At 46.1% G+C, this 72089-nt stretch overlaps 1 protein-coding gene across 1 annotated transcript; it reads right to left on the bottom strand.

Annotated features, from left to right (window-relative positions):
- Positions 1 to 22845: 22845 nt before the first annotated feature.
- LOC147086913 (putative G protein-coupled receptor 139) lies at positions 22846 to 30782 on the bottom strand. The gene is made up of 2 exons (XM_085978008.1): positions 30746 to 30782; positions 22846 to 29072 (listed from the first exon to the last, which is right to left on the bottom strand). The coding sequence occupies exons 1-2, from the start codon at positions 30780 to 30782 to the stop codon at positions 28174 to 28176; spliced, it is 936 nt and encodes a 311-aa protein (XP_085834134.1). The 3' UTR covers positions 22846 to 28173.
- Positions 30783 to 72089: the final 41307 nt, after the last annotated feature.

Here is a 72089-nt window from a genome sequence, read left to right as displayed (position 1 = left end):
ATTATAAGGAGTGTATTCTAAATGCCCCTATTTAGATCGGTAGTGGATCATGTCAAACTTGCTAATATTTAAATCAATTTGCCAAAAATTTGCCCATTCACTTAATCTATGAATATCTGGTCAAATGAATTGCTTCCATCTAAACTGCTTATAATGCCGCCTATCCTTTTTGGCATCATCAAACTTGGATGTGTGGCTCTCAATCCCATCAAGTAAGTCGTTAATAAAATCGGTGAATAGTTGAAGCCCCAAAAGTGATCCCTCAGAGACACCACTCGTCATATCCTGCCAATTAATGTACCTGATCAGCATCCATAAACTTAGTCTCCTGTCGTGCAACCAATTTCCTAACCAGGTCAATAATTTGCCTTCACTTACATGCGTTTCAACTTTAGCCTAAAGTCCCTTATGCAGAACATTATCGAATGTCTTTTGCTCCATATCTACTGGCTAATAATGATTTGTGAACTGGGACTCATAAACCTCTTTGCTCCTCAACAGTTAATAACTTCCCATTATTTAGAAAATACTCAGAACTATCTTACTTTGTTCCAAAGTGGATGGTGTCACACTTGTGCACAGTGAACTGGATTTGCCTTTGTTTTGCCGGCTTACTGTGTCTGTCTCTGTCCATTTGGTTAGCTGCAATTCCCAACTGCTCTACGAGCGGACCGTCTAACATAGTGCAATCTTCAAAACACGATCTACAGCGATCTATTGCTCCATCCAAGTCAATCATAAATACGGTGAAAAGTTGAAGATCTAATACAGATATCTGGGGGACGGCACTTGTAACATCTGACGCCGCTGCCAAAGAGCATGTCGTTTGTGGATGGGATAATAATTCTGTAGTGATGGCGGTCTGAAGCAGTCTGTCTGGATTTGTGGGAGAAATGCGCTGTACAGGCTGGATTATGGACAAGAAAATTGAATTTGTAGGAGGTGCAATGATGCACTGCTGCCAATGAAAGTACTTCTGTGAGGTTTGGTTCACAAAAGCCCGGATAGCTCAGTCGGTAGAGCATCAGACTTATTAATCTGAGGGTTTAGAGTTCAAGTTCCTGTTTGGGCGGTGCTTTTAAATCACGATACTCATCTCTACATTCGTGCTTTGATCCTTTAACAAAGAGAATAACAACAGGAGTAGGCTCGAGCCTTTCTGCCATTCAATTAAATCTGTGTTCGATATCAGTTTGCACCTCTTCTCTCCAGATCCCTTAATACCTTTGGTTAACAAACATCTCTCAATATCAAGTTTAAAATTGACAATTGACCCAGCTTTAATTGCTGTTTGCAGAAGTGTGTTACACATTTCTGCCACACAAACTCTCTCCTGAAAGGCTTGGATCTAATGTTGAGGCTATGTCCCCTATTCCTAGACGGGTCAATCATCAGAAATAGCTTCTCGCTATCGACACTATCAGTTCCAATTAATATCGTGAATACTTCAATCAAATCACCACTTAAACTTCTAAATTCCAGGGAATATAACCCGAGTTGGTGCAATATCCCACTGTAATTTGTCCCTTGGACTCTATGTATCCTTCTGGTAAATCGACACTTCACTTTTTAATCCTAATACTACCTTCCTAAGCTGTGATGCCCAGAACTGAACACAGTGCCGCAGGTTTGGTCTAACCAGTGCTTTGTATAGCTGTAGCATAATTTCTCCCTCTTATATTGTAATCCTACTGATAAAAGTATGATTTTCAATTAGCCTTTTTGAATCTTTTCTGTACCTGTCCATGACCATTTAATGATATATGTACAGGGACACTTACGTCTATTTGGATCTCAACTTTTTCCAGCTTAACATTATAAGGAGTGTATTCTAAATGCCCCTATTTAGATCGGTAGTGGATCACGTCAAACTTGCTAATATTTAAATCAATTTTCCAGAAATTTGTCCATTCACTTAATCTATGAATATCTGGTCAAATGACTTGCTTCCATCTAAACTGCTTATAATGCGGCCTATCCTTTTTGTCATCGTCAAACTTGGATGTGTGGCTCTCAATCCCATCAAGTTAGTCGTTAATATAATCGGTGAATAGTTGAAGCCCCAAAAGTGATCCCTCAGAGACACCACTCATCATATCCTGCCAATTAATGTACCTGATCATATTCCGTAAACTTAGTCTCCTGTTGTGCAACCAATTTCCTAACCAGGTCAATAATTTGCCTTCACTTACATGCGTTTCAACTGTAGCCAAAAGTCCCTTATGCGGAACATTATCGAATGTCTTTTGCTCCATGTCTACTAGCTAATAATGATTTGTAAACTGGGGCTCATAAACCTCTTTGCTCCTCAACAGTTAATAACTTCACATTATTTAGAAAATACTCAGAACTATCTTACTTTGTTCCAAAGTGGATGGTGTCACACTTGCGTACAGTGAATTGGATTTGCCTTTGTTTTGCCGGCTTACTGTGTCTGTCTCTGTCCATTTGGTTAGCTCCATTTCCCAACTGCACTACGAGCAGACCGTCTAACATAGTGCGATCTTCAAAACACGATCGACAGCGATCTATTGCTCCATCCAAGTCAATCATAAATACGGTGAAAAGTTGAAGATCTAATACAGATATCTGGGGGATGGCACTGGTCACATCTGATGCCGCTGCTAAAGAGCATGTCGTTTGTGGGTGGGATAATAATTCTGTAGTGATGGCGGTCTGAAGCAGTCTGTCTGGATTTGTGGGAGAAATGCGCTGTACAGGCTGGATTATGAAAAAGAAAATTGAATTTGTAGGAGGTGCATTGATGCACTGCAGCCAATGAAAGTACTTCTGTGAGCTTTGGTTAGCAAAAGCCTGGGTAGCTCAGTCGATAAAGCATCAGACTTTTAATTTGAGGGTCCAGGGTTCAAGTCCCTGTTCTAGTGTTACTTTTAAATCGTGATACTCATCTCTACATTCGTGCTTTGATCTTTTAACAAAGAGAATAACAACAGGAGTAGGCTCGAGCCTTTCTGCCATTCAATTAAATCTGTGATCGATATCAGTTTGCATCCCTTCTCTCCAGATTCCTTAATACCTTTGGTTAACAAACATCTCTCAATATCAAGTTTAAAATTGACAATTGACCCAGCTTTAATTGCTGTTTGCGGAAGTGTGTTACACATTTCTGCCACACAAACTCTCTCCTGAAAGGCTTGGATCTAATGTTGAGGCTATGTCCCCTATTCCTAGACGGGTCAATCATCAGAAATAGCTTCTCGCTATCAACACTGTCAGTTCCACTTAATATCGTGAATACTTCAATCAAATTACCACTTAAGTTTCTAAATTCCAGGGAATATAACCCGAGTTTGTGCAATATTCCACTGTAATTTGTCCCTTGGACTCTATGTATCCTTCTGGAAAATCGACACTTCACTTTTTAATCCTTATACTACATTCCTAAGCTATGATGCCCAGAACTGAACACAGTGCCGCAGGTTTGGTCTAACCAGTGCTTTGTATAGCTGTGGCATAATTTCTCCCTCTTATATTGTAATCCTACTTTTAAAAGTATCATTTTCAATGAGCCTTTTTGAATCTTTTCTGTACCTGTCCATGACAATTTAATGATAAATGTACAGGGACACTTACGTCTATTTGGATCTCAACTGTTTCAGCTTAACATTATAAGGAGAGTATTCTAAATGCCCCTATTTAGATCGGCAGTGGTAAACGTCAAACTTGCTAATATTTAAATCAATTTGCCAAAAATTTGCCCATTCACTTAATCTATGAATATCTGGTGAAATGACTTGCTTCCATCTAAACTGCTTATAATGCCGCCTATCTTTTTTGTCATCGTCAAACTTGGATGTGTGGCTCTCAATCCCATCAAGTTAGTCGTTAATAAAATTGGTGAATAGTTGAAGCCCCAAAAGTGATCCCTCAGAGACACCACTCGTCATATCCTGCCAATTAATGTACCTGATCATCATCCGTAAACTTAGTCTCCTGTCGTCCAAACAATTTCCTAACCAGGTCAATAATTTGCCTTCACTTACATGCGTTTCAACTTTAGCCAAAAGTCCCTTATAGAAACATAGAGATAGGAACAGGAGTAGGCCATTCGGCCCTTCGAGCCTGCTCCGCCATTCAATGAGATCATGGCTGATCTTCATCTGAGATCTTAGCTGATCTTACCAGTTCAGTACCCCGTCCCCGCCTTTTCTCCGTAACCCTTAATCCCCTTAGCCTTCAGAAATATATCCAATTCTCTCTTGAAAATATTTATTGAATTAGCCTTCACAGCCCTCTGTGGCAGGGAATTCCACAGGCTCACCACTCTTTGAGTGAAGAAATTCTTCCTCATCTCTGTTTTAAATGATTTGCCCGCTATTTTTAGACTGTGGCCCCTGGTTCTGTGCTCCCCTGCCATTGGAAACATTCTCTCTGAATTCAGCCTGTCCAGGCCTGCCATAATTTTATATGTTTCGATGAGATCCCCTCTCAATCTTCTAAACTCCAGTGAGTACAAGCCCAAACTATTCAATCTCTCCTCGTAGGTCATTCCCGCCATTCCAGGTATCAGCCTGGTGAATCGCCGCTGCACTCTTTCCATGGCAAGAACATCCTTCCGCAGATGGGGCGACCAAAACTGTACACAATACTCCAGATGCGGTCTCACCAGCACCTTGTACAGCTGTAGTAAGGTATCCCTATTCCTATACTCGAACCCCCTTGATATGAAGGCCAACATACCATTTGCCTTCTTAATCGCCTGTTGCACCTGCATGCTCTCCTTCAGTGACTGGTGCACAAGAACACCCAGGTCCCTCTGCACTTCCCCATCTCCCAATCTATTGCCATTTAGATAATAATCTACCCTCCTGTTTTTACCCCCAATGCGGAACATTATCGAATGTCTTTTGCTCCATGTCTACTAGCTAATAACGATTTGTGAACTGGGACTCATAAACCTCTTTGCTCCTCAACAGTTAATAGCTTCACATTATTTAGGAAATACTCAGAACTATCTTACTTTGTTCCAAAGTGGGCGGTGTCACACTTGCGTACAGTGAACTGGATTTGCCTTTGTTTTGCCGGCTTACTTCGGCTGTCTCTGTCCCTTTGGTTAGCTCCTTTTCCCAACTGCACTACGAGCGGACCGTCTAACATAGTGCGATCTTCAAAACACGATATACAGCGATCTATTGCTCCATCCAAGTCAATCATAAATACGGTGAAAAGTTGAAGATCTAATACAGATATCTGGGGGACGGCACTGGTCACATCTGATGCCGCTGCTAAAGAGCATGTCGTTTGTGGGTGGGATAATAATTCTGTAGTGATGGCGGTCTGAAGCAGCCTGTCTGGATTTATGGGAGAAATGCGCTGTACAGGCTGGATTATGAAAAAGAAAATTGAATTTGTAGGCGGTGCAATGATGCACTGCAGCCAATGAAAGTACTTCTGTGAGCTTGGGTTCGCAAGAGCCCGGATAGCTAAGTTGGTAGAGCATCAGACTTTTAGTTTGCCGGTCTAGGGTTCAAGTCCCTGTTCAGGCGCTGCTTTTAAATCACGATACTTATCTCTACATTCGCGCTTTGATCCTTTAACAAGGAGAATAACAACAGGAGTAGGACTCGAGCCTTTCTGCCAATCAATTAAATCTGTGATCGATATCAGTTTGCACGCCTTCTCTCCAGATTCCTTAATACCTTTGGTTAACAAACATCTCGCAATATCAAGTTTAAAATTTACAAATGACCCAGCTTTAATTCTGTTTGCAGAAGTGTGTTACACATTTCTGCCACACAAACTCTCTCCTGAAAGGCTTGGATCTAATGTTGAGGATATGGCCCCTGCTCCCAGATGGGTCAATCATCAGAAATAGCTTCTCGCTATCGACACTATCAGTTCCACTTAATATCGTGAATACTTCAATCAAATCACCACTTAAGTCTCTAAATTCCAGGGAATATAACCCGAGTTTGTGCAATGTCCCATTTTTGTTTGTCCCTTGAACTCTATGTATCATTGTGGTAAATCAACACTTATCTTTTTCAGCATAATACTATTTGGATCTCAACTCCTTCCAGCTTTACATTATATAGTGTATTCTAAACGCCACCTTTTAGATCCGAAGTGGATGACCTCATACTTGCTAATATTTAAATCAATTTGCCACAGCTTTGTCTGGATTTGTGAGAGAAATACGTCGTAGTAGCAGGATTATGGACATGAAAATTGAATTTCCAGATTGTGAAATGATGCACTGCAGCCAATGAAAGTCTTTTTCTGGGCTTTGGCCAAACAGATCGCGGATGCCTCTGTCGGTAAAGTATTCAACTTTTAATCTGACGGTCCAGGGCTCAAGTCCCTGCTCATGCAGTGCTTTTAAATTGCGAAACTGATCTCTACATGCGTGCGCTTATCCTTCAAAAATAAGTATAACAACAGCAGTAGGCCAGTTAGCCCCTTGAGCCTTTCTGCCATTCTGTGACCGAACTCTGTTTGCATTCCTTTGCTCCATAGAAACATAGGAGCAGGTGTAGGCCATTGGGCCCTTCGATCCTGCTCCGCCATCAATATGATAATGGCTGATCCTCTCTCTCAGTACTATATTACCACTCCCTCCCCATACCCCTTGGTGCCTTTTGTGTCTAGAAATCTATCTATCTCCTCCTTAATTATATTCAGTGACCTGGCCTGCAAAGCCTTCTATGGTAGAGAATTCCACAGATTCACCACCCTCTGAATTAAGTAATTTTCCTCATCTCAGTCCTAAATATTCTGCCCCGTATCCTGAGACTGTGACACCTCTTTCTAGAACCCTGAGCCAGGGGAAACACCCTCTCTGCATCCAGTCTGTCTACCACTGCCAGAATTGTATACGTTTCAATGAGATCCCATCTCATTCTTCTAAACCCTATTGCATAAAGACCTAGTCGACCCAATCTCTACTCATACGACTGTCCAGCCATTCGAGGAATCCATCTGGTGAACGTTCGCTGCACTCCCTCTCTGGGAAGTACATCCTTTCTTAGGTAAGTTGAACAAAATTGCACACAGTACTCCAGGTGTGGTCTCACCAACGCCCTGTTCAACTATATTAAGACATCGTTGCTCCTGTACTCAAAAGCTTTTGCAATGTAGGCCAACATACCCTTTGCCTTCCTAGCTGCTTGTGGCACCTGCATGTTTTGCTTTCAGTGGCCGGTGTACAAGGACAGCCAAGTCCATTTGTAGAACAAAATTTCAAGTCTATCACCATTTAAATAATATTATGCCTTTCTGTTTTTCCTACCGAAGTGGATAACTTCACAATAATACACGTTATACTGCATCTGCTATGTATTTGATCACTCACTCAACTTGTCTAAGTCGCCTGGAAGCCTCTTTGCATCCTTCTCACAAATCACAACCCCACCAATTTCCATGTCGTCAGCAAACTTGGAAATATACATTTGGTTTCCTCAACAAATCATTAATATATATTGTGAATAGCTGGGGCCAAACACTGATCCCTTTGATACCACACTAGTCTCTGCCTGCCACCCTGAAAAAGAACCATTTATCCCTACTCTCTGTTTCCTGTCTGTTAACCAATTTTCAATCAATGCCATTATATTACCCCCAATACCATGTGCTTTAATTTTGCATACTAACCTCTAACGTGGGAATTTTTCAAAAGCCTTCTGAAAATCTAAATACAGCACATCCACTGGTTCTCCCTCATCTATTCTACGAGTTACATCCTCAAAAAACTCCAATAGGTTTGTCAAACACGATTTCCCTGTCATAAATCCATGCTGGCTTTGTCTAATCACGCTAAGATTTTCTATGTGTCCTGTTATCACATCCTTTATAATAGACACTAGCATGTTTTCTACTACTGATATGAGGCTATCAGGTCTGTAGCTCCCTGTTTCCTCTCTCCCTCCTTTTTTAAATGGTTGGGTTACAATTGCCACACTGCAAAGTGCAGCAACTGTTCCATAATCTATAGAATTTTGGAAGATGACAACCAATGCATCCACTATTTCCATGGCTACCTCTTTTACTACGCTGGGATGCAGATTATCAGGCCCTGGGGATTTACCGGCTTTCAGTCCCATTCATTTCTCCAGCACTAGTTTTTTACTAATACTAATTTCCTTTAATTCCTCCTTCTCACAAGACCCTTGGTTCCCTAGCATTTCTGGGAATTTATTTGTGTCCTTTTCTGTGAAGACAGAACCAAAGTATTTGTTTAATTGCTCAGTCATTTCCTTGCTCCCCAATATAAATTCTCCCGTTTCTGACTGTAAGGTACCTACGTTTGTCTTCAATAATCTTTTTCTTTTTACATACTTGTAGAAGATTTTACAATCCGCTTTTATGTTCCTTGCAGGTTTATTCTTTTTATACCATCTGCCAACTCAGTTCCCTCTCACTTAAGCTATCTATATCCCTTTGCAGATTATTTTTGTTCTCCTCACAGCTTACTGTCCCCACTAGCATTGCATCATCAGCAAACTTCCATACATTACTCTCAGCCCCTTCATCTAGTTCATTAATATAGATTGCAAATGACTGTGGTCCCAACACTGATCCTTGTGGCACCCCACTAGTTACAGCCTGTCAACCTGAAACAGATCCTTTTATCCCTACTCTATTTTCTCTCCATTATCCATACCTCTATCCATGCTACTGCATTACCCTCAATCCTATGAGCACTAATCTTGTGCAATAGACTTTTATGTGGCACCTTAACTCGTGACTTTTTGAAATCCAACTAAACTACATCCACTGGTTCCCCTTTATCTACCATACTACTTACATCCTCAAAAACTATAATAAATTTGTCAAACACGATTTCCCTTTCAAAAAACCATGTTGACTCTGTCTAGTTTTGTTGTGATTTTCGAAGTGCCTCCTACTACTGCCTTCACAATCAATTCCAGCATTTTTCCGATGACTGATGTCATGCTAACTGGGCAGTAGTTCTCTGTTTTCTCTCTCCCTCCATTCTTGAATAGCGGTGTTACATTTGCAACCTTCTAATCTGCTGGGAGAATTCTAGAATCTAGGGAATTTTGGAAGATCAAAACCAGAGCATCAACTATCTCTTCAGCCACCTCTTTTAGAACCCTAGGATGTAGGATGGCAGGTCCAGGGGATTTGTCAGATTTGAGTCCCATTAGTTTCTCTAGTACCTTTTCTCTACTTATATTAATTACATTAAGTTCCTCATCCTCATTTGACCCTTGGTTCCCCACCACATTTGGTATGCTTTTTGTGACTTCTACTGTGAAGACAGATACAAGATATTTCATTAACGTTTCCGCCATTGCCTTAGAGTCATAGAGTCATAGAGTAATACAGCACGGATAGAGGCCCTTCGGCCCATCGTGTCCGCGCCGGCCATCAAGCCCTGTCTAATCTAATCCCATATTCCAGCATTTGGCCCGTAGCCTTGTATGCTATGGCATTTCAAGTGCACATCCAAATGCTTCTTAAATGTTGTGAGGGTTTCTGCCTCCACAACCCTTTCAGGCAGTAATGTATCCCATCTCAGCCTCTAAGGGACCAACGTTTACTTTAGCTACTCTTTTCCTTTTTACATACTTGTAGAAGCTCTTACAATCTGCTTTTATATTTCTTGTAGTTTTCTCTTAAGTTCTATTTTTCCCCCTTTTATCAATTTTTGGTCAACATTTGCTGGTTTCTGAAACTCTCCTAATCCTCAGGCTTACTATTACTCTTTGCAACATTATAAGCTTCATCGTTCAATCTAATGCTATCCTTAACTTCTTTAGTTAGCCAAGGTTGGATCACTTTTCCCGAGGAGTTTTAGTTTCTCAACGGAATGTATTATTGTTGAGAATTATGAAATATTTCTTTAAATGCTAGCCACTGCTTATCTAATGCCATATCCTTTAATCTATTGTTCCAATCTACCTCAGCCACCTCGCCCCTCAAACCTATGTAATAGGTTTTATTTACGTTTAAGACTCTAGCTTCGGACTTAGCTAAATCACTCTTAAAATGTATGTGAAATTCTATCATATTATGATCACTCTGCCCCAGAAGATCCTTGTCTATGAATTTGCAAATTAAACCCATCTCATTACACAGTAGAGGATATACAATAGCCTGTTCCCTGTTTGTTTCCATGAAATATTGTATTTGGAAACTGTGTTGAAAGCATTCCATGAACTCGTCATCCAGACTACCTTTGCCAATTTGATTTGTCCAGTCTATATGAAGATTGAAGTCCCCCAAGATTATTGCATTATCTTTCTTGTAAGCTATTACAATTTTTGATTAATATTCTGTCCAACGGCACAGCTATTGTAAGGGGGCCTATATACTCCTCCTACCTGTGTTTCTGCCACTTGTTTATCGTTATTCTCACCCATACTGATTCTACTTCCTAACCTGCCGAGCAGAGATGCTTTCTCACAACTGTCCTTTTGTCATCCTTTATTATCAGGGCTACTCCGCCTGCCTTTCCATTCTGCCTGTCTTTTTGAAACGTCAAGTCCCCTAGGACCTATAGTTCCAACCTTGGCCAACTTGCTACCATGAATCTGTAATGGTTATTAGATCAAACCATTTATCTCTATTTGTGCCATGAGGTCGTCGTTCTTGTTACAAATGCTTCATGCATTTAGATAATGTGCCATTTTTTTGCATTTTTTTTACCATTATTCCATGCTTTGACCTAATTCTCTGCTGCACTGCTACCGATAAGGTCTCTGTCCATTCTTATCACACTATGCTTATTGTTTACCATTATCGCTACACTGCTCTATTGCCTTGACCTTTCTCTTTAGATTTCTAAATTTATCCTCACCTGACCTCTGCCCCCTTTTTAATTAACTCAAACTAATATCTAACCCAGCTCCTTCCTTCCTTCGTTCATTACTTCTTTCGTTCCTTCAAAACATCTCCCTTCCTTCCTTCCTTCCTTCCTTCCTTCCTTCCTTCCTTCCATCCTTCCTTCCTTCCCTCCTTCCTTCCTTCCTTCCTTCCTTCCTTCCTTCTTTCCTTCCTTCCTTCCTTCCTACCTTCCTTCCTATCTACCTTCCTTCCCTCCTTCCTTCCTTCACTCCTTCTTTCCCTCCTTCCTTCCTACCTTCCATATTATCTACCTTTCTTCCCTCCTTCCTTCCTTCCTTCCTACCTTCCTTCCTTCCTTTCTTCCTTCCTACCTTCCTTCCTTCCTTCCTACCTTCCTTCCTTCCTCCCTTCCTTCCTTCTTTCCTTCCTTCCTTCCTTCCTACCTTCCTTCCTATCTACCTTCCTTCCCTCCTTCCTTCCTTCACTCCTTTCTTCCTTCCTTCCTACCTTCCTTCTTTCCCTCCTTCCTTCCTACCTTCCATATTATCTACCTTTCTTCCCTCCTTCCTTCCTTCCTTCCTACCTTCCTTCCTTCCTTTCTTCCTTCCTACCTTCCTTCCTTCCTTCCTACCTTCCTTCCTTCCTCCCTTCCTTTCTTCTTTCCTTCCTTCCTTCCTTCCTACCTTCCTTCCTATCTACCTTCCTTCCCTCCTTCCTTCCTTCACTCCTTTCTTCCTTCCTTCCTTCCTTCCTTCTTTCCCTCCTTCCTTCCTACCTTCCATATTATCTACCTTTCTTCCCTCCTTCCTTCCTTCCTTCCTACCTTCCTTCCTTCCTTTCTTCCTTCCTACCTTCCTTCCTTCCTTCCTACCTTCCTTCCTTCCTCCCTTCCTTTCTTCCTACCTACATACATTCCTTCCCTCCTTCCTTGGACTTATGATGGACAGAGCTGATCCTGTATCTTGCTCCATTTTAACTGGGGACCCCGCTATCGTGAGGGTAACCCAAATGGTCTGGTAATCTTCTTTGGCAATTACATTATGTAATTTGAGACAGCTTAGTCTCTTGTTTCCGGAGTCGCTATTGCTCTTCTGGTCTTCGGAGCTACTGTCCATCATCATTTGTACCTTTCTGTACTTTTCCTTATTGATTTTTTTTCTGTCAGTGGATTTTTTGTTTCCAGATCGGCATACATGTGCAATGTGTCCCATCTTTCCACATTGCCTGCATGCTTTGTCCTTGAACCAGCAGTCTCTCTGGTCATGGGTGGATCTGCCGCAGTGATAACATTTCTCGAAACCCCATGTCATTTCATGGGTTCCGAAGTCCTGTGGCTTTTGCTGTATCTCTGCAGCTCCTCTTGCTGCTGCTTCGTATGATACAGCCACACTGAAAGCCTTGTCCAGTGTTAAATCTTTCTCAGAAAGTAGCCTTTTCTGTGTTCCTTCACTTAGGAGACCGCAGACGAATTTGTCTCGAAGAGAATCTGCCAGTCCTGCCCCGAATTGGCAGTGCTTTGACAGTTTTCTTAATTCGGTGAGGTAATCAGTGTTACTTTCATTCTTGTGCTGATTCCTCCTGAAGAATTTGTATTGTTCCGCTATCAGCAGCAGTGTTGGGTTTAAGTGCTCCTGTAGGGTATCAACAATCTCTTTAAAATTCTTGTCCATTGGTTTGGCTGGAGTGATTAAGTTTTGCAACAGCCTGTATGTCCTTGCGCCCATTAGATTTAGAAGTACCGATGCCTTTTTATCATCCTCTATTTCATTCGCTGTGCAATATACCTCCACTCTTTCCACATATGTGGTCCAATCCTCTACATTACTATCGAAAGCAGTAATATTGCCAGTCTTAGGCACCCTGAAAAAAAAATGGCGCCTACCGCGCTTTTCTTTCTTCCATGCCGAGAAAAAATGTCACCTCCCGCACTTTCCCGCCGCTGCCGCTGCTGACAACGCTGTTCTCCACAGTTTTTATTTATACAGATATTTTTAATAGTTGGAGACTCGTTCCCGCCGGACTCTCTGGGACTTTTCCCTCCCTCTGCTTGGTCCGAACGCCGACCTGCTTTGCAGCGCTGGCCGTCTCCTGAGTGCTCCACCCTCCGTCTCTGTTTGCCTCCGCCTTCGCTGCTCGGCCCCGCTGCAGAGCCAGCTGATCTAGCCCCAGCCCGCCACCCAGGAAGGATTATTGCAGTACCTGCCACCAGCCTGGCTAGCTGGTGAAACCAGAGTTTTTTCTTTTTTTTTTTCTTCGACCTTCGTCTGAGGAATCGATCTCCTTGAGGTGCTGCCGAATTGCAGGTAAGTCCGTTTCCAATTCATCACCACTGTTGTATCCATTTGTTAATGGAGACACGGAATGCAGGAGCTGGTTTAACACTGAATCACTGAAATCAAGGATTCACTGTAACACTCGATGAATGAACGATTCATTGAATCTCTGAATCACTGACAACAAGGATTCACTGAAGCACTGGATGAATGAAAAATTGGTTGAAGCTCTGAATCACTGAAAACAAGGATTAACTGATACGCTCGATGAATGAAAGTTTCATTGTGTCGCTGAATCACTGAAAACAAGGATTCACTGAAATGCTCAATGAATGAACGATTCATTGAATCTCTGAATCACTGCAAACAAGGATTCACTGAAACATTCGATGAATAAAAGATTCATTGTTTCTCTGAAACACTGGAATCAGGTATTCAGTGAAATATTCGATGAATGAAAATTTCATTGAATCTCTGAATCACTGAATACAAGGATTCACTGAAACACCCGATGAATGAAAGATTCATTGAATTTCTGAATCACTGAAAACAAGAATTCACTGAAACACTCGATGAATGAACAAAGCATTGAATCTCAGATTCACTGAAAAGAAGGATTCAGAGAACGACTCGATGAATGAACGATTCATTCAAAGTCTAATGCACTGAAAACAAGGTTTCACTGAAATACTCGATGAATGAAAGATTCATTGCACACCTGAATCACTGAAAGCAAGTATTCACTGAAACACTCGCTGAATGAAGACTTCAATGTACCTCTGAATCACTGAAAACAAGGTTTTACTGAAACACTCGCTGAATGCAAGTTTCATTGAATCTCTGAATCACTAAAAATAGGTATCCACTGAAACACTCGGTGAATGAACAATTGATTGAATCTCTGAATGCCTGAAAACAATTATTCACTGAAACACTCGATGAATGCAAGATTCATTGAATCTCTGAATCACTAAAAATAGGTATCCACTGAAACACTCGGTGAATGAACAATTGATTGAATCTCTGAATGCCTGAAAACAATTATTCACTGAAACACTCGATGAATGCAAGATTCATTGAATATCTGAATCACTGAAAACAAGGATTCAAAGAAACACTCGATGAATGCAAGATTCATTTATTCTCTGAATTACTGAAAGCAAGGATTCACTGTAACACTCGATGAATGAACAATTCATTGAATCACTGAATCACTGAAAACAAGAATTCACTGAAACACTCCATGAATGCAAGATTCATTGTATCTCTGAATCAATGAAAACAAGGATTCACTGAAACACTTGATGAAAGAACATTTGATTTAATCTCTGAATCACTGAAAACATGGTTTCACTGAAACACTCGATGAATGAACATTTCACTTAATCTCCGACTCACTGAAAACAAGGTGTCACTGAAACACTCGATGAATGAAAGTTTCATTGAATCTCTAAATCACTGAAAACAGGTATTCAGTGAAACAATCGATGAATGAACAATTCATTGATTTTCTGCATCACTGAAAACAAGGATTCACTGAGGCACTGGATGAATGAAAGAATAATTGCATCTCTGCATCACTGTAAACAAGGATTCACTGAAAGGCTCGATCGATGAAAGATTAATTGAATCTCTGCATCACTGAAAACATGGATTCACTGAAAGGCTCGATCGATGAAAGATTAATTGAATCTCTGAATCACTGAAAACAGGATTCACAGTAACACTTGATCAATGAACGATTCATTGAATCTCAGATACACTGAAATAAAGGATTCACTGAAACAAGCGATGAATGAACATTTCATTGAATCTTCAGTGAAACAATCGATGAAAGAACAATTTATTGATTCTCTGTATCAGTGAAAACAAGGACTCACTGAGATATTCGATGAATGATCAATACATTGAATCTCTGTATCAGTTAAAACAAGGCTTCACTGAAACACTGGAAGAATGAAAGAATCATTGAATCTCTGCATCACTGAAAACAAGGATTCACTGAAAGACTCGATCAATGAAAGAATAATTGAATCTCTGAATCACTGAAAACAGGGTTCACTGAAACACTTGATCAATGAACGATTCATTGAATCTCAGATACACTGAAATAAAGGATTCACTGAAACAAGCGATGAATGAACATTTCACTGAATCTTCAGTGAAACAATCGATGAAAGAACAATTTATTGATTCTCTGTATCACTGAAAACAAGGATTCACTGAGACATTCGATGAATGAACAATACATTGAATCTCTGAATCACTGAAAACAAGGATTCACTGAAAGACTCGATCAATGAAAGATTAATTGAATCTCTGAATCACTGGAAACAGGGTTCACAGTAACACTTGATCAATGAACGATTCATTGAATCTCAGATACACTGAAATAAAGGATTCACTGAAACAAGTGATGAATGAACATTTCATTGAATCTTCAGTGAAACAATCGATGAAAGAACAATTTATTGATTCTCTGTATCACTGAAAACAAGGATTCACTGAGACATTCGATGAATGAACAATACATTGAATCTCTGTATCAGTGAAAACAAGAATTCACTGAAACACTCGATGAATGAAAGAATAATTGAATCTCTGCATCACTGGAAACAAGGATTCACTGAAACACTCGATCAATGAAAGATTAATTGAATCTCTGAATCACTGAAAACAAGGATTCACAGAAACACTTGATGAACGAAAGATTCATTGAATCTCTGAATCACTGAAAACAAGGCTTCACTGAAACAATCGAAGAATGCAAGGTTCATTGCATCTCTGAATCACAAAAACAGGTATTCACTGAAACACTCGATGAATGAACAATTCATTGAATCTCTGAATGACTGAAAACAATGATTCAAAGAAACACTCGATGAATGAAAGGTTCATTGAATCTCTGAATCACTGAAAACAAGGATTCACTGAAACACTCAATGAATGAAAGATTCACTGAATATCTGAATCACTGAAAACAAGTATTCACTGAAACATTCGATGAAAGAAAGATTCACTGAATATCTGAATCACTGAAAACAAGGATTCACTGGAAAGCTCGATGAATGAAGGATGCATTGAACCTGTGAAGCACTGAAAGAAAACTTCACTGAAACACTCGATGAATGAACAATGCATTGAGTCTCTGAATCACTGAAATCAAGGATTCACTGAAAGACGTGATGATTGAAAGTTTCATTGTATTGCTGAATCATTGAAAACAAGGATTCACTGAAACACTCGATGAATGAAGAATTCAATGAATCTCTGTATCACTGAAAACAAGGTTTTACTGAAATACTCTGTGAATGAAAGCTTCATTGTATTTCTGAATCACTGAAAACAAGGATTCACTGAAGCACTCAATGAATGAACGATTAATTGAATCTCTGAATCACTGAAAACAAGGATTCAATGAAACACTCGATGAATGCAAGATTCATTGAATCTCTGCATGAATTAAAACAATGATTCACTGAAACATTCGATGAAAGAACAATTTATTGATTCTCTGTATCACTGAAAACAAGGATTCACTGAGACATTCGATGAATGAACAATACATTGAATCTCTGTATCAGTGAAAACAAGAATTCACTGAAACACTCGATGAATGAAAGAATAATTGAATCTCTGCATCACTGGAAACAAGGATTCACTGAAACACTCGATCAATGAAAGATTAATTGAATCTCTGAATCACTGAAAACAAGGATTCACAGAAACACTCGATGAACGAAAGATTCCTTGAATCTCTGAATCACTGAAAACAAGGCTTCACTGAAACACTCGAAGAATGCAAGGTTCATTGCATCTCTGAATCACAAAAACAGGTATTCACTGAAACACTCGATGAATGAACAATTCATTGAATCTCTGAATGACTGAAAACAATGATTCAAAGAAACACTCGATGAATGAAAGGTTCATTGAATCTCTGAATCACTGAAAACAAGGATTCACTGAAACACTTGATGAATGAAAGATTCACTGAATATCTGAATCACTGAAAACAAGGATTCACTGAAAAGCTCGATGAATGAAGGACGCATTGAACCTGTGAAGCACTGAAAGAAAAATTCACTGAAATACTCGATGAATGAACAATGCATTGAGTCTCTGAATCACTGAAATCAAGGATTCACTGAAAGATGCGATGATTGAAAGTTTCATTGTATTGCTGAATCATTGAAAACAAGGATTCACTGAAACACTCGATGAATGAAGAATTCAATGAATCTCTGTATCACTGAAAACAAGGTTTTACTGAAACACTCTGTGAATGAAAGCTTCATTGTATTTCTGAATCACTGAAAACAAGGATTCACTGAAGCACTCAATGAATGAACGATTAATTGAATCTCTGAATCACTGAAAATAAGTACTCACTGAAACACTCGATGAATGAACAATTCATTGAATCTCTGATTCACTGAAAACAAGGATTCAATGAAACACTCGATGAATGCAAGATTCATTGAATCTCTGCATGAATTAAAACAATGATTCACTGAAACATTCGATGAAAGAACAATTTATTGATTCTCTGTATCACTGAAAACAAGGATTCACTGAGACATTCGATGAATGAACAATACATTGAATCTCTGTATCAGTGAAAACAAGAATTCACTGAAACACTCGATGAATGAAAGATTAATTGAATCTCTGAATCACTGAAAACAAGGATTCACAGAAACACTCGATGAACGAAAGATTCCTTGAATCTCTGAATCACTGAAAACAAGGCTTCACTGAAACACTCGAGGAATGCAAGGTTCATTGCATCTCTGAATCACAAAAACAGGTATTCACTGAAAGACTCGATGAATGAACAATTCATTGAATCTCTGAATGACTGAAAACAATGATTCAAAGAAACACTCGATGAATGAAAGGTTCATTGAATCTCTGAATCACTGAAAACAAGGATTCACTGAAACACTCGATGAAAGAAAGATTCACTGAATATCTGAATCACTGAAAACAAGGATTCACTGAAAAGCTCGATGAATGAAGGATGCATTAAACCTGTGAAGCACTGAAAGAAAAATTCACTGAAACACTCGATGAATGAACAATGCATTGAGTCTCTGAATCACTGAAATCAAGGATTCACTGAAAGACGCGATGATTGAAAGTTTCATTGTATTGCTGAATCATTGAAAACAAGGATTCACTGAAACACTCGATGAATGAAGAATTCAATGAATCTCTGTATCACTGAAAACAAGGTTTTACTGAAACACTCTGTGAATGAAAGCTTCATTGTATTTCTGAATCACTGAAAACAAGGATTCACTGAAGCACTCAATGAATGAACGATTAATTGAATCTCTGAATCACTGAAACCAAGTACTCACTGAAACACTCGATGAATGAACAATTCATTGAATCTCTGATTCACTGAAAACAAGGATTCAATGAAACACTCGATGAATGCAAGATTAATTGAATCTCTGAATGAATTAAAACAATGATTCACTGAAACATTCGATGAATGAAAGTTTCATTGATGTTCTGAGTCTGATAACAAGGATTCCCTGAAACACTCGATGAATGAAAGATTCATTAAATCTCTGAATCACTGCAGACCAGGTAAAGATGACAGATTTCCTTGAGTAAAATAAATTAGTGAACCAGCTTGGTTATTAACGACAACCCGATAGTTTCATGGTCACCATTACTGATACTAGCTTTTTATTCAAGATTTATTTAATTAACTGTATTTAGATTCCCCAGCTGCCGTGGTGGCATTTGAACTCCCGTCTCTCGATCATTATTCCATGCCTCTGGTTTACTCGTCCAATGATATTATGACAATGCTTCCCTATACATCAGGGAATGGAGGAGGCCATTCAGCCTCTCCAGTTTGTTACATTAGTAACAAGTGGAGGCCATTGAGCCCTTTGAGCCTCTTACACAGGAACAAGAGGAGGCCATTCAGTCCTTTGAGGCTGTTACATAGGAACAGGAGAAGGCCATTCAGCCTCTCCAGTTCGTTACACAGGAACAAGAGTAGGCCATTCAGACCTTTGAGCCTGCTACACAGGAAGAAGAGGAGGCCATTCAGCTCCTCGAGTCTGCATTAGCAACAGCAGGAGCCCATTCATCCCGTCGAGCATATTACACAGGAACAGGAAAAGGCCATTCAGTCCGTCGAGCATGTTATATTAGGAAAACTAATGGACAGGAAGCAACAAATAATGTTTATATCTTACACGGCTATCCCTTAAGTCAAGGGGCTGGAATATAAATGGAGGAAAATTATACTAAAGCTGTGTATATTTCGGTTTAGACCGCATCTGGATACTGCATTAATTCCTGGGCTCTGCACCTCAGCAGGGATATACTGGCCTCGGAGAGGGTACAGCACAGATTCACCAGAATGATACCTGGGCTGAAAGGGTTAAATTATGAGGACAGGTTGCACAGACTGGGCTTGTATTCCCTCAAAGATAGAAGATTAAGTTGCAATATAATTGAGGTGTTTGAGATGATTAAAAGATTTGATATGGTAGATAGAGAGAAACTATTTCCTCTGGTGGGGGGAGTCCAGAACAAGGGGGCATAACCTTGAAATTAGAGTTGGGTCGTTCAGGGATGATGCCAGGAAACACTTCTTCACACAAAGCGTAGTGGAAATCTGGAACTCTCTCTCACAAAATGCTGTTGAAGCTGGGGGTCAATTGAAAATTTCAGGCCTGAGATTTATCGATTTTTTCTGGGTAAGCGTATTAAGGGATACGGGAACAAGGTGGGTAGTTGGAGTTAAGGTACAGATCAGCCATGATCTAATTGAATGGTGGAGCAGGCTCGTGGGGCTGAATGGCCTCCTCCTGTTCCTATGTTCTTAAGAGCTCTTTGTCGCCTCACTCTTGTTTGCATATGTTGCTCAATGTGCACCTGTGACCTTTCAGAAATCTTATCTGTGCCATTATATGAATAGTCCATTGTTTACTGTCTGTGAGCATCAACCAACAACAACATGTTTTTATATAGAGCCTTTAATGCAGTAAAACTTCACAAGGCGATTCACAGGTGGAAACAACATGGACACTGAGCTATATTAGGAAATATTAGGGCAGGTGAACAAAGGGTTGGTCAAAGTGATAGATTTTAATGAGCGTCTTATAGGTGGAGAGAGAGTTAGTGAGGCAGAAAGGTTTAGGCAGGGAATTCCGGTGCTTAGGGCCCAGGCAACAGAAGGCATGGCCACCAATGGTGGAGCGATTATAATCAGGGATGCTCAGGAAGCCAGAATTAGAGCAGTGCAGATATCTCAGGGTGTTGTGGGGCTGAAGGAGATTACAGTGATTGGGAGGGCCGAGGCCATGGAGGGTTTTGGGAAAAAGGATAGAAAATTTTGAAATCGAGGCATTGCTTAACTGGGAACTAATGTAGGTCAGCAAGCACAGGTTTGCTGGGTATTCGGGACATGGTGCGATTAAAGACACGGGAAGCCGAGTTTTGGATGAACTCAAGTTTATGGAGTTTAAAACATGGTACACCAGCCAGGAGTGGGGGAACCCGTGGATGTGGTGTATTTGGATTTTCAGAAGGCATTCGATAAGGTGCCATGCAAGAGGTTATTAAACAAAGTTAGTGCTCATGGGATTGCGGTTAATATACTAGCATGGATTGAGGATTGGTTAACGGACAGAAAACAGAGTGTAGGAATAAACGGGTCATTTTCGGTTTGGCAGGCTGTAACTAGAGGCGTACCACAATGATCAGTGATTAGGGCTCAGCTATTCACAATCTACATCAATGATTTGGATGAGGGGACCATATCCAAGATTGCAGATGATACAAAACTGGGTGGGAACGTAAATTGTGATGAGGATGCAAGGAGGCTTCACGGGGATATGGACAAGCAAAGTGAGTGAGCACAAACATAGCAAATGGAATATAACGTGGAGAAATGTGAAGTTACCAACTTTGATGGGAAAAATAGAAGAGCAGAGCAGTTGTTAAATGGTGAGAGATTGGGAAATGTTATTGTTCAGAGGGACCTGGGTGTCCTTGTACATGAATCACTGAAAGTTAACTAGCAGGTACAGCAAGCAATTAGAGAAGTGATATTTCGGCCTTTGTTACAAGAGGATTTGAGTATAAGATTAAAGATGACTTACTGCAATTATATAGGGCCCTGGTGAGACCAAACCTGCAGTCAGAATCGGGGGAATTTATAATGGGGAACAAAGAAATGGCAGACCAACTAAGTACATATTTTGGTTCTGTCTTCACAAAGGAGGACACAAATAACCTCCCAGAGATGTTGGGGAACATAGGGTCTGATGAAAGGGTGGAACTGAAAGAAATCAGTATTTGTAGGGAAATGGTGTTAGGAAATTTGATGGGACTGAAGGCCGATAAATCCCCAGGGCCTGATAATCTACATCCCAGGGTACTTAAGGAAGTGGCCCTAGAAATAGTAGATGCATTGCTGGTCATCTTCCAGAACTCGATAGACTCTGGAACGGTACCCATGGATTGGCGGGTAGCTAATGTTACCCCACTATTCAAAAAAGGTGGTAGAGAAAAGGCGGGGAAATATAGACCGGTAAGCTTGACATCGGTAGTGGGGAAAATGCTAGAGTCCATTATAAAAGATGTAATAGCAGAGCACTTGGAAAGCAGTGACTGGATCGGACAAAGTCAACATGCATTTACAAAAGGTAAATCATGCTTGACTAATCTACTGGAATTTTTTGAGGATGTAACTGGTAAAATAGATAAGGGAGAACCAGTGGATGTGGTGTATTTGGACTTTCAGAAGGCTTTCGATAAGGTCCCGCATAAGAGATTAGCGTGCAAAATTAAGGCACATGGGATTGGGGGCAAGGTATTGACTTGGATAGAGAACTGGTTGGCAGTCAGAAAGCAAAGAGTTGGAAGAAACGGGTCATTTTCTGAGTGGCAGGCAGTGACTAGTGGGGTACCGCAAGGATCGGTCCTAGGACCCCAGCTGTTCACAATATATATTAATGATCTGGACGAGGGAATTGGATGTATTATCTCCAAATTTGCAGACGACACAAAGCTGGGGGGCAGGATATGCTGTGAGGAGGATGTCATGAAACTCCAGCACGATTTGGACAGGTTGGGTGATTGGGCAGAAACATGGCAAATGCACTATAATGTGGATAAATGTGAGGTTATCCACTTTGGAGGCAAAAACAGGAAGGCAGATTATTATTTGAATGGTAATAGATTGGGAGAAGGGGAAGTGCAAAGAGACCTGGGTGTTCTTGTACACCAGTCGCTGAAGGTAAGCATGCAGGTGCAGCAGGCAGTTAAGAAGGCAAATGGTATGTTGGCCTTTGTAGCAAGAAGGTTTGAGTACAAGAACAAGGATGTCTTGCTGCAGTTGTACAGGGCCTTGGTGAGACCACACCTTGAGTATTGTGTGCAGTTTTGGTCGCCTTACCTGAGGAAGGACGTTCTTGCCATGGAAGGAGTGCAGCGAAGATTCACCAGGCTGATACCTGGGATGGCAGGAATGACGTATGAGGAGAGATTGTGTCGATTGGGCTTATACTCACTGGAGTTTAGAAGATTGAGAGGGGATCTCATCGAAACCTATAAAATTCTGTCAGGCCTGGACAGACTAGATGCAGGAAGGATGTTTCGGATGGCCGGGGAGTCCAGAACCAGGGGTCATAGTCTAAGGATAAGGGGTAAGCCATTTAGGACTGAAATGAGGAGGAATTTCTTCACCCAGAGAGTGGTGAACCTGTGGAATTCTCTGCCACAGAGGGCGGTGGAGGCCAGTTCATTAAGTATATTCAAGAAAGAGTTGGATATATTTCTTAAGGCTAAAGGGATCAAGGGATATGGGGAGAAGGCAGGGAACGGGTACTGAATTTGGATGATCAGCCATGATCTCATTGAATGGTGGAGCAGGCTCGAAGGGCCGAATGGCCTACACCTGCCCCTATCTTCTATGTATCTATGTATTGTGTACAGTTTTGGTCTCCTTACCTATGAAGGATATTCTTGCCATAGAGGGAATGCAACAAATATTCACCAGACTGATTCCTGGGATGGAGGATTATCCTATGAGGAGAGATTTAGTAGACTAGGACTATATTAATTAAAGTTTAGAAGAATGAGATGTGATTTCATTGAAACACACATTATTCTTACAGGGCTTGACAGGTGGTTCCACAGGCTACGGTGACCAGGGGTCACAGTATTAGAATAAGGGGTCGACCATTTAGGGCTGAAATGAGGAGAACTTTCTTCACTCAGAGGGTGGTGAATTTTTGGAATTAGGGCTGTGGAGGCTTAGTCGTTGAGTATATTCAGCATAGAGATTGATAGATGTTTGGATATTAAGGGAATCAAGTGATATGGGATAGTGCAGGAAAATGGAGATGAGGCAGAAGTTCAGCCATGATCTGATTGAATGGCGGAGCAGAGTCGAAGGGCCAAATGGCCGACTCCTGCTCCTATTTCTTATGTTCTTATGAGTGCATTGGAATAGTCAGGTCTAGAGGTAACAAGGGCATGGATAAGCTTTTAGCAGTAGATGAGCTGAAGCAGGGGCAGAATTAGGCGATGTTACAAAGGTGGAAATATACAGTTTTAATGATGGAGTCATAGAGTCATCGAGTCACAATGGCACAGATGGAGGCCATTCAGCACATTGCGTTCTTGCCGGCTCTCTGTAGAGCAATCCATTGAGTCCCATTCCACCGCTCTATCCCCGTAGACTTGCAAGTTTATTTCGCTGAATTGACTATCCAGTTGCTCCTTGAAAACAATGAGTGTCTCCACTTCCAACACTTCTGTCGGCAGCGAGTTCCAGGTCCTCTAAATCGCTGCATAAAGCGATTTTTCCTCACATCCCCAAAACCTTAAATCTGTGTCTGCCAGTCCTTGTACTATCAGCTAGTGGGAACAGCCTTTCACCGACTAGCCTATCCAAACCCGGCATAATCTTGTACACTTCTATCAAAACAACCCTCAACCTCCTTTGTTCTCATGAAAACAATTCAACTTTTCCATCATATCCTTGCTGCAAAGCGCCCCCATCCCCGGAACCATTCTGTTAAATCTCCACTATACCCTCCCAATGACGTTCACATCCTTCCTAAGGTGTGCTGACCAGAACTGGATGCAATACTCCAGTTGTGGCCTAACCAGAGCTTTATAAAATTCAGCATAACTTCTCTACTTTTATACTCAATGACTCTATTTATGAAGCCCAAGATCCCATATGCTTTGCTAACCACTCTCTCAAAATGCCCTGCCACCTTCAGGGACATATGCTCTTTAACTCCCAGGTCCATCTGTCCCTGTACTCTCTTTAAAAGTGTGCCATTAAAAGTATATTGCTTCTCCCTATTTCCTTCTGCCAAAATGCATCACTTCAAAGTTCTCTTTATTAAATTCCATCTGCCACTTTTCTGCCCATTCTGCTAGCCTTTCGATGCCCTGCTGCAGTCGATTGGTTTCAGCATCACTGTTTGCCATGTCCCCAAGATTGGTGTCATCGGCAAATTTAGAGATTCACTCGCTATTCCAATATCCAGGTCATTTATATATATCAAGAAGAAAGCAGTGGCCCCAGAACTGACCGTTGGGGAACACCACTGTCTGCCATTCCCCAGTCTGAAAAACAGCCACATACCAAACACTCTGTTTTCCAGCCTTAAGCAAATTCCTTATCCAAGCTGCCACTGAACCATCTATTCCATGAGCACCAAACTTGTTAATCATCGTAGAATAATAGAATTTTCCAGCATGGAATGAGACCATTTCATCCCATCATGTCCACGCCGGCCAACAAAGACCTGTCCAGCCTAATCCCACTTCCCAGCTCTGGGTCCATAGCCCTGCAGGTTAGGGCATTCCAAGTGCACATCCAAGTACTTTTTAAATGTGGTTAAGGTTCCTGCCTCTACAACCCTTTCAGGCAGTGAGTTCGATTCCCTCACAACCCTTTGGGTGAAGAAATTTCCCCTCAAATCGCCTCTAAACCTTCCACCAATTACTTTAAATTTGAGCCCCCTGGTTTTTGACCTCACTACTAAGGGAAATACGTCCTTTCTATCCACTTTATCTAGGCCACTCATAATTTTAAACACCTCAATATGTTCTCCCCTCAGCCTCCTCTGTTCCAAGGAAAACAAACCCAGCCTATCAAGTCTTTCCTCATAGCTAAGATTATCTGCTCCTGGCAACATCCTTGTAAATCTCCTTTGTACCCTCTCTAGTGCAATCACATCTTTCCTGTAATGTGGTGAACAGAACTGCACGCAGTACTCTAGCTGATGCCTGATTAATGTTTCATACAGTTGAAGCATAACCCCCCCTGCTCTTGTATTCTATGCCACGGCTAATAAAGTCATGCATTCCATATGCCTTCTTAACCACCTTATCTACCTGGCCTGCTACCTTCAGGGATCTGTGGACATGCACTCCAAGGTCCCTTTGTTCCTCTACACTACTCAGTGTCCTACCATTTAATGTGTGTTCCCTTTCCCTGATAGACCTCCCAAAATGCATTACCTCACACTTCTCCGGATTGAATTCCATTTGCCACAGTCCTGCCCACGTGACCAATTTATTGATATCTTCCTGCAGTCTACAGCTTCCTTCTTCAGTCTCAACCGCACAGCCGATTTTATTATCAACAGCAAACTTCTTAATCATACCCCATATATTCAAATCTAGATCATTGATTTATACCACAAAAGGCAAGGAACCTACTACTGAGCCCTGCAGAGCCCCACTGGAAACAGCTTTCCAGTCACAAAAATAACCATCAATCATTACCCTTTGCTTCCTGCCTCTGAGCCAGTTTTGAAACCAACATGATACTTTGCACAGGATCCCATGGGCTTTCAACTTCGTGATCAGTCTGCAATGTGGAAATCATCAAAAGCCTTACTAATGTCCATATACACTATATCAAATGCACTACCCTCCTTGTTACCTCCTCAAAAAATGTAATCAAGTTTGTCAGATATGACCTTCCCTTAAGAAATCCGTGCTGAATATCCTTGATTAATCCGTGTCTTTCTAAATGAAGATTTATCCTGTCCTTCAGAATTCCTTCCTATAATTTTCCCACCACCGGGGTTAGGCTGACTGGCCTGTAATTACTCGGTCTATCATTTTCTCACTTTTTAAACAAGGGTACCACATTAGCAGTCCTCCAGTCCTCCGGCACCACTCCTGAAGCCGGAGAGGATTGAAAAATGATGGTCAGGGCCTTTGCTATTTCCTCTTTTGTTTCGCTTAACAGCCTGGGATACATTTCATCCGGGCCTGGGGATGTATCCACTTTTAAAGCTGCTAAACCTTTAATACTTCCTCTCTCACTATGTTTATTTCATCTAATATTTCTCACTCCACCGCCCCCCCCAATAGCAATGCCTGCTTCACCCCTCTCCTTTGTGAAGGCAGACGCAAAGTATTTATTAAGAACCCGACCGACGTCTCCCACCTCCACTCACACATTACCCTCATCAACTCTAATAGGCCCTACACTTTCTTTAGTTATCCTCTTAATCTTAACATATTCATAAAACATCTTTGGGTTTTCCTTTATTTTACTTGCCATCAATTTTACATGCTCTCTCTTTGCTTTCCTAATATCCTTTTTAATTGATGCCCTGCACTTTCTGTACTCCTCTAAAGATTCTGGAGTATTTAGCCCTCGGTATCTATCATACGCCTCCCTTTTTTTCTTTCTCCTACACTTTATGTCTCTAGACATCAGGGGGCTCTAGATTTGTTAGTGCCACCATTATTCTTTAAGGGCACATATATGGTGTGAACCCTCCGGATCTCCTCCTTGAATGCCTTCCACTGCTCTGACACTGATTTACCTTCGAGTAGCTGCTTCCAGACTACTATGGTTAAATCCCCTCTGAGCCTAGACGAATTTGCTTTTCCCCAATTTAGAATTTTTATTCCTGGTCTATTCTTGTCCTTTTCTACAACTGCCTTAAATCTAACAGAATTATGGTCACTAGCACCAAAATGCTCCCCCATTGATACCTGTCCAGCTTCATTCCCTAAAACGAAGTCCAGAACCGCGTCCTCCCTTGTTGGGCTTGCTACATACTGGCTAAAAACGTTCTTCTGGATGCATATTAGGAACTTCGCACCTTCTATACCATTCACAATAATTTTATCCCAGTTATTATTGGGGTAGTTGAAATCCCCTATTATTGCCCTATATTTTTTCTACTTCTCAGAAATTTTCCACATATTAATTCTTTTATCTCCCTCTCACTGTTAAGGGGGTCTGTAGTACACTCTCAGCAGTGTGATCGCCCCTTTTTTGTTCTTCAATTCGACCCAAATGGCCTCGTTTGATGATGCCTCCAACATAACATCCCTCCTCATGGATGTAATAGTTTATTTAATCAATATAATCTGAAAATGTTGAGCTGACATTCCTGCCCCTCTTTCAGCCGCGTCTCTGTAATAGCTATAATATCATAGTCCCAAATATCTACATGTGCCCTCAGCTCATCTGCCTTGTTCGCTATACTCCTTGCATTGATGTATATACCATTATTATTATTATTACAGGCAAACCTCCTTGTTGACTACTACCTAGCCCTTGATTCCTCTGTCCTTCCAATTAATTTTCTACGTTTTTGTTTTCCAATTCCAGTTTTTCTTCCCTCCCTATTGACTCTATACTTAGGTTCCCACCCCCCTGCCAAGCTTGTTTAAACCCTCTCCAACAGATCTAACAAAGCCTCCCGCGAGAATATTGGTCCTGTTCCCGGTGAGGTTCAAACAATCTGGCTTGTAAAGGTCCCACCTCCCCCAGAAACGGTTCTAGTTCCCCAGGAATCTAAAGCCCTCCGTCCTACACCATCTCTCCAGCCACGCATTCATCTGCTCGATCTTCCTATTCCTGAACTCACTAGCACGTGACACTGGTAGTATTCCAGAGATTATTACCTTTGAGGTCCTGCTTTTTAACCTCTTTCCTAGCTCCCTAAACTCTAACTCCAGGACGGGCTTCAATTCCACACTCTACTTATCACAGACCCCGTGGAGAAAGCAGTCAAGTCCCAATGTGGCTGTATCACAGAACCCAGGTGAGAGCAGACTGGCCCAGATGTTGGAAAGCCTCCAGTTTTTTTCATCATTTCATGTATTTTACGATTAGAGTAAATGGATATTTCACCATATTCTTCAACTCCTCTCTGAACTTAGACTGAGTCACGGCATAAATACAGGTGTTTGTGCAGCAACTCAGCAGTTGGAGCATGAATCCAATTTCTATAACAAAAAAAGACGGATAAACAGAGCTGAGCCCCAACCACCACATTCGTATAACTATTAAACAAACTGTAAATATTAACCATAACAGGATGAAATTCCCCGAGATAACAAAGAGTAAAATGATGGATTTCCTGCGGCTCTCCATCTCTGGGTCTCTGGGACTCTCCCCACTGCTATGATCCCGGAGTCTCCTGCGGGCTCTGCTGGCCACTAAAATGTATCTGACAGTTAAAGCATTGAGCAGCAGAATCAGAACAAATGGGACACACGGGGTTAGAATATAATGAAGGACTTCGATTGCTCCCCATATCTGTGAAAGTGTAACTCTATTCTCTCTACCACAAAACGCGGGGAAATTGACAAGAGCATACACATCCATCTGTATAAAATACCAGGTGATGTCCTTTAAACCGCTCAGCACAGTCACTGTTCCCAGAACCACAGCCGCAGTTTTCTCGGTGCAATATTTAGTTTTCAGCTTCTGACAACAAATGGCCACAAATCGATCAAAGGTGAAAGTGACGGTGAACCAGACAGAACAGTCTGTGGCTGCGAACAGCAGGACAGCGTGGATATTACAGATGCGGATGGACTCCAGGAAAAGGAACTGTTCCCAATAAACAATTGGAATGTGTCTCAGTATCAGGTCCAATATAATGACCAGTAGATCCGCCGTTGCCATGGCCACCAGGTAGCGAGTGACACATTTGGAGAGACCGCACGCTCCCCTGGACAGGATCACAATCGTCACTAAGTTAACTGTGAGGAAGGGAAAAAACAGGCAAATTATACATCTGGCTGTGAGAAAAGCAGCAGTTTGACGGAATTCTGTGTGAAATCTGCAAATCATTAGCGAAATTCAATGAAATAATCTAATTATATCACCTCTAATACATTGCAGAATCAATAAGTGAAATGCGAATAAATACAACATGAAAGTAACAGATATTTAATCAATGAGAGATGAACTGAAAGATCTACCTTTAGCACAGCAGACAAAAGCACCACTCGAGGTACCAGGGACACAAAGGACCAGAACCTCTCAGGATTTCGCTTCTGTGCCCCTGTGTTTGGGAGTGGGAAATCCAGCTTGGATTCCTGCTCCTGGTTAGAATATTCATTATATTCAGAAATGAAAATGAATGCAACGGCAAAATACAGAAACTACAAGCTTAACATGCAATAGTAGCAGGCAATTGTATTCCAAATGCTCTAATGTACCATGTAAATACTAAGGTAATATCCAAGTGCACTGCAGTTATAAAGATAACTGGTGCATAAGAAGTGTTTGGAAGATTGTGCTTTCTGCATTCTTGCTGAAACACTTAAATTGTAGCCCATCTAAGGGAAGATTTTCCAAATAATATTACAAATAACATCAGGAAGTAGGGTCCCTGAATTAAAATAATTAGTTATCTTTGACCAGGTAATGTCCCACTAAATGCGTTCATTATCATCGAAATCAGGTGACTTATCCAACAGGCAAAGTGCCGCCGAATACTTTTGTAAAGTGTCTAAAAGCAAATGGAAGATTATCCTTGTAACTTTTCAGCAGTTGGTTTCCAACTTGTGCATAGAATATTAGATGGGAAAATATTAATGAATTTTCTTATCCTCAGTACTTCAGTTGCAATCAGCTGGGAAAGTTTATCCAGAAGTAGAGCAGGAGGCAATAGAGAATCACTCTTGGTTTCACTGAGTGATCTACTGTAGTGTGCCTGACGGGCATGGGATCCCATTATAAATTCAAAACAAAGATGGGAAATAAAAGTATTGAAATCTGACTGAATGAACTTTTTGTGAGAATGTAAATTATCCTGTAATCATTTTCTAACCGGCAGAAGCAATGACATTTATGTAGACCTGGAGATGGTGGAAAAAGAGACACTGACTTGAACTGAATGATTAGCGGCTATTTCAGAAATTGAAGGATGTGTTTGTAATCTCCCAGAATTATTGCTGTGACTCTGTGTCAGGAACCACAACGCTCAGAAGGTGAAAAGTCTGCTAATCCATTAAAACATTCGTCTGATCGGTTACAAATGTTCAGTGTGGAGAGCAGCATGAAATTCGTTAAAGTATCTCGTCCAATATATTTTCTTGAGTTAATGTAGAACACTAACATTTTGTTAACACCGTATCTCGTTCAGAATCATTAGCCAAAAGCAGCAGGGAAAGGATGGGGAATGAAAATGAGACAAAGGCAGTTAAACAAGATTTACAGAACTAATAGCTGGAAACAGAGACATACCAGCAGCTGCAACAGTAACGAGGAGGTTCCAGTAATTTTAAACAACAAACCATGCATAACAAAGTTGCATCAACTTGAAAAATAGATTATATTAATAACTCAATATCCCACCATAAAGAGCAAGAAAAATATTACAGATTAACATAGTTTATAGAATTACTAACTGGTCATAGATACTTACTAGGAACTCCAATGAGAGCGAGGCTGGGATAATACATCTTTTGTATATCCTGAAATATAAGTCTTATCCGTATAGCTTCAAAAACATTTTCAAAATAGATAATCGATACCATGCCTTCCCTTCTGTGAGTGGCTGCTGGTATTTCTGCTGGAGGCAACACGCTGAATGTGTGATGTGGCACAGTGAAGGGAGCTCCTTAAATAAAGCAGAGAGAAATCCCCGAGCGACATCATTGTAACTGAGAATAATTAGTCAGTGAACAAACAGGCACATTAAACCATTGTCACCACAACACTTTAGTGAAAAACAATCTAGCTCACCTTAATGTACACAGCTTTAAATTAAAACTGAACAAATGTGCAATATTTCACCAGGCCGTAAAATACCGAGGACAGAACAGGCAGAACGGAGTTTGTCTTCCTGCATTGAATTAAAAGTCAGAGCAAATGACGAGAAAGTGAAAGATAAATGGAAGGAATAAAAGAAGAACAAAATGGATTGACTTCACGTTGTTGAGAGGAGAAGTGAAGATGGATATTAGTGATGGAAGGTGCCATCGACAGTGCTATCAAGCTGCACTTACTGACCAATAACCTGCTCACTGATGCCCAGTTTGGGTTCCGCCAAGATCACTTGGCTCCTGACCTCATTACAGCCTTGGTCCAAACATGGACACAGGAGCTGAATTCCAGATGTGAGGTGAGAGGGACTGCCCTTGACATCAAGGCAGCATTTGACCGAGCGTGGCATCAAGGAGCCCCAGTAAAACTGAAGTCAATGGGAATCAGGGGGAAATTCTCCACTGGCTGGAGCCAGATCTAGCACTAAGGAAGATGGTTATGGTGGTTGAAGGCCAATCATCACAGCCCCAGGACATCGCTGCAGGATTTCCTCAGGACAGTGTCCTAGGCCCAACCATCTTCAGCTGCTTCATCAATGACTTTCCCGCCAAAATAAGGTCAAAAATGGTGATGTTCCATGATGACTGCACAGTGTTCAGTGCCATTCACAACTACTCAGATAATGAAACAGACCATGTCCGCATGCAACAACACCTGGACAGCGTTGAAGCTTGGGCTGATAATTGGCAGGTAATATTTGCACCACAGGTGTGCCAGGCAATGACTATCTCCAACAAGCGAGAGTCTAACCACCACCCCTTGACATTCAAGGGGAGTACCATCGCTGAATTCCCCACCATCAACATCATGGGGGTCAAAATTGATGAGAAAATAACTGGGCCAGCCGCATAAATACTATGGGTACAAAAGCATTTCAGAGGCTAGGTATTCTGTGGCGAGTGTCCCACCTCCTGAATCCCCAAAGCCTTTCCACCATCTACAAGGCACAAGTCAGGAGTGTGATGGATTACGCTCCAATTGCCTGGATGAGTGCAGCTCCAACAACACTCAAGAAGTTGGACACCATCCAGGACAAAACAGCCCGCTTGATTGGCACCCTACCCACCACATTAAACATTCACTCGCTCCACAACCGGTGTACCGTGGCTGCAGTGTGTACTACTACAAGATGCACTGCAGCAACTCGCCAAGGCTTCTTCGGCAGCACCTCCCAAACCCGCAACCTCTTCCACCTAGAATAACAAGGGCAGCAGGCGTGTGGGAACACTACCACCTCCAAACTTCCCTCCAAGTCACACACCATCCTGATTTAGAATTATCTCACCTATCCTTCATCTTTGCTTGGTCAAAATCCTGTTACTCCCTCCCTAACAGCACTGTGTGAGCATCTTCCAAAGATTGACTGCAGCGGTTCAAGAAGGCGGCTCACCACCACCTTCTCAAGGGCAATTAGGGATGGGCAATAAATTAAGAAAAAAACATGATGTCTTATCTGTCCAAATATACCTTTGGGGTAGGATATTTGGGATGCATAGAAAGATGTCTTTGTACCAGAGTGCTGAACAGCTTAATGGCGCTAGATCTCAGAAGCTACTCTTTGTGATCTTTGTATGGTTACAAGTTGTAAGACGTTAGAATTCACCCAGGTCTTTTAAGAACATAAGAACATAAGGACATAAGAAATAGGAGCAGGAGTAGGTCATTTGGCCCTTTGAGCCTGCTCCGCCATTCAGTTAGTTAATGGCTGACCTTCTGCCTCAATTGCATTCACCGGCCTTATCGCCATATCCCTTGATGCCCTTACTAGTCAGAAATCTATCGGCTTCTGTTTTGAATATATCCAATGACTGAGCCTCCACTGCTCTCTCAGGTAGAGAATTCCAAAGATTCTCCACCTCTGTGTGATGAAATTTCTTCTCATCTCAGTCCTGAATGCCCAACCCTTTATCCTGAGGCTGTGCTCCCAGGTTCTAGACACCCGAGCCAAGGAAAACATTCTCCCAGCATCCACCCTATCAAGCCCTGTAATAATTTTGTATGCTTCAATGAGATCTCCTCTCATTTTTCTGAATTCAAGAGAACACAGGCCTAGTTTACTCAATCTCTTCTCATACGACAGTCCCGCTGCTCTCCCAGGAATCAATCTCGTGAACCTTCGTTGCATTCCCTCTATGGCAATTATATCCTTCCTTTGGTAAAGAGAACACAATTGTACACAGTACCCCAGGTGTGGTCTCAGCAAGGCCCTATATAATTGGTGTAAGACTTCTTTACACCTGTACTCAAATCCTCTTGTAATGAAGGCTATCATACCATTTGACTTCCTAATGGCTTGCTGCACCTTCACATTCACTTTCAGAGATTCATTTACAAGGACACCCAGGTCGCTTTGATCATCTGCATTCCCCAATCTTTCAACATATAGGAAATACTCTGCCTTTCTGTTTGTTCTACTGAAGTGGATAACTTCACATTTATCCACATTATAAGCCATCTGCCATGTTCTCGCCCGCTCACTGAGTCTGTCGCGATCCCCTTGAAGCCTTTTCACATACATATTGCAACTGACACTGCCACCTAGCTTTGTGTCATCAGCAAATTTGGAAATTTACTCCCCTCATCCAAATCATTGGTATAGATTGTGAATAGCTGGGGCCAAAGCACCGATCCTTGCGTGCCCCACGAGTCAAAGCCTGCCATCCTGAAAAAGACCCGTTTATCCCGACACTTTGTTTTCTGTCTGTTAACCAATTCTCAATCCATGCTAGTATATTACCCCCAATTCCATGTGCCCTAATTTTGTTCACCAACATCTTATGTGGGACCTTATCGAAGGGCTTCTGAAAATCTAAATACACCACATCTAATGATTCCCCTTTGTCTACTCCACTAGTTACATCCTCAAAGATCTCCAATAGGTTTTTCAAACAGGACTTCCCTTTCTTAAATCCATGTTGACTCTGCCCAATCTTACTATTAGTTTCTAAGTGCCCAGTTATTGCATTCTTTATAATAGATTCCAGCATTTTCCCAACTACTGATGTGAGGCTAACAGATCTGTAGTTCACCGTTTCCTCTCTCACTCCCTTCTTAAATAGTGGGGTTACATTTGCTATCCTCCAATCTGCAGGTACCATTCCAGAATCTATAGAATTCTGGAAGTTGACAACCAATGCGTTCAATATCCCAATGGCCACCTCTTTCAAAACCCTAGGATAAACGTCATCCGGTCCTTGAGATTTATCGACATTTAGTCCCATTAATTTTGCTAGTAATGTTTTTTTAATAATAATAATTTCTTTAAGTTCCTCATTCTCGCCAGACCCTTTATTTTCTCCTTATTTCTGGGAGCTTTTTTGGGTCTTCCTCCATGAAGACAGAAACAATGTATTTATTTAATTTCACTGCCATTTCCTCATTCCCCATTATAAATTCTCCCATCTCTGACTGTAAAGGGCCTACATTTACCTTCGCCAGTCTTTACCTTTTAACATACCTATAGAAGTTTTTACAATCCGTTTTTATATTTTTCGCTATTTTTGCTGTTATTCCATTTTCCCTTACTTTATCAATTTCTTGGTCTCCCTTTGCTGATTTCTAAAAAGATCCCAATCCTCAGGCTGACCGCTTTTTCTGCCAACTTGATAAGCTTCCTCCTTTGACTTAATACAAGCTTTAATTTCTTTTGTTAGCCATGGTTGGATCACTTTTCCTTTCGGGTTCTTATGCCCTAGAGGTATATATGTTTGCAACAAATTATGCATTATTTCCTTGAATGTTAGCCATTGTATGTCCACCTTCATACATTTTAGTGTAGTCTACCAATCTACCATGGCCAAATTGTCTCTCATACCCTTGTAGATACCTCTGTTTAGATTGAAGACCTTAGTTTCAGATTGGACTACATCACTGTCAAAATAGTATAAAATTCAATCATATTATGGTCATTGTCGCTAAATGACCCTTTACCACAAGATTATTGATTAGCCCTTTCTCACTACACAGTACCAGATCCAGAATAGCCTGTTCCCTGGTTGGTTCCTCCACATACTGATCCAGGAAACCATCTCACATGCATTCCAAGAATTCATCCTCCACACCATTAGTGGTAATCTGATTTGCCCAGTCAATATTTAGATTAAATTCCCCCATGATTACTGCATTGCCCTTGTTAAATGGACTTCTAATCTATTTATTGATACTGTGCCCTACATTACCACTACTGTTTGGTGGCATATACACAACTCCCACCAACGTTTGCTGTTTCTTAGCTCCACCCAAACTGATTCCAGTTCTACAGCACCATCTGCCAGGCCAAGATCTTTTATCTCTACCGTACCGATCTCATCCCTTATTAACAGCGCTACACCACCTCCTTTTCCTTCTTGTCTGGCCTTCCTAAATGTTGATTACCCTGGAACATTCAGTTCCCAGCTTTGGTTGCCCTGCTTGAATCGCATGTTAACATGGCAGATTTGGGTCAACAGATATAAACCAATCACCAATTGAATAATGATCAAAACGTGGGAAATAATCCTTATCGAAGGATGAACCTCGATATTCATACCGATATCCCACCAGGACGAATCTTCCCGACCTTAAGGATTGCTTTACGTAGTTCATGGTTTTCCTGTACCAAGGTATAAAAGTACTTTTGGGACTGACTAACACTTCTCATTAACTCCAGCAAATGTTCCGGCAGAGGTGGAATGTCATATCCGAACTGAGTCATGTACCTGTTGTAGTTGATCCCTTACCTCTGCTTTTACATCAACATCTGCTTACCTATGCAAATAAATACTTAACAAAACCCCAAGTCTCACAGGTTGAATTGCGGTAAAGCAAAAAGTTCCTGCCACAATAGGACAAGTCAAGACTGTACTGGTACTCCCGGTGCATTGCAGTAACACAATATTCACCCTTCCCGCGATAAGCAGATTGTACGGGGAAATGCTGTCCCGCCATCAATTTCAAGGTGCCGCTCCATGCTATGCCATGCCAATCAAACCCGCACACAGTGGCTGCATGTTCCACCACATCATAGTTAGTAATAAGTTTGAAAGGCAGAAGAAACAGAGGCTAAAAAAATAGACAACAAAGGGGTTTGGCAGTGTTTAATAATACATTCTTCAATGCAAGGAGTCTAGTGAATAAGGCAGATGAGCTGAGGGCACAGATAGACAAGTGGAAGTATGACATTATAGCTGGTAATGAAACATGACATAAAGAAGGGCAGGAATGGCATCTCAAAATCCATAATTACTTGGATCTCAGACGAAATAGAGAAGTGCATAAAAAGGGTGTCACAATATTGGTTAAAGTATCAATTACAGCTGTGAGTAGGAATGATATGTTAGACGGATCAACAAATGACACCATATAGGTTGAACTGAGGAACATTAAAAGGGGCAATTACACTGCTGGAAGTGTACTATAGACCCCACATAGTCAGAGGGAGATAGAAGAGCAAATATGTAGGCAAATTCTGAGAAGTGCAAAAACAAGAGGGCAGTAATAGGACAGGGATTAAAGTACCCAAACATTAACAGTGATAGAATCAGTGTAAAATGTATAGAGGGCGCAAAATTCTTAAAACACATTCAGGGGATGCTTTTTTAGCCAGAACGTAACAAGCCCAACAAGAGAGGGGGCGGTTCCAGATTTAGTCATAGGGATTGAAGCTGGGCAGGTAGAAGGGGTAGCAGTGGGAGAGCATCTTTGTGGTAGTAATCATAATTCAATTAGTTTTAGTTTAGTTATGGAAATCGATAGACCAGGAGTAAAATCTCTCACTTGGGGAAAGGCCAATTTAAAAATGTTACTGAGATGTGATTTAGCAAAAGTAGACTGGAAACAGCTACTTGAAGGTAAATCATTTTCAAAGCAGTGGGAGGCATTCCAGGAGACAGTGATGGCCCCGACCAATTTTGTTCCCCCAGAGAAAAAGTGCGGGACTCTCAAATCTAGCGCCCCCTTGCTGTCTACTCTCAGAGGGTAGACTAAAGCAAAAAAGGAAAGCTTATGTCAGATGCCGGGAGCTAAATGATGCAGAAAGCTTAGAGTACAGAAAGTGCAGGGGTGAAATTAAAAAGGAAATTAGGAAAGCAAAGAGAGGGCATGAAAATATTGGCAAGTAAATTTCAGGAAAACCCGAAGATATTTTATAAATACATTACAGAGAGAACAGGGACTATTAGCGACCGAAAAGGTAAACTGTGTGTGGAAGTAGAAGACGTGCGTATAGTTCTTACTGAATAATTTGCATCTGTCTTCACAAAAGAGAAGAACGATGCAGATATTATTGTTAACGAAGAGGGTTGTGAATTATTACATCAGATAGACATAGTGAGAGAGGAAATATTAAGGCGTTTACCATCTTTGAAAGTAGATAAATCGCCATGCGCTAATGACATTTATCCCAAACTGTTAAGCAAAGCAAGGGAGGAAGTAGCAAAGGCTCTGACCATTATTTTCCAATCCTGTCTGGCTACAGGTGTGTTGGCAGAGGAGCACCAATGCTCTTCCGTTGACTTAGACGGGACAAAGCGAGAAACTCAGTAAATACATGTCAGTCAGCCTGTCGGTTTCCATATCGGTACCAACGACATAGCCAGAAAGAGGGATGAGGTCCTGCAGGCAGAGTTTAGGGAGCTAGGAGATTAAAAAGCAGGGTCTCAAAGGTAGTAATCTCCAGATTGCTACCAGTGCCACATGCTGGTGAGTACAGGAATAGTAGGATAGAACAGATGAATGTGTGGCTGGAGAGATGGTGCAGGAGGGAGGGCTTTACATTCATGAGGCATTGGGACCATTTCTAGGGAAGGTGGGACCTGTACAAGCCGGATGGGTTACACCTCAATGGAGCTGAGACCAATATTCTCACGGAGAGGTTTGTTAGGGCTGTTGGTGTGAGTTTCAACTAGCTTTGCAGAGGGATGGACACCAGCATATAGGAGTAGAAAAGAGGAATAATGTGCATAAAAGAGTGAGCGTGTTCGATAGTACTAGAGAAGATAGAACTAGAGGAGGTACTAGTACCTTATTAGATAGGAGCAGACAAAGAAAGACAACAAAAAATTCAAAAATGTGTTTAGAATGCATGTACGTATACGGACAAACTGTGCTGAATAAGGTTGGTGAGCTACAAGCAAAATTAGCCATTTGGCAATATGATGTGGCAATTACAGAAACGTGGCTTCAAAACGGGGAGGAGTGGGTACATAATATTCAAGGGTACAAGGTGGTCAGGAAAGATAGGGAAGGAAAAAAGGGAGGTGGAGTGGCAGTGCTGATTATGGAAGACATTGTAGTGTTGGAAAGGGTGGATGTTCTTGAGGGGACAAGGAGAAAATCCATTAGGTTAGAGTTGAAGAGCTAAAAGGGTATGATCACAACATTCGGGGTATTCTATAGGCCTCCAAATAGTGAGAGGGAGGTAGAGGAGCAAATCTGCAGGGAAATCGCAGAGATATGCAAGAGCTATAGATTGGTGATATTGGAGAACTTTAGTTACCCAGATATCGATTGGGATAATGCTACGGTAAAGGGAAAAGAGGGGGATGAATTTCTGAAATGTATTCAGGAGAATTTCTTTGAACAGTGTGTTCTTGGCACAACTAGGAAGGAGGAATTGCTGGATCTGGTGCTGGGGAATTGGGTGGGCAAACGTCAACCAAGTGTCTGTGTGAGGAGACTTTGGTAAGAGTGATCATCATAACATAAGATTTAGATTAGCAATGGAGAGGAGCAAGGAAAAATCTAGAGTGGAACTTCTAAACGTGAATAGGGCTAACTTCAATGGGATGTGAAAGGATATAGCCAGAGTAAAATGGAACCAAAGACTGACAGGAAAATCTGTAACGGAATAATGGGTGATCGTTAAGGAGGAGATGTTCCAAGTACAGGCTATGTACATTCCAACATCAGGGAAGGGTAAGGGAACCAAAGCAAGGGCTCCTTGGATGACGAGGGAGATTGAGAAGATGATGAAACATAAAAAGATGGTGTATGATGAATGACAGGTGAATTCATCAAATGAAAGCCAGACCAAATACAATAAGTTGACACGGGAAGTGAAGATGAAAATAAGTTTGGCAAAGAGAGAATATGAGAGCGGGATCCCAAAGATCTTCTACGGGCATGTAAACAGTAAGTTGGTAGTAAGAGGAGGGGTTGGGCCTATTAGGGACAAAGAAGATAGATACATAGATACATAGAAGATAGGAGCAGGAGTAGGCCATTCGGCCCTTCGTGCCTGCTCCGCCATTCGATGAGATCATGGCTGATCCTTTAATTCAGTATCCCGTCCCCGCCTTCTCTCCGTAACCCTTAACCCCTTTTGCCCGTAGAAATATATCTAATTCCCTCTTAAATATATTTAATGAGCTGGCGTACACTGCCCTCTGTGGCAATGAGTTCCACAGGTTCACCACTCTCTGAGTGAAGAAATTCCCCCTCATCTCTGTCCTAAATGGTTTAGCCCTTATCCTTAAATTATGTCCTCTAGTTCTGTTCTCACCCGCCAAGGGAAACATTCCTTCTGCATCCAGTCTGTCTAGACCTGTCAGAATTTTATACACTTCTATGAGGTCCCCTCTCAATCTTCTAAACTCCAGTGTGTACATCCCTAAACTACATAGTCTCTCCTCATAGGTCATTCCCGCCATTCCTGGTATCAGCCTGGTGAATCGCCGCTGCACCCCCTCCATGGCAAGAACATCCTTCCTCAGATGAGGCGACCAAAACTGTACACAGTACTCGAGGTGTGGTCTCACCAGTGCCCTGTACAGCTGCAGCAAGGTATCCCTGTTCCTGTATTCTAACCCTTTTGCTATGAAGGCCAGCATACCGTTTGCCTTCTTGACCGCCTGTTGCACCTGCATGCTCGCCTTCAGTGACTGGTGTACAAGAACACCCAGGTCTCTCTGTACTTCCCCCTCTCCCAATCTATTGCCATTTAAATAATAATTTGCCCTCCCGTTCCTGCACCCAAGGTGGATAACTTCGCACTTGTCCACATTATAGTGCATCTGCCATTTATCCGCCCAATCGCCCAGTCTGTCCAAATCGCTCTGGAGCTTCCTGGTCTCTTCCTCTGAGCCCACCCCCCCTCCTAGTTTAGTGTCGTCTGCAAATTTGGAAATGCTGCATCCGACTCCCTGATCCAGGTCATTAATGTAAATTGTGAACAGCTGGGGGCCCAGGACAGATCCCTGTGGTACCCCACTTGTTACTGCCTGCCATTCAGAAAATGAGCCGTTTATTCCAACTCTCTGTTTTCTATCTGACAGCCAGTTCCCTATCCACGCCAAAACTTTCCCCTTTATCCCATGAGCCTCAATTTTCCATGCTTAGATGATATATGCTTAGAGACACAGGGTAAGGCTAATATGCTCAATGAGTACTTTGTATCGCTGTTTACTGAAGAGGTGGATGCTGACAAAATATCGGTAGAAGTGGAAAAGTTAGAAGCAATGGAAGGGGTGAAAATTGATAGACAGAATGTACTACAAAGACTGGGTAATGCGTAGCGTGGATAAGTTGCCTGGTCCAGATCGCTTGCATCACAGGTGGCTAAGGGAATTTGGGGAGGAGACAGTGGAAGGGCTTGCCATTATTTTCCAATCTTCCCTAGATGCAGGGAAGGTGCCTCAGTATTGGAATGTGGCAAATATGACATCATTGTTCAAGGAAGGGTGTAAGGACAATCCTACTAACTACTGGCTGGTCAGATTAACATTAGTGATGGATAAAGTTTTAGAAACAATAATCAAGATAAAATTTAACGGGCAAGTGGAGAGGTTTAAGCTAATTAAGGAGATCCAACACGGATTCTTAAAAGGCTGATCAAGTTTGACTAATCTACTTTATTTTTTTGATGAAGTAACAGGGAGGTTTGATGAAGGGAATGCAATGGATGCTGTCTACATGGATTGGAGAATCTACGGTTGTTCTCCTTGGAGCAGAGAAGTTTCAGAAAAGATTTGACAGAGGTCTTTAAAATCATGAGGGCTCTAAACTGATTGGATAGGGAGAAGCGTTTCCCATTGGCGGAAGAGTTGAGAACCAGCGGACACCGATTGAAGGTAATTGGCAGAAGAACCAAAGGCAACGTTGGGACAAAACTTTTTGAGGCAGTGATTTGTTAGGATCTGGAATGCACTGCCTGAATAGGGTGATGGAGGCTGATTAAATCAAGCCTTTCAACAGGGAATTACAATGGTGCCTGAAGGAAAATAAATGCAGGGCTACGGGGAGAGGGCGGGTGCAGTGGGACTAGCTGAAGTGCACTTGCAGAGAGCCGGCACAGGCTCGACGGGCCGAATGGCCTCCTACTTTGCTGCAACTATGGTTCTATGAGTCTATAATCTAATTCTATTACTTGTGAATCGGAATGCAGGTTTTATTGTAAGAATAATCGGGAATACATTGTGCAAAACATTTACGGGCACTTGGAGAGGCTTAAGGTAATTAAAGAGAGTCAACACGGGTTTGGAAAAGGCAGAACATGTTTGACTAATCCAAATGAATATTTTGATGAAGAAGCAGGGAGGATTGATGAAGGGAATGGGATGGATGTTGTCTACATGGATTTTTGGAAGGCGTTTGACAAAGTATCACATAGAAGGCAGGTTAACGAAATTGAGGCAAATGGAATAGGTGGGTCGGTCGCAGCTTGGATAAGGAATTGGCTTAATGACAGAAAGCAGCTTGATGTTGTAAATGGCTGTTTTTCTGACTGGAGGATGGTAGACAGTGGTGTTCCCCAATGGTCAGTGCTGGGGCCACTGCTTTTGTTTGATATATATATATAAATGTCCTGGATATTGGAGTACAGAGTAGAATTTCTAATTTTCCCTTGACACCAAACTTGGGGGCATGTCAAACTGTGTGGTTGATACCAATCGACTGCAACAGGACAAAGAAAGGCTAGCAGAATGGGCAAACAATAGGCATATGGAATTTAATACTGAGAAGTGTGAGGTGATGCATTTTGGCAGAGGGAACAGCGAGAGGCAATATAGGCTTAATGGCAGAGTTTGAAAGAGAGTGCAGGGACAGAGGGACCTGGGGTTAATGTACATAGATCCCTGAAGGCGGAGGGAGATAATGAGAGAGTGGTTAACAAGGCATATGTGATCTTGGGATTCATAAATAGAGTTATTGAGTACAAAAGTAGAGAGGTTATGCTGAATCTTTAGAAAGCGCTGGTTCAGGCCACAACTTGCGTATTGCGTCCAGTTCTGGTCACCACACTTTTAGAAAGATGTGAATGCACTTTAAACGGTGCAGAGGAGATTTACCAGAATGGTTCCGGGGATGGGTATCTTAGCTACAGGGACAGGTTGGAGAAGCTGGATTTGTTTTCACTAGAGCAAAGGAGGTTGCAGGATGATTTGATAGAGGGGTACAAGACTAGAACCTATTTGGATAGGCTAGATGGGGAAAGGCTCTTGTAGGGGGTTTCTCTTGCTCGTTCTGGTCTCCTACCAGGCTTCGTGCAATAATTACCCTTGAGTGGTTCGACCCACTCTCCCCTATGGTTCTAGACCTTGGACTTAGGTGCAGGGAACTGTAGTGCAGAGAAAAACTCAATAGACCAGGTTGAATAGCACGAAATGGATGCTTTTATTATTAAACAGTTTGCAGCATTATAAAATACATGTCATAAGCACAAATTAAAGCAACTACAAGCATGCACATATCTATAAACTTAATTCCATGGAAATGGGAAACACACGGCACATCAAAAAAGGGGAAACACATTACGATTACCCTTACCCCCTCCCCTAGACCTAGACTAAGTTTCGACCTGAGGAACTCGGAATCATGCTCACCACTTTCACATTCGCAAAAGAGGGGGTTCGCAGCCCCTTTGGCACAGCTTTCCGTCGTCACGTGGATTTGGAAACTTCTGGCGCAGCTTGTTTTCTCTCTCTCAGGCAATGAGGCAGCGGACACAGCCTTGATGAGCGCTCGTCATGACTGAATCCGTTATCGACACGAAGTTGAAGAACTGGCACATAGGAGACTCTGCCACCGATGTGATGTTGTAGAGATGGATGCACATTTACCGAATGGGATGTTGAGGCACTGGAGTGCTAGGCCCGGAATGTCCCTTTTCTCCAGCCTGGATCGTCGGTTTTCCTGAGGGTGTCTTCTTCTTCGGCCTGGGTCATCGATGATCTCCCGACAAAAGTACCCGGGCCACCCTTGTCGTCTTCTCGTCGTGGCCGAGCCTTGTCTGGCCGAACACCGACCACGTTCCGAAACCGAAGTGCTTAACCGAAGAGTCCGTCCCGAAGTTTTGAATCGCAATTGCTGAATCATGAAGCGAAGCGTCCCGATGGACTTTTCAATCCATAGTTATACCCTTTTGGGGCAGTCTTATCTCCCGCCAGATCATAGTCCAGTCTTTGTAATATTTTTGGCGGGCAGAAATCTCTGCAGGGGCGCTTTGTCTTGTAACGGGAGCCAGTGATAGCCTAACTGGCCTTCCTGGCTGATAATGTCTTTTACTTTGTCACCGTAACTCGGTTCGCATATTGATCGGTCTGGAGATTGCCCTTGATGGCTGTTAAACGGTCTTTCCTTTGTACAGTAAATGGGTTTAAGTGTTCATTCAATTGTCCGCCCATTTCTTGATGGGCCCCATCCTGTTACCTGAAACTGTCTTGTACTTAGAATCCAATTAATATGTATGCTCAGTTCCCTGAGTTTCGGTTTTCCCGATACTGGCTTTCGCGGGCTTACTGTCCTCAATCCACAAGCCTGTCTGGCTTGCAGTAACAGAAATCAAATGGTCCCAGAAACTGATCACGAGGTCCAGTGGCCATTTTGTATGCCCCTTTTTATCAAAGGTTTTCTGTATAAGCTTATTTTGGTCAATAAAGCTGTATTATTAATCCTGTTTTCTTGCGTGATTAGTTAATGAAAATTTTCAAATCTTACACTCTTCCCATTAGTTGATGGTATAAGGACTAGGGGCCGCAGATTTAAGCTTTTGGGCAAGAGATACGGGGGATATAAAGAGGAACTTTTTTACGCAGCAATGATGAGGACATGGAACTCGCTGTCGATGGAAGTGGTAGAAGCAGAGACACTCAATGTTTTCAAGGGGAAACTCGATAGGCACTTGAGGGAAATAAACTTGCAAGGCTACGGAGATAGAGCGGGGGAATGGGACTGATTGGGCTGCTCTACAGAGAGCTGGCATGGACTCGATAGACCGAATTTGTGCCGTTATGACTCTATGCCTCTCACACTCCTGTATCTGGGGAGGTCTTGCTAACACTTTGTGCAAAATCCTCTATCTGGTGTGATCCCTCTAACCCCTCTCTCACATTGCTGTATCTGGGGAATTTTCCCTAATCCCTCTCTCAAACTCCAGTATCTGCAGTGTTTCCATAACATATCTCATATACTCCTGTATTGCGGATGGTCCCTCTAACAACTCACTCACACTTCTGTATCTGGCAGAACTCTCTAACCCCTCTCGCACAATTCTATATCTGGGGAGGTCCCTCTCTTAACCTTCTCTAGCACTCTTGTATCCGGGGCATTCCCTCTAACACCTCTCTCACAGCCCTCTATTTGGTGAGGTCCCTATAACTACTCACACTCCTTTATCTGAGCAGTCCACTCAAAATCCTCTCTCACATGCCTGTATCTGGGGAGGTCCCGTGACCACTCTCTCACACTTCTGTGTCTGCAGAGGGCCCTTACATAGGATCGTATATATGGCACAGCAACAGGTTATTCGCCCCAACCAGTCAATGCTGGCGTTTATGCTCCACTCGAGCCTCCTTCCATCTTTCCTCATCTAAATCTATCAGCGTAACCCTCTATTCCCTTCTCCCTCATATGCTTATCCAGTCTCCCCTTAAATGCATCTATACTATTCGCTTCATCCACTCCCTGTGGTAGCGAGTTCCACATTCGCACCACTCTCTGGGTAAAGAAGTTTCTTCTGAATTGCCTATTTGATTTTTTGTTGACTATCTAATATTGATGGCCTCTAGTTATGCTCTTCCCCACAAGTGCAAACATTCTCTCTGTGTCCACTCTATCAAAACCTTTCATAATTTTAAAGGCCTCTATTAGGACTCCCCTCAGTCTTGCTTTTTCAAGCAAGAGAGACCCAGCTTGTCCATCCTTTCCTGATATGTATACCCCGCATTTCTGTTATCATCCTCGGAAATTTTCTCTGAACCCTCTCCAGTGCCTCTGTATTTCATAATCCTGCGACGAGCATTGTACAGAGTAAGCCAAGTGTGCTCTAACCAAGGTTTGATACAAGTTTAGCATAACTTCAGTGCTTTTCAATTCTATCCCTCTAGAAATAACCCCTAGTGATTGGTTTGCCTTTGATGGCCTTGTTATCCTGGGTTGTTACTTTTATTAATTTGTGATTTTGTTCCTCTACCCCACCTGGACTCGCACCAACCAAATAATAATTGACCTCCCTAATCTTCCTAACAAAATGTAATGCCTCACATTTATCTGTTTTGAAATTCATTTGCCAATTATATGCCCATTCTGCAAGTTTATTAATGTCTTCCTGTAATTTGTTGCAGTTCTTCTCAGTACTGGCTTTCCCCCCAAATTTGGCGTCAACCACAAAAGTAGAAATTGTGTTTTTGATTCGAAAACCTAAATCATTAATACAAATATTGAACAGCAGTGGTCCCAGCATTGATCCTTGTAGAGCACCACTTCCCACCTTCTGCCCCGCTGAATAGCTATCCTTTACCCCTATTCTCTGCTTTCTGTCATTATGCCAGCTAGCTATCCATTCTGCTACTTGTTCCACGACTGCATATTCTGACCTTGCTCATCAGTCTATTATGTAGTACTTTATCGAAGGCCTTTTGAAAATCTAGATAAATTACATCTACTGCAATACCCTTGTCTACTCTCTCTGTTACCTCTTCAAAAAATTCAATGAGGCTGGTCAAGCAAGACTTTTCCTTTTGAAATCGATGCTTGCTATTCATTATTATAATTTTGGCTTCCAGATGATCTTCCCTCAGTAACCTCGCTCACATTCCTATATCTATGGTGGCCCCTCTATCCCACTCTCACACAGCTGTATCTGAGTATGTCCCTCTAACCCAACTATCATGCTCCTGTACTTCGGTTGGTCCCGCTAACACAACCCTCACACTACTGGTTCTGGGGAAGTCCCTTGCTCACACTACTGTATCTGGGGAGGTCCCTCTTACCCTTTTCTCAAAATATCCAGCCTGGTTTATACAAAATTATATATAACTGAAGCGTCACTAACCCCCTTTGTATTCCAGCCCTCTTGAAAGAAAGGGCAACATTCCATTCGCCTTTTAATTATTCTTGTAACTTTCCACTACTTGTTATTGATTTCTATACTTGGATTCCTAAAGCTCACTGGCCATCCACATTTCCTACATTTTCGCCATTTAGTGAAGTGTAGGTGTGCAGGTGTATGCATGTGTCTGTGTGATTGAATTTCTGTGTGTGTGTATATGAGTGCATCTGAGTCTGTCTTTATATGTGCGTGTCTATGTCCAACCTTCGACTTGTTCCGTTCCTTTCTAAATAATGTTCAGTATCAATGTGTCTCGGCCATTCCCTTGCCCTGAAAGCACTGAATATTCTGTCTAAAAAGGTGCATCCTTATTAATTTGATTTTGGATTTTTAGCAACGGCAAATAACTCCTGCAAACCCTCTGCAAATTAATCTCCATTTGGAATAGTTCACCAATAAAGATGACAGCTCCAACTCACCCTACTTGTGAAGACTGAGTGGAGCTACATTTAAACTTTCAGGCCAAGTCATTTTTGCTGGTTCGTGACTTCCCCTTTAACTGCCCAAAGTGTAGCCAGATACCCTGTGTGTAATCTGTAGAATACTCTCCGAGTTTAGATGCAGATCTATTTTACTCCAGCCGTATGAGAAACTCAGTGGACGATGATGAAAGCGCTACTCTCGGTACTTGGAGTCCTGTTGCTGACTCAGGCAGTCACTGCTCTTGGTACTTGGAGTCCTCGGGCTGAATCAGCCACTAATTACTCACAGTACCTGTCGCCCTGATGCTGTCTCAGTCCATCTTTGCTCTCGGTACTTGGAGTCCTCGGGCTGACTCAGCCACTAACTACTCCCGGTACCTGTAGCCCTGGTGCTGTCTCAGTCCATCTTTGCTCTCGGTACTTCGAGTCCTCGGGCTGACTCAGCCACTAACTACTCCCGGTACCTGTAGCCCTGGTGCTGTCTCAGTCCATCTTTGCTCTCGGTACTTGGAGTCCTCGGGCTGACTCAGCCATTAACTACACCCGGTACCTGTAGCCCTGGTGCTGTCTCAGTCCATCTTTGCTCTCGGTACTTGGAGTCCTCGGGCTGACTCAGCCATTAACTACACCCGGTACCTGTAGCCCTGGTGCTGTCTCAGTCCATCTTTGCTCTCGGTACTTGGAGTCCTCGGGCTGACTCAGCCAATCACTGCTCTCGGTACTTGGAGTCCTCGGGCTGACTCAGCCACTAACTACTCCCGGTACCTGTAGCCCTGGTGCTGTCTCAGTCCATCTTTGCTCTCGGTACTTGGAGTCCTCGGGCTGACTCAGCCAATCACTGCTCTCGGTACTTGGAGTCCTCGGGCTGACTCAGCCACTAACTACTCCCGGTACCTGTAGCCCTGATGCTGGCTCAGTCCATCTTTGCTCTCGGTACTTGGAGTCCTCGGGCTGACTCAGCCAATCACTGCTCTCGGTACTTGGAGTCCTCGGGCTGACTCAGCCAATCACTGCTCTCGGTACTTGGAGTCCTCGGGCTGACTCAGCCACTAACTACTCCCGGTACCTGTAGCCCTGATGCTGGCTCAGTCCATCTTTGCTCTCGGTACTTGGAGTTCAGTTGCTGAATCAGCCAATCACTGCTCTCTCCCGTATGCCCCATTTGTTCTCATTCCACTGCTCAATTCTTTAACTGACAGACACATTAAACTGGCCAGCAGATCCCGCAGGAGACTCCGAGGTCCCAGCAGTCGGGAGAATGTCAGAGACCCAGAGATGGAGAGTCGAGGGAATCCTTCAACTTATTATTTGTTATCGGGTGAAATTCTATATGTTCTGGAAAATGTGAATGGTATTTCTATATAGATCCGAATGTGGTTTTATGAATAATATTCTGCATTTTAGCCTCTTTATGTACAAGCAAAGGGGTTCAGGCTAGAGTTCTTGAGTTTCTGCACAAACACTTGCATTTTTGCCATGAACTAGAAAGTTCGGGAAGTAATTAAAAATCAGATCAAATATCTGTTTACTCTAATTGTAAAAATCATTACACGAAGAGAATAATTGCAGAATTTCCAGCATCAGAACTCAATCACGTCTCATAATCACATGAAACTGCTCTCCCACGTGGCACGGGTCTGCTATACACCGGGGTCTGCGATACAGACACAGTGGGGGCAGTCTGCCCTCCCCGGGGTCTGTTATACACAGAGTGGGGCTGGTCTAAGAGCGTTAAAAGAACAAGCCTGAAGGCTTTGTGTCTTAATGCGAGGAGCATTTGTAATAAGGTGGATGAATTGGCTGCGCAAATAGAGGTAAACAAATATGATTTGGTTGGGATTATGGAAACGTGGCTCAAGGATGGCCAAGACTGGGAACTCAACATTCAGGGGTATTCAATATTCAGGAAAGATAGGCAAAAAGGAAAGGGAGGTGGGGTAGCATTACTGGTTAAAGAAGGGATTAATACAATTGTAATGAAGGGTATTAGCTCTGATGATGTGGAATCTGTATGGGTAGAATTGAGGAATACTAAGGGGAAAAAAAAGTTAGTGGGAGAGGTATATAGACCTCCAAACAGTAAGGCGGAGGTTGGGGATGGCATTAAAAGGGAAATTAAAGAAGCGTGCAATAAGGGCACAGCAGTCATCATGGGTGACTTTAATCTACATATAGATTGGGCCAAGCAAATTAGTAACAATACTGTGGAGGAGGAATTCCTGGAGTGTTTACAGGATGGTTTCATGGACCAATATGTCGAGGAACCAACCAGAGATCAGGCGATCTTAGATTGGGTATTATGTAACGAGAAAGGATTAATTAGCAATCTTGTAGTACGAGGCCCCTTGGGTCGGAGCGATCATAATATGATCGAATTCTTCATTAAGATGGAGAATGAAGTAGTTGACTCAGAGACTAGGGTCCTCAATTTAAATAAAGAAAACTACGATGGTCGGAGGAGCGAGTTGGGTAGGGTTGATTGGGGAATGGCACTCAAAGGGTTGACTGTGGATAGGCAATGGCAAACATTCAAAGACCGAATGGATGAGCTACAGAATTTGTTCATCCCAGTTTGGCATAAAAATAAAACAAAAAAGGTGACTCAACGGTGGCTAACAAGGGAAATTAGGGATAGCATAAGATCCAAAGAGAGGACATATAAATTGGCCAGAAAAAGCAATAATCCTGAGGATTGGGGGCAGTTTAGGATTCAACAAAGGAGGACAAAGGGATTACTTAAGAAAGGGAAAATAGAATATGAGAGTAACCTGCAGGGAACATAAAAACTGACTGTAAAAGCTATTGTATCCATGTGTTAATGGAGACACGGAATGCAGGAGTTGGTTTAACAGGTGTTTACTGAACAAAGTCTGGAGGTGAACTAAAAGATACAAGATGCTATACAGGCTTATATACCCGAGTGGTTACTACCAGTATTACAGTACACAGGGGCTCTTAAAGGTACATACACTACAATTCCTCCCCTTTTAGATAATTAGTACATAACATTTTAATTAATCATTAATTAACATGTTTACAAGAACAATAATCTACACATTTGCTGCAGTTAATCAATTATAAGTCAGTCTCTCTGGAGGCTTCCTGACTCGGTCCGGATAACGCCTCGGTGGTGTAGTAGGTTCTTTTGGCAAGGTCGATTCGGCTTGAATGCCAGTGTCGGGTTCATCTGGTTCCAGTATCACTGGATCGGAGGTAGATACTATGGGTATCTCTGCTTCATCATTAGGCGTATAGAGTTGTGTTGTAGGTTGTCCCTTTTCAGATGACTCTATGATCTGGTCAGTATGGCGCCTTATTATGCTTTCTCCAATGTCCACGGTATACATCAGCGGTCCGAGTTGTGTGCAAATAGTTCCAGGTTGCCATTTCTCGGTACGGTAGTCCCGGGCCAGAACTTGTTGACCTATCTGGAAGGTTCTAGTTGGCCTTTCATTCATGCCTTGAAATTGCCGGTTCTCTACGTCCCTTCTGATGTTTGGCTTGATCAAATCCAGCCGGCATCTTAGTCTTCTATTGAAAAACATCATGGCGGGAGTTTGGTTTGTAACCACATGTGTTGTATTCCTGTACGCAAACAAGAAGTTGTCTACCTTATGTTGTAGATTTATGTCTTCATTACCCATGGCCTTTATGGCCTTCTTGAAGGTCTGGACAAACCTTTCAGCTAATCCATTGGTGGCGGGATGGTATGGGGCGGACATGTAGTGCTTAACCCCATTGTTTTTTTAAGAACTTCCTGAATTCTTCGGACACAAATTGTGGTCCAATATCAGAACAGATCTGTTCAGGCAGCCCATTCCTGGCAAATATGGTCCTTAATACTGTGGTGGTTTTTTCCGTGGTGGTGGAGGACATCTTTATTACCTCCAGCCACTTGGAATGTGCATCCACCGCGATTAAGAACATTGAGTCCATAAATGGACCAGCAAAGTCGATATGTACCCTTTGCCATGGAGATGAGGGCCTCTCCCATGGATGTAGAGGGGCTTGTGGTGGGGCGTTTTGGACCTTCTGGCATCCTAGACAGCTCTTGGTCATTTCTTCGATGTCTCCATCGATACCTGGCCACCACACAAACGCTCTGGCTAGGTTCTTCATTTTCACTCCACCCAGATGCCCCTCGTGAAGCTCCTATCGCACTTTATCCTGGAGTTTGGGTGGAATAACCACTCTGGATCCACACATCAAGGTTCCTCGGCACACTGACAGCTGTTCTCTTCTTTGCGAGAATGCTGGCAACAATGGTTCGCCATGTGCTGGCCATCCCTTCACCGTTAAATTGTAGACTCGTGAGAGAGTCGGGTCATTTCTCGTTTCCTTTTCAATGGTAGAATTTGTTACTGGTAGACATTCCACTATGGTTGAGTGGAACATCTCCACTGGGTCCACTGTAGGTGCCTCTTCTACCGTTGGCAATGGTAGATGCGATAAACCATCAGCATTCCCATGCTGTTTTGATCCTTTGTATTCTATGTCATATTGGTGTGCCCCTAGGAAAAGGGACCACCTCTGTAGCCTTTGCGCTGTCATAATGGGAACGCCCTTTTTAGGGTTGAATATGGAGATGAGGGGTTGATGGTCAGTCAACAAGGTAAATTTTTGTCCGTGTAGATAATGGTTGAATTTCTTCACTCCCCACACCAGGCTGAGTGCTTCCCTATCGATCTGGGCATAGTTACGCTCAGCTGAGTTCAATGAGCATGACGCAAAAGCTATCGGCCGCTCCGAGCCATCAGGGAATCTATGCGATAATACCGCTCCTACGCCGTAAGGGGATGTATCGCACGCCAGTCTGATTGGCAGTGATGGGTTGTAATGAGCCAACACTTCCTTGGTCGTGATCAAGCCTTTGCATTTATGGAAGGCTCGTTTACAGTCTTCGCTCCATTTCCAAATTACTCCCGTTTGTAGCAGTGCATTAAGAGGGTGCAGAACAGTTGAAAAGTTCGGTAAAAATTTATGATAGTAATTTATCAATCCCAGGAACGCCCTTAATTGTGAGACATTTTCAGGTGCTGGGGCTTTTTTGACCGCTTCAATTTTTTCAGGTGACTTATGCAACACTTCTTCGTTAATTATATGGCCACAATATGATATTTGTTTCTGGAAAAATTCGCACTTGGGGTGATCTGCTCGTAGGCCCCGTTCTCTCAGCCTAGTGAGCACCTGCTCCAAATTGGCAAGGTGCTCGTTGTCGTTTTCTCCTGTTACAGGGATGTCGTCTAAGTAGCATTGAGTCCCCGGAATCCCTTGCAGGACTTGCTCCATAGCTCTTTGCCAGATAGCTGGAGCTGATGCTACTCCGAAAACCAGTCGATTGTACTGGTACAGGCCTTTGTGTGTGTTTATCGTGAGATACTTTTTAGAGGCCTCCTCAACCTTCATCTGTAGATATGCCTGTGCCAAGTCAATTTTGGTGAAACGTTTCCCTCTGGATAGTGAGGCAAAAATATCTTCTGTCCTTGGAAGAGGATACTGTACCGTGTGAAGGACCGGGTTTACAGTCACCTTGAAGTCCCCACAGATGCGAATTTTTCTCTGTTCTTCAGCTTTATCATTATTCAACGTTTTCTTCATGACCGGGACGATGGGTGTTGCCCACTCGCTCCAATCTACCTTGGATAACACGCCTGCCTTTTCCAAATTCTCCAGCTCTGCCTCGACTGCTGGACGAATTGCGTATGGCACCGGCCTTGCCTTAAAAAACTTGGGAATTGCCGTATCTTCCACTTTTATTGAGGCGGTGACGCCTTTCAAGGTTCCTAGTTCCTGTTGAAACACTTCTTTGGCGTTGGCCAAGATGTCTTTTAATCATTCAGGTATGACGTCATCATCATTTTTTTTCATACTAGTCACCGTCAGTGCCTAAATGGAGTGCCAGTCTAAACGTATCTTCCTGATCCATTCATGTCCCAACAGCGGTGGACCACCATCTTGCAGAACGTATAAATACAACTTCTGTATTTCCTTGCCGTTGTATACAACAGGCACCCTTATTTTCCCTCTGCGGTATACTTTCTGCCCCGTATATGTCTTCAAGATAATGGATGTGTCTTTCAAAGGTATATGCGGAAATAGCCGCTCGTAATCCCGTCGACTTATGACAGTCAGAGCTGACCCTGTATCTAGCTCCATTTTAACTGGGGACCCCGCTATCGTGAGGGTAACCCAAATGGTCTGGTAATCTTCTTTGGCAATTACATTATGTAATTTGAGACAGCTTAGTCTCTTGTTTCAGGAGTCGCTATTGCTCTTCTGGTCTTCGGAGCTACTGTCCATCATCATTTGTACCTTTCTGTACTTTTCCTTATTGATTTTGTTTCTGTCAGTGGATTTTTTGTTTCCAGATCGGCATACACGTGCAATGTGTCCCATCTTTCCACATTGCCTGCATGCTTTGTCCTTGAACCAGCAGTCCCTCTGGTCATGGGTGGATCTGCTGCAGCGATAACATCTCTCGAAACCCCGTGTCATTTCATGGGTGCCGAAGTCCTGTGGCTTTTGCTGTATCTCTGCAGCTCCTCTTGCTGCTGCTTCGTATGATACAGCCACACTGAAAGCCTTGTCCAGTGTCAAATCTTTCTCAGAAAGTAGCCTTTCTGTGTTCCTTCACTTAGGAGACCGCAGACGAATTTGTCTCGTAGAGAATCTGCCAGTCCTGCCCCGAATTTGCAGTGCTTTGACAGCTTTCTTAATTCGATGAGGTAATCAGCGTTACTTTTATTCTTGTGCTGATTCCTCCTGAAGAATTTGAATTGTTCCGCTATCAGCAGCGGTGTTGGGTTTAAGTGCTCCTGTAGGGTATCAACAACCTCCTTAAAATTCTTGTCCTTTGGTTTGGCTGGAGTGATTAAGTTTCGTAACAGCCCGTATGTCCTTGTGCCCATCAGATTTAGAAGTACCGATGCCTTTTTATCATCCTCTACTTCATTCGCTGTGCAATATACCTCCACTCTTTCCACATATGTGATCCAATCCTCTATATCACTATCGAAAGCAGTAATATTGCCAATCTTAGGCATCCTGAAAATCAAAAATGGCGCATCCCGCGCTTTCCTTTCTTCCCTGCCGAGAAAAAAATGGCGCCTCCCGTGCTTTCCCATCCGCTGCCGACAATGCTGTTCTCCACGGTTTTTATTTAAAAAAGATATTTTTAATAGTTGGAGACTCATTCCCGCCGGACTCTCTGGGACTTTTCCCTCCCTCTGCTTGGTCCAAACGCCGACCTGCTTTGCAGCGCCGGCCGTCTCTCGAGTACTCCACCCTACGTCTCTGTTTGCCTCCGCCTTCCGACTCGCTGCTCGGCCCCGCTGCAGAGCCACCCGAGCGAGCCCCAGCCCACCGCCCAGGAAGGATTAGTGCAGAACCTGCCACCAGCCCGGCTAGCTGGTGAAACCTCAGTTTTTTTTTCTTTTTTTTTCTTCGACCTTCGTCTGAGGAATCGATCTCCTTGAAGTGCTGTCGAATTGCAGGTAAGTCCGTTTCCAATTCGTCGCCACTGTTGTATCCGTGTGTTAATGGAGACACGGAATGCAGGAGTTGGTTTAACAGGTGTTTACTGAACAAAGTCTGGAGGTGAACTAAAAGATACAAGACGCTATTCAGGCTTATATACCCGAGTGGTCACTACCGGTATTACAGTACACAGGGGCTCTTAAAGTTACATACACTACAAAGCTTTTATAGATATGTGAAGAGAAAAAGTTTGGTGAAGTCAAACGTAGGTCCCTTGCAGTCAGAATCAGGGGAATTTACAATGGGGAACAAAGAAATGGCAAACCAACAAATACATATTTTGGTTCTGTCTTCACAAAGGAGGACACAATAACCTCGCAGAGATGCCAGGGAACATAGGGTCTGATCAAAGGGTGGGACTGAAAGAAATCAGTATTTGTAGGGAAATGGTGTTAGGAAAATTGATGGGACTGAAGGCCGATAAATCCCCAGGGCCTGAAAATCTACATCCCAGAGTACTTAAGGAAGTGGCCCTAGAAATAGTAGATGCATTGCTGCTCATCTTCCAGAACTCGATAGACTCTGGAACAGTACCCATGGATTGGAGGGTAGCTAATGTTACCCCACTATTCAAAAAAGGTGGTAGAGAAAAAGTGGGGAATTATAGACCGGTAAGCCTGACATCGGTAGTGGGGAAAATGCTGGTGTCTATTATAAAAGATGTAATAGCAGAGCACTTGGAAAGCAGTGACAGGATCAGACAAAGTCAACATGGATTTACAAAAGGTAAATCATGCTTGACTAATCTACTGGAATTTTTTGAGGATGTAACAGGCAAAATAGATAAGGGAGAACCAGTGGATGTGGTGTATTTGGACTTTCAGAAGGCTTTCAATAAGGTCCCACATAAGAGATTAGCGTGCAAAATTAAAGGCACATGGGATTGGGGGCAAGGTATTGACTTGGAAAGAGAACTGGTTGGCAGACAGAAAGCAATGACTTTGAATAAACGGGTCATTTTACGAGTGACAGGCAGTGACTAGTGGGGTACCGCAAGGATCGGTCCTAGGACCCCAGCAGTTCACAATATGTATTGATGATCTGGACGAGGGATTTGGATGTAATATCTCCAAATTTGCAGATGAAACAAAGCTGGGTGGGAGGGTATGCTGTGAGGAGGATGTCGTGAAACTCCAGTACGATTTGGACAGGTTGGGTGATTGGGCATAAACATGGCAAATCCACTATAATGTGGATAAATGTGAGGTTATCCACTTTGGTGGCAAAAATAGGAAGGCCGATTATTATTTGAATGGCAATAGATTGGGAGAAGGGGAAGTGCAAAGAGATCTGGGTGTTCTTGTGCAACAGTCGCTGAAGGTAAGCTTGCAGGTGCAGCAGGCGGTTAAGAAGGCAAATGGTATGTTGGCCTTCGTAGCAAGAGGGTTCGAGTACAGGAACAAGGATGTCTTGCTACAGTTGTACAGGGCCTTGGTGAGACCGCACCTTGAGAATTGTGTGCAGTTTTCGTCGCCTTATCTGAGGAAGGACGTTCTTGCCATGGAAGGAGTGCAGCGAAGATTCACCAGGCTGATACCTGGGATGGTAGGAATGACGTATGAGGAGAGATTGTGTCGATTGGGCTTATACTCACTGGAATTTAGAAGATTGAGAGGGGATCTCATCGAAACCTATAAAATTCTGTCAGGCCTGGACAGACTAGATGCAGGAAGGATGTTTCTGATGGCGTGGAGTCCAGAACCAGGGGTCATATTCTAAGGATAAGGGGTAAGCCATTTAGGACTGAAATGAGGAGGAATTTCTTCACCCAGAGAGTAATGAACCTGTGGAAATCTCTGCCACAAAGGGCGGTGCAGGCCAGTTCATTAAATATATTCAAGAAAGAGTTGGATATATTTCTTAAGGCTAAAGGGATCAAGGGATATGGGGAGAAGGCAGGGAAAGGGTACTGAACTTGGATGATCAGCCATGATCTCATTGAATGGCGGAGCAGGCTCGAAAGGTGGAACGGCCTACTCCTGCTCCTATCTTCTATGTTTCTATCTCTGCTCTCCCCGTGGTCTGTGATACAGACACAGTGGGGCCGGTGTGCTCTCCCCGGGGTCTGTGATACACGCACAGTGGGACGAGTCTGCACTCCACGGGGTCTGTTATACAGGCACAGTGGGGCCAGTCTGCTTCCCCGTGGTCTGTGATACAGACACAGTGGGGCCGGTGTGCTCTCCCCGGGGTCTGTGATACAGGCACAGTGGGGCCAGTCTGCTTCCCCGTGGTCTGTGATACAGACACAGTGGGGCCGGTCTGCTCTCCCCGGGGTCTGTGATAAAGACACAATGGGGCATGTCCACTCTCCACGGGGTCTATGATACAGACACAGTGGGGCCAGTCTGCTCTCCCCGGGGTCTGTGATAAAGACACAATGGGGCATGTCCACTCTCCACGGGGTCTGTGATACAGACACAGTGGGGCCGGTCTGCTCTCCCCGGGGTCTGTGATACAGACACAGTGGTGCCAGTATGCTCTACCCGGGTCTGTGATACAGACACAGTGGGGCCGGTCTGCTCTCCCCGGGGTCTGTGATACAGGCACAGTGGGGCCGGTCTGCTCTCCCCCGGGGTCTCTGATACAGACACAGTGGGGGCGGTCTGCTCTCCCCTGGGGTCTGTGATACAGACACAGTGGGCCCGGTCTGCTCTCCCTGGGGTCTGTGATACAGACACAGTGGGGCCGCTCTGCTATCCCCGGGGTCTGTGATGCAGACACAGTGGGGCCGGTCTGCTCTCCCCGGGGTCTGTGATACAGACACAGTGGGGCCGGTCTGCTCTCCCTGGGGTCTGTGACACAGACACAGTGGGGCCGGTCTGCTCTCCCCGGGGTCTGTGATACAGACACAGTGGGGCCGGTCTGCTCTCCCCGATGTCTGTGATACACATCACAGTGGGGCCGGACTGCTCTCCCCCGGGATCTGTGGTACAGACACAGTGGGGCCGGTCTGCGCACCCCATGGTCAGTGATACAGACACAGTGAGAGCAGTCTGAACTCCCTGGGGTCTGTGCTACAGACACATTGGGGCTGTTTTGCTCTCCACTGGTGTATGTGATACACTTACAGTGGGACCGGTCTGCTCTCCCCGGGGTCTGTGATACAGACACAGTGGGGCCGGTCTGCTCTACCCGGGGTCTGTGATGCACAGACACTGGGGCCAGTCTGCTCTCGCCGGGGTCTGTGCTACAGGCACAGTGGTGCCGGTCTCCTCTCCCCCGGGGTCTGTGATAGAGACACAGTAGGGCCGGTCTGCTCTCCACGGGGTCTGTGATGCAGACACAGTGCGGCCGGACTGCTCTCCCTGGGGTCAGTGATAGACACACAGTGGGGCTGGTCTGCACTCCCCGTGGGCTGTGATACAGACACAGTGGGGCGGTCTGCTCTCCCCGGGGTTTGTGATACAGACACAGTGGGGCCAGTCTGCTCTCCCTGGGGTCTGTGATACAGACGCAGTGGGGCTGGTCTGCACTCCCCGTGGTCTGTGATACAGACACAGTGGGGCGGTCTGCTCTCCCCGGTGTCTGTGATACAGACAGTGTGGCCGGTCTGCTCTCCCCCGGTTCTGTGATAATGACAGAGTGGGGCCGGTCTGCTCTCCCCGGGGTCTGTGTTACAGACACAGTGGGGCTGGTCTGCTCTCCCCGGGGTTTGTGATACAGCCACAGTGGCGCCAGTCTGTTCTCCCCGGTGTCTATGATACAGACACATTGTGGCCGGTCTTCTGTCCCCCGGGGTTTGTGACACAGACACAGTGGGGCCGGTCTGCTCTCCCCGGGTTCTGTGATTCACAGACACTGGGGCCAGTCTGCTCTCGCCGGGGTCTGTGCTACAGGCACAGTGGTGCCGGTCTTCTCTCCCCGGTGTCTGTGACACATGCACAGTGGTGCCGGTCTGCTCTCCACGGGGTCTGTGATGCAGACACAGTGGGGCCGGTCTGCTCTCCCTGGGGTCAGTGATAGACACACAGTGGGGCCGGTCTGCCCTCCCTGGGGTCTATGATAAAGACACAGTGGGGCAGTTCTGCTCTCCTCGGGGTTTGTGATACAGACACAGTGGGGCCGGTCTGCTCTCCCTGGGGTCTGTGATACAGACAGTGGGGCCGGTCTGCTCTCCCCGGGGTCTGTGATACAGACACAGTGGGGCCGGTCTGCTCTACCCCGGGTCTGTGATAAAGACACAGTGGGGCCAGACTGCTCTCCCCAGGGTCTGTGATACAGACACAGTGGGGCCGGACTGCTCTCCCCGGAGTCTGTGATACAGACAGAGTGGGGCCGGTGTGCTCTCCCCAGGGTCTGTGATACAGACACAGTGGGGCCGGTGTGCTCTCCCCCGGGGTCTGTGATAAAGACAGAGTGGGGCCGGTCTGCGCTCCCTGGGGTCAGTGATACAGACAGAGTGGGGCCAGTCTGCTCTCCCCGGGGTCTGTGATACAGACACAGTGGGGCCGGTATGCGCTCCCCCGGGGTCTGTCATAGACACACAGTGGGGCCGGTCTGCTCTCCCCGGTGTCTGTGATACAGACACAGTGGGGCCGGTCTGCTCTCCCCGGGGTCTGTGATACACACCCAGTGGGGCCGGTCTGCTCTCCCCCGGGTCTGTGATACAGACACAGTGGGGCCGGTCTGCTCTCCCCGGGGTCTGTGTTACAGACACAGTGGGGCCGGTCTGCTCTCCCCGGGGTTTGTGATACAGATACAGTGGTGCCAGTCTGCTCTCCCCGGTGTCTGTGATACAGACACATTGGGGCCGGTCTTCTCTCCCCCGGGGTTTGTGATACAGACACAGTGGGGCCGGTCTGCTCTCCCCGGGGTCTGTGATGCACAGACACTGGGGCCGGTCTGCTCTCGCCGGTGTCTGTGCTACAGGCGCAGTGGTGCTGGTCTTCTCTCCCCGGTGTCTGTGACACATGCACAGTGGTGCCGGTCTGCTCTCCACGGGGTCTGTGATGCAGACACAGTGGGGCCGGTCTGCTCTCCCTGGGGTCAGTGATAGACACACAGTGGGGCCGGTCTGCCCTCCCTGGGGTCTATGATAAAGACACAGTGGGGCCGGTCTGCTCTCCCCGGGGTCTGTGATACAGACACATTGGCGCCGGTCTGCTCTCCTTGGGGTCTGTGATACAGACACAGTGGGGCCGGTCTGCTCTCCTCCGCGGTCTGTGATACAGACAGTGGGGCCGGTCTGCTCTCCCCGGGGTCTGTGATACAGACACAGTGGGGCCGGTCTGCTCTCCCCGGGGTCTGTGATACAGACACATTGGGGCCGGTCTGCTCTCCCTGGGATCTGTGATACAGACACAGTGGGACCGGTCTGCTCTCCCCGGAGTCTGTGATACACACACAGTGGGGCCGGACTGCTCTCCCCCGGGATCTGTGGTAGAGACACAGTGGGGCCAGTCTGCTCCCCCGCGGCGCCCATGAGATACAGACAGTGGGGCCGGTCTGCTCACCGCATGGTCAGTGATACAGACACAGTGAGACCAGTCTGATCTCCCTGGGGTCTGTGCTATAGACACATTGGGGCTGTTTTGCTCTCCACTGGTGTATGTGATACACTGACAGTGGGACCGGTCTGCTCTCCCCGGGGTCTGTGATGCAGAGACACTGGGGCTGGTCTGCTCTCGCCGGGGTCTGTGCTACAGACACAGTGATGCCGGTCTTCTCTCCCCGGTGTCTGTGACACATGCACAGTGGTGCCGCTCTGCTTTCCCCAGGGTCTGCGATACAGACACAGTGGGGCCGGCCTGCTCTCCCCCGGGGACTGTGATACAGACACAGTGGGGCCAGTGTGCTCTCCCCGGGGTCAGTCATGCAGACACAATGGGGCCGGTCTACTCTCCCTGGGGTCAGTGATACACATGCAGTGGGGACAGTCTGCTCTCCACGGGGTCTGTGATGCAGACACAGTAGGGCCGGTATGCGCTCCCCCGGGGTCTGTGATAGACACACAGTGGGGCCGGTCTGCTCTCCCCGGGGTCTGTAATACAGATGCTGAGGGGCCGGTCTGCTCTCCCCGGGGTTTGTGATACAGACACAGTGGTGCCAGTCTGCTCTCCCCGGTGTCTGTGATACAGACACATTGGAGCCGGTCTTCGCTCCCTCGGGGTTTGTGATACAGACACAGTGGGGCCGGCCTGCTCTCTCCGTGGTCTGTGATACAGAAACAGTGGGGCCGGTCTGCTCTCCCTGGGGTCTGTGATACAGACACAGTGGGGCCGGGGTGCTCTCTCCGGGGTCTGTGATACAGACACAGTGGGGCCGGTCTGCTCTCCCCGGGGTCTGTGATACAGACACAGTGGGGCCGGTCTGCTCTCCCCGATGTCTGTGATACACATCACAGTGGGGCCGGACTGCTCTCCCCCGGGATCTGTGGTACAGACACAGTGGGGCCGGTCTGCGCACCCCATGGTCAGTGATACAGACACAGTGAGAGCAGTCTGAACTCCCTGGGGTCTGTGCTACAGACACATTGGGGCTGTTTTGCTCTCCACTGGTGTATGTGATACACTTACAGTGGGACCGGTCTGCTCTCCCCGGGGTCTGTGATACAGACACAGTGGGGCCGGTCTGCTCTACCCGGGGTCTGTGATGCACAGACACTGGGGCCAGTCTGCTCTCGCCGGGGTCTGTGCTACAGGCACAGTGGTGCCGGTCTGCTCTCCCCCGGGGTCTGTGATAGAGACACAGTAGGGCCGGTCTGCTCTCCACGGGGTCTGTGATGCAGACACAGTGCGGCCGGACTGCTCTCCCTGGGGTCAGTGATAGACACACAGTGGGGCCGGTCTGCCCTCCCTGGGGTCTATCATAAAGACACAGTGGGGCCGGTCTGCTCTCCCCGGGGTTTGTGATACAGACACAGTGGGGCCGGTCTGCTCTCCCTGGGGTCTGTGATACAGACACAGTGGGGCGGTCTGCTCTCCCCGGGGTCTGTGATACAGACAGTGTGGCCGGTCTGCTCTCCCCCGGTTCTGTGATAATGACAGAGTGGGGCCGGTCTGCTCTCCCCGGGGTCTGTGTTACAGACACAGTGGGGCTGGTCTGCTCTCCCCGGGGTTTGTGATACAGCCACAGTGGTGCCAGTCTGCTCTCCCCGGTGTCTGTGATACAGACACATTGTGGCCGGTCTTCTCTCCCCCGGGGTTTGTGACACAGACACACTGGGGCCGGTCTGCTCTCGCCGGGGTCTGTGCTACAGGCACAGTGGTGCCGGTCTTCTCTCCCCAGTGTCTGTGACACATGCACAGTGGTGCCGGTCTGCTCTCCACGGGGTCTGTGATGCAGACACAGTGGGGCCGGTCTGCTCTCCCTGGGGTCAGTGATAGACACACAGTGGGGCTGGTCTGCCCTCCCTGGGGTCTATGATAAAGACACAGTGGGGCAGTTCTGCTCTCCTCGGGGTTTGTGATACAGACACAGTGGGGCCGGTCTGCTCTCCCTGGGGTCTGTGATACAGACAGTGGGGCCGGTCTGCTCTCCCCGGGGTCTGTGATACAGACACAGTGGGGCCAGTCTGCTCTACCCCGGGTCTGTGATAAAGACACAGTGGGGCCAGACTGCTCTCCCCAGGGTCTGTGATACAGACACAGTGGGGCCGGACTGCTCTCCCCGGAGTCTGTGATACAGACAAAGTGGGGCCGGTGTGCTCTCCCCGGGGTCTGTGATACAGACACAGTGGGGCCGGTGTGCTCTCCCCCGGGGTCTGTGATAAAGACAGAATGGGGCCGGTCTGCGCTCCCTGGGGTCAGTGATACAGACAGAGTGGGGCCGGTCTGCTCTCCCCGGGGTCTGTGATACAGACACAGTGGGGCCGGTATGCGCTCCCCCGGGGTCTGTCATGCTGCCCAGGAGGGGAGGGAAAAGAGTGGGAGAGCAATAGTGGTAGGGGATTCTATAGTAAGGGGAACGGATAGGCGTTTCTGTGGCCGTAGACGTGAATCCAGGATGGTTTGTTGCCTCCCTGGTGCCAGGGTCAAGGATGTCACTGAGCGGCTGCAGGGCATTCTGGAGGGGGAGGGTGAACAGCCGGAGGTCGTGGTCCACATTGGTACCAACGACATAGGTAAAAAGAGGGATGAGGTGCTGCAGCAAGAATTTAGGGAGCTAGGGGCAGGGTTAAGGAGCAGGACCTCAAAGGTTGTAATCTCTGGATTACTCCCGGTGCCACGTGCTAGTGAGTATAGGAATAGGAGGATAGAACAGATGAATGCGTGGCTGAAGGGATGGTGCAGGAGGGAGGGCTTTAGTTTCCTGGATCACTGGGACTGCTTCTGGGGCAGGTGGGACTTGTACAAGTCGGACGGTTTACACCTGAACCAGAGGGGAACCAATATCCTTGCGGGGAGGTTTGCTAGCACTGCTGGGGGGGGTTTAAACTAACTCGGCAGGGGGATGGGATACAGAGTGGAGCTATAGTAGGGGGTGAGGTACAGCCAAATACGGAGGAAAAAACAAGTCAGCAGGGAAGGCAGAGCAAAGATGTGAAGGCAAAAGGGAATATGGCAGGGCTGGAATGCATTTATTTTAATGCAAGGAGTCTTGCAAATAAGGTGGATGAACTGAAGTTGTTGATGAACACATGGGAGTACGATATTGTGGCTATCACGGAGACATGGTTGAGGGAGGGTCAGGACTGGCAGCTGAATATTCCGGGGTATAGAATCTTCAGGCGAGACAGAGGGGGGGGTAAAAGGGGAGGGGGTGTTGCAATATTAATTAAGGAGTCTATTACTGCTGTAAGGAGGGATGATATATTAGCGGGTTCCTCTAATGAGGCCATATGGGTAGAACTTAAAAACAAAAAGGGGGCAAGCACCTTGCTGGGAGTGTACTATAGGCCCCCAAACAGCCAGGGGGAGATAGAGGAACAGATATGCAGGCAAATCTCAGAGAAGTGCGAAAATAATAGGGTAATAATAGTGGGGGATTTCAACTTCCCCAATATAAATTGGGATAGTCAGAGTGTGAAAGGCTTGGAGGGTGAAAAATTCTTAAAGTGCATTCAGGAAAGCTTTTTGAGCCAACATGTAGAAGGTCCTACAAGAGAGGGAGCGGTGCTGGACCTAATTCTAGGGAATGGAGACGGGCAGGTGGTGGACGTGTCTGTAGGAGAGCATTTTGGCGATAGTGACCACAATTCGGTGAGATTTAAGGTGGTCATGGAAAAAGACAAAGACGGCCCGGAAATAAGGGTTCTAAATTGGGGGAAGGCAGATTTTAATAAGATAAGACAGGATCTGGCCAAAGTGGACTGGGAGCAGCTACTTATAGGAAAATCCACATCAAAACAGTGGGAGGCTTTCAGAAGGGAAATAGAGAGAGTACAACACCAACATGTTCCTGTAAGGGTCAAGGGTGGGACCAACAAGCAAAGGGAACCTTGGATGACAAAGGACATACAAAAATGCATTAGGAAAAAAAGGGGGGCTTTTGGCAGTTACAAAAGACAAAAGATGGTGGAAGCCCTAGAGGAGTATAAGAGGTGCAGGGGCATACTTAAAAAGGAAATTAGGAGGGCGAGGAGGGGCCATGAAATAACACTGGCGAGCAAGATAAAGGAAAATCCTAAGATGTTTTATAAGTATATTAAGGGCAATAGGATAACCAGGGAAAGGGTAGGGCCCATTAGGGACCAAAGTGGCAAGCTGTGTGTAGAGCCAGAAGAAGTAGGTGGGGTTTTAAATGAATTTTTTGCCTCCGTGTTCACTGTGGAGAAAGATGATGTAGGCATAGAAATCGGGCAAGGGGACTGTGACATACTTGAACATATTAGCATCGAGAGGGAGGAGGTACTAGCGGTTTTAGCAGGCCAAAAAGTGGATAAATCCCCAGGCCCGGACGAGATGTATCCCAGGCTGTTGTGTGAGGCAAGGGAGGAGATTGCGGGGGCTCTGACACAAATTTTCAGAACCTCTCTGGCCACAGGGGATGTACCAGAGGACTGGAGAACAGCTAACGTAGTACCATTATTCAAGAAGGGTAGCAGGGATAAACCAGGGAATTACAGGCCAGTGAGCCTAACATCTGTGGTAGGGAAATTATTGGAAAAAATTCTGAGGGACAGAATTAGTCTCCACTTGGAGAGGCAAGGATTAATCGGGGATAGTCAGCATGGCTTTGTCAAGGGTAAATCATGTCTGACCAATCTGATTGAATTTTTCGAGGGGGTGACTAGCTGTGTAGATGAGGGAAATGCTGTGGATGTGGTTTACATGGACTTCAGTAAAGCTTTTGACAAAGTCCCGCATAGGAGACTGGTCAAGAAGGTAAGAGCCCATGGGATCCAGGGGGCCTTGGCGCGTTGGATCCTAAACTGGCTGAGTGGCAGGAGGCAGAGGGTGATGGTCGAAGGTTGCTTTTGTGACTGGAAGCCTGTGTCCAGTGGGGTACCTCAGGGATCGGTGCTGGGTCCCTTGCTGTTTGTGATCTACATTAACGATTTGGATGAGAATGTAAAGGGTATGATCAGTAAGTTCGCGGATGACACGAAAATTGGTGGGGTGGTAAATTGCGAGGAGGAAAGTCTCAGGCTACAGGACGATATTAACGGGTTGGTCAGATGGGCGGAAAAGTGGCAAATGGAATTTAACCCGGAAAAATGCGAGGTGATGCATTTTGGACGGTCAAATAAGGCAAGGGAATACACAATGGGTGGTAGGGCCCTAGGAAGTACAGAGGGTCAGAGGGACCTTGGTGTACATGTACATAGATCCCTGAAGGCAGCGGAGCAGGTAGATAAGGTGGTTAAAAAGGCATATGGGATACTTGCCTTCATTAGCAGAGGCATAGAATATAAGAGTAGGGAGGTTATGATGGAGCTGTACAAAACGCTGGTGAGGCCACAGCTGGAGTACTGTGTGCAGTTCTGGTCGCCTCACTATAGGAAGGATGTGATTGCTCTGGAGAGGGTGCAGAGAAGATTCACCAGGATGTTACCTGGGATGGAGCGCCTTAGCTATGAAGAGAGACTCTACAGGCTGGGGTTGTTTTCCTTGGAGCAAAGGAGGCTGAGGGGGGACCTGATTGAGGTGTACAAAATGATGAGGGGCATAGATAGGGTAGATAAAGAGGAACTTTTCCCCTTAGTAGGGGGGTCAATAACAAGGGGGCACAGATTCAGGGTAAGGGGCAGGAGATTTAGGGGGGATTTGAGGAGGAACTTTTTCACCCAGAGGGTGGTTGGAAGCTGGAACTCACTGCCTGAAAGGGTGGTAGAGGCAGGAACCCTCACAACATTCAAGAAGCATTTGGATGAGCACTTGAAATGCCATTGCATACAAGGCTATGGACCAAATGCTGGAAAATGGGATTAGGCTGGACAGGGATGGATGGGCGGCGCAGACACGATGGGCCGAAGGGCCTCTTTCAGTGCTGTAAAACTCTATGACACAGTGGGGCCGGTCTGCTCTCCCCGGTGTCTGTGATACAGACACAGTGGGGCCGGTCTGCTCTCCCCGGGGTCTGTGATACACACCCAGTGGGGCCGGTCTGCACTCCCCCGGGTCTGTGATACAGACACAGTGGGGCCGGTCTGCTCTCCCCGGGGTCTGTGTTACAGACACAGTGGGGCCGGTCTGCTCTCCCCGGGGTTTGTGATACAGATACAGTGGTGCCAGTCTGCTCTCCCCGGTGTCTGTGATACAGACACATTGGGGCCGGTCTTCTCTCCCCCGGGGTTTGTGATACAGACACAGTGGGGCCGGTCTGCTCGCCCCGGGGTCTGTGATGCACAGACACTGGGGCCGGTCTGCTCTCGCCGGTGTCTGTGCTACAGGCGTAGTGGTGTTGGTCTTCTCTCCCCGGTGTCTGTGACACATGCACAGTGGTGCCGGTCTGCTCTCCACGGGGTCTGTGATGCAGACACAGTGGGGCCGGTCTGCTCTCCCTGGGGTCAGTGATAGACACACAGTGGGGCCGGTCTGCCCTCCCTGGGTTCTATGATAAAGACACAGTGGGGCCGGTCTGCTCTCCCCGGGGTCTGTGATACAGACATATTGGCGCCGGTCTGCTCTCCTTGGGGTCTGTGATACAGACACAGTGGGGCCGGTCTGCTCTCCTCCGCGGTCTGTGATACAGACAGTGGGGCCGGTCTGCTCTCCCCGGGGTCTGTGATACAGACACAGTGGGGCCGGTCTGCTCTCCCCGGGGTCTGTGATACAGACACATTGGGGCCGGTCTGCTCTCCCCGGGGTCTGTGATACAGACACATTGGGGCCGGTCTGCTCTCCCTGGGATCTGTGATACAGACACAGTGGGACCGGTCTGCTCTCCCCGGAGTCTGTGATACACACACAGTGGGGCCGGACTGCTCTCCCCCGGGATCTGTGGTAGAGACACAGTGGGGCCAGTCTGCTCCCCCGCGGCGCCCATGAGATACAGACAGTGGGGCCGGTCTGCTCACCGCATGGTCAGTGATACAGACACAGTGAGACCAGTCTGATCTCCCTGGGGTCTGTGCTATAGACACATTGGGGCTGTTTTGCTCTCCACTGGTGTATGTGATACACTGACAGTGGGACCGGTCTGCTCTCCCCGGGGTCTGTGATGCACAGACACTGGGGCCGGTCTGCTCTCGCCGGGGTCTGTGCTACAGACACAGTGATGCTGGTCTTCTCTCCCCGGTGTCTGTGACACATGCACAGTGGTGCCGCTCTGCTTTCCCCAGGGTCTGCGATACAGACACAGTGGGGCCGGCCTGCTCACCCCCGGGGACTGTGATACAGACACAGTGGGGCCAGTGTGCTCTCCCCGGGGTCAGTCATGCAGACACAATGGGGCCGGTCTACTCTCCCTGGGGTCAGTGATACACATGCAGTGGGGACAGTCTGCTCTCCACGGGGTCTGTGATGCAGACACAGTGGGGCCGGTATGCGCTCCCCCGGTGTCTGTGATACACACACAGTGGGGCCGGACTGCTCTCCCCCGGGATCTGTGGTAGAGACACAGTGGGGCCAGTCTGCTCCCCCGCGGCGCCCATGAGATACAGACAGTGGGGCCGGTCTGCTCACCGCATGGTCAGTGATACAGACACAGTGAGACCAGTCTGATCTCCCTGGGGTCTGTGCTATAGACACATTGGGGCTGTTTTGCTCTCCACTGGTGTATGTGATACACTGACAGTGGGACCGGTCTGCTCTCCCCGGGGTCTGTGATGCACAGACACTGGGGCCGGTCTGCTCTCGCCGGGGTCTGTGCTACAGACACAGTGATGCTGGTCTTCTCTCCCCGGTGTCTGTGACACATGCACAGTGGTGCCGCTCTGCTTTCCCCAGGGTCTGCGATACAGACACAGTGGGGCCGGCCTGCTCACCCCCGGGGACTGTGATACAGACACAGTGGGGCCAGTGTGCTCTCCCCGGGGTCAGTCATGCAGACACAATGGGGCCGGTCTACTCTCCCTGGGGTCAGTGATACACATGCAGTGGGGACAGTCTGCTCTCCACGGGGTCTGTGATGCAGACACAGTGGGGCCGGTATGCGCTCCCCCGGTGTCTGTGATAGACACACAGTGGGGCCGGTCTGCTCTCCCTGGGGTCTGTAATACAGATGCTGAGGGGCCGGTCTGCTCTCCCCGGGGTTTGTGATACAGACACAGTGGTGCCAGTCTGCTCTCCCCGGTGTCTGTGATACAGACACATTGGAGCCGGTCTTCTCTCCCTCGGGGTTTGTGATACAGACACAGTGGGGCCGGTCTGCTCTCTCCGTGGTCTGTGATACAGAAACAGTGGGGCCGGTCTGCTTTCCCCTGGTTCTGTGATACAGACGCAGTGGGGCCGGTCTGCTCTCCCCGGGGTCTGTGATACAGACACAGTGGGGCCGGTCTGCTCTCCCTGGGGTCTGTGATACAGACACAGTGGGGCCGGGGTGCTCTCTCCGGGGTCTGTGATACAGACACAGTGGGGCCGGTCTGCTCTCCCCGGGGTCTGTGATACAGACACAGTGGGGCCAGTCTGCTCTCCCCGATGTCTGTGATACACATCACAGTGGGGCCGGACTGCTCTCCCCCGGGATCTGTGGTACAGACACAGTGGGGCCGGTCTGCGCACCCCATGGTCAGTGATACAGACACAGTGAGAGCAGTCTGAACTACCTGGGGTCTGTGCTACAGACACATTGGGGCTGTTTTGCTCTCCACTGGTGTATGTGATACACTTACAGTGGGACCGGTCTGCTCTCCCCGGGGTCTGTGATACAGACACAGTGGGGCCGGTCTGCTCTACCCGGGGTCTGTGATGCACAGACACTGGGGCCAGTCTGCTCTCGCCGGGGTCTGTGCTACAGGCACAGTGGTGCCGGTCTGCTCTCCCCCGGGGTCTGTGATAGAGACACAGTAGGGCCGGTCTGCTCTCCACGGGGTCTGTGATGCAGACACAGTGCGGCCGGACTGCTCTCCCTGGGGTCAGTGATAGACACACAGTGGGGCCGGTCTGCCCTCCCTGGGGTCTATCATAAAGACACAGTGGGGCCGGTCTGCTCTCCCCGGGGTTTGTGATACAGACACAGTGGGGCCAGTCTGCTCTCCCTGGGGTCTGTGATACAGACACAGTGGGGCGGTCTGCTCTCCCCGGGGTCTGTGATACAGACAGTGTGGCCGGTCTGCTCTCCCCCGGTTCTGTGATAATGACAGAGTGGGGCCGGTCTGCTCTCCCCGGGGTCTGTGTTACAGACACAGTGGGGCTGGTCTGCTCTCCCCGGGGTTTGTGATACAGCCACAGTGGTGCCAGTCTGCTCTCCCCGGTGTCTGTGATACAGACACATTGTGGCCGGTCTTCTCTCCCCCGGGGTTTGTGACACAGACACAGTGGGGCCGGTCTGCTCTCCCCGGGGTCTGTGATGCACAGACACTGGGGCCGGTCTGCTCTCGCCGGGGTCTGTGCTACAGGCACAGTGGTGCCGGTCTTCTCTCCCCGGTGTCTGTGACACATGCACAGTGGTGCCGGTCTGCTCTCCACGGGGTCTGTGATGCAGACACAGTGGGGCCGGTCTGCTCTCCCTGGGGTCAGTGATAGACACACAGTGGGGCCGGTCTGCCCTCCCTGGGGCCTATGATAAAGACACAGTGGGGCAGTTCTGCTCTCCTCGGGGTTTGTGATACAGACACAGTGGGGCCGGTCTGCTCTCCCTGGGGTCTGTAATACAGACAGTGGGGCCGGTCTGCTCTCCCCGGGGTCTGTGATACAGACACAGTGGGGCCGGTCTGCTCTACCCCGGGTCTGTGATAAAGACACAGTGGGGCCAGACTGCTCTCCCCAGGGTCTGTGATACAGACACAGTGGGGCCGGACTGCTCTCCCCGGAGTCTGTGATACAGACAGAGTGGGGCCGGTGTGCTCTCCCCGGGGTCTGTGATACAGACACAGTGGGGCCGGTGTGCTCTCCCCCGGGGTCTGTGATAAAGACAGAGTGGGGCCGGTCTGCGCTCCCTGGGGTCAGTGATACAGACAGAGTGGGGCCGGTCTGCTCTCCCCGGGGTCTGTGATACAGACACAGTGGGGCCGGTATGCGCTCCCCCGGGGTCTGTCATAGACACACAGTGGGGCCGGTCTGCTCTCCCCGGTGTCTGTGATACAGACACAGTGGGGCCGGTCTGCTCTCCCCGGGGTCTGTGATACACACCCAGTGGGGCCGGTCTGCTCTCCCCCGGGTCTGTGATACAGACACAGTGGGGCCGGTCTGCTCTCCCCGGGGTCTGTGTTACAGACACAGTGGGGCCGGTCTGCTCTCCCCGGGGTTTGTGATACAGATACAGTGGTGCCAGTCTGCTCTCCCCGGTGTCTGTGATACAGACACATTGGGGCCGGTCTTCTCTCCCCCGGGGTTTGTGATACAGACATAGTGGGGCCGGTCTGCTCTCCCCGGGGTCTGTGATGCACAGACACTGGGGCCGGTCTGCTCTCGCCGGTGTCTGTGCTACAGGCGCAGTGGTGCTGGTCTTCTCTCCCCGGTGTCTGTGACACATGCACAGTGGTGCCGGTCTGCTCTCCACGGGGTCTGTGATGCAGACGCAGTGGGGCCGGTCTGCTCTCCCTGGGGTCAGTGATAGACACACAGTGGGGCCGGTCTGCCCTCCCTGGGGTCTATGATAAAGACACAGTGGGGCCGGTCTGCTCTCCCCGGGGTCTGTGATACAGACACATTGGCGCCGGTCTGCTCTCCTTGGGGTCTGTGATACAGACACAGTGGGGCCGGTCTGCTCTCCTCCGCGGTCTGTGATACAGACAGTGGGGCCGGTCTGCTCTCCCCGGGGTCTGTGATACAGACACAGTGGGGCCGGTCTGCTCTCCCCGGGGTCTGTGATACAGACACATTGGGGCCGGTCTGCTCTCCCCGGGGTCTGTGATACAGACACATTGGGGCCGGTCTGCTCTCCCTGGGATCTGTGATACAGACACAGTGGGACCGGTCTGCTCTCCCCAGAGTCTGTGATACACACACAGTGGGGCCGGACTGCTCTCCCCCGGGATCTGTGGTAGAGACACAGTGGGGCCAGTCTGTTCCCCCGCGGCGCCCATGAGATACAGACAGTGGGGCCGGTCTGCTCACCGCATGGTCAGTGATACAGACACAGTGAGACCAGTCTGATCTCCCTGGGGTCTGTGCTATAGACACATTGGGGCTGTTTTGCTCTCCACTGGTGTATGTGATACACTGACAGTGGGACCGGTCTGCTCTCCCCGGGGTCTGTGATGCACAGACACTGGGGCCGGTCTTCTCTCCCCGGTGTCTGTGACACATGCACAGTGGTGCCGCTCTGCTTTCCCCAGGGTCTGCGATACAGACACAGTGGGGCCGGCCTGCTCTCCCCCGGGGACTGTGATACAGACACAGTGGGGCCAGTGTGCTCTCCCCGGGGTCAGTCATGCAGACACAATGGGGCCGGTCTACTCTCCCTGGGGACAGTGATACACATGCAGTGGGGACAGTCTGCTCTCCACGGGGTCTGTGATGCAGACACAGTGGGGCCGGTATGCGCTCCCCCGGGGTCTGTGATAGACACACAGTGGGGCCGGTCTGCTCTCCCCGGGGTCTGTAATACAGATGCTGAGGGGCCGGTCTGCTCTCCCCGGGGTTTGTGATACAGACACAGTGGTGCCAGTCTGCTCTCCCCGGTGTCTGTGATACAGACACATTGGAGCCGGTCTTCTCTCCCTCGGGGTTTGTGATACAGACACAGAGGGGCCAGTCTGCTCTCTCCGTGGTCTGTGATACAGAAACAGTGGGGCCGGTCTGCTCTCCCCTGGTTCTGTGATACAGACGCAGTGGGGCCGGTCTGCTCTCCCCGGGGTCTGTGATACAGACACAGTGGGGCCGGTCTGCTCTCCCTGGGGTCTGTGATACAGACACAGTGGGGCCGGGGTGCTCTCTCCGGGGTCTGTGATACAGACACAGTGGGGCCGGTCTGCTCTCCCCGGGGTCTGTGATACAGACACAGTGGGGCCGGTCTGCTCTCCCCGATGTCTGTGATACACATCACAGTGGGGCCGGACTGCTCTCCCCCGGGATCTGTGGTACAGACACAGTGGGGCCGGTCTGCGCACCCCATGGTCAGTGATACAGACACAGTGAGAGCAGTCTGAACTCCCTGGGGTCTGTGCTACAGACACATTGGGGCTGTTTTGCTCTCCACTGGTGTATGTGATACACTTACAGTGGGACCGGTCTGCTCTCCCCGGGGTCTGT

The sequence above is a fragment of the Somniosus microcephalus genome, unplaced genomic scaffold, assembly GCF_052327205.1.
Source record: "Somniosus microcephalus isolate GS21.2 unplaced genomic scaffold, FLI_Smic_1.0 unresolved_chr6, whole genome shotgun sequence".
NCBI lineage: Eukaryota > Metazoa > Chordata > Chondrichthyes > Squaliformes > Somniosidae > Somniosus > Somniosus microcephalus.
The sequence above is the reverse complement of the archived record's forward strand: the minus strand, read 5'-3'. Positions and strand labels throughout refer to the sequence as shown.

Coding starts and splice junctions, on each gene's coding strand:
- LOC147086913 (XM_085978008.1), bottom strand. CDS start 30,782: ATGTATTATCCCAGCCTCGCTCTCATTGGAGTTCCTA. Junction 29,073..30,745: donor CGCTCTCATTGGAGTTCCTA/GTAAGTATCTAT, acceptor CCTTCCTCACAG/TTAACTTAGTGACGATTGTG.